General features: G+C 48.5%; 2 protein-coding genes, 2 long non-coding RNA genes and 1 other non-coding gene across 6 annotated transcripts in view; 2 read left to right on the plus strand and 3 right to left on the minus strand.

Annotated features, from left to right (window-relative positions):
• AP3M2 (adaptor related protein complex 3 subunit mu 2) overlaps positions 1–11,984 on the plus strand; it is an 18,847-nt gene extending 6,863 nt beyond the window's left edge. For both annotated transcript variants that reach the window (XM_070781488.1, XM_019953599.2), the window contains exons 4-9: positions 1,196–1,333; positions 5,699–5,784; positions 6,031–6,164; positions 8,006–8,213; positions 8,459–8,603; positions 9,942–11,984. In XM_070781488.1, coding sequence (XP_070637589.1) covers positions 1,196–1,333; positions 5,699–5,784; positions 6,031–6,164; positions 8,006–8,213; positions 8,459–8,603; positions 9,942–10,042 — 812 coding nt within the window. In that variant the 3' untranslated portion in view covers positions 10,043–11,984. The remainder of the gene's footprint in view (positions 1–1,195; positions 1,334–5,698; positions 5,785–6,030; positions 6,165–8,005; positions 8,214–8,458; positions 8,604–9,941) is intronic.
• Positions 11,985–14,615: 2,631 nt separating this feature from the next.
• Positions 14,616–14,689, minus strand: TRNAW-CCA (transfer RNA tryptophan (anticodon CCA)). The gene has a single exon. It is a non-coding gene; the product is annotated as a tRNA-Trp (tRNA).
• A 513-nt stretch (positions 14,690–15,202) lies between these two features.
• On the minus strand, positions 15,203–39,272 carry PLAT (plasminogen activator, tissue type). The gene is made up of 14 exons (XM_019953517.2): positions 39,115–39,272; positions 26,662–26,759; positions 25,498–25,540; positions 23,815–23,952; positions 23,465–23,575; positions 23,023–23,197; positions 22,077–22,168; positions 20,574–20,754; positions 20,108–20,193; positions 19,464–19,659; positions 19,233–19,369; positions 18,957–19,097; positions 17,597–17,763; positions 15,203–16,040 (listed from the first exon to the last, which is right to left on the minus strand). Exons 2-14 carry the CDS (start codon positions 26,734–26,736, stop codon positions 15,882–15,884), a joined length of 1,701 nt encoding a protein of 566 aa, XP_019809076.1. The 5' UTR covers positions 26,737–26,759; positions 39,115–39,272; the 3' UTR covers positions 15,203–15,881.
• LOC139180134 (uncharacterized) lies at positions 19,656–24,264 on the plus strand. Its single transcript, XR_011564445.1, has 2 exons — positions 19,656–20,087; positions 21,982–24,264. It is a non-coding gene; the product is annotated as an uncharacterized lncRNA (long non-coding RNA).
• A 21,391-nt stretch (positions 39,273–60,663) lies between the features above and the next one.
• On the minus strand, positions 60,664–65,740 carry LOC139180135 (uncharacterized). Its single transcript, XR_011564446.1, has 3 exons — positions 65,469–65,740; positions 63,502–63,669; positions 60,664–62,315 (listed from the first exon to the last, which is right to left on the minus strand). It is a non-coding gene; the product is annotated as an uncharacterized lncRNA (long non-coding RNA).
• Positions 65,741–70,322: the final 4,582 nt, after the last annotated feature.

Here is a 70,322-nt window from a genome sequence, read left to right on the forward strand (position 1 = left end):
TCTGGTGTGCCTTGTTTCGAGTGCTTGTTTTGGGGATCTCAAATGTCCAGATGCTTTCATTTCGTTCTTTGTAGTCTTTAGTATAACCTAAAATAAAACTTGTGTGTGTGTAGAAAATATTCTGATTTCAATGACAGAATAAACTGTTCTCCTTTTAAAAGGAATTTTCCCTGGGCTTCCGTTATGGTCCAGTGGTTTTAAATGTGCCTTGCAATGCAAGGGACACCGGTTAGACCCCTGGTCTGGGAAGATTCCACGTGCCATGAAACAACTAAGACCATGCACCAGAACTGCTGTGCCTGCATGCCTAGAGCCTGCGTGGCCTAGAGCCTGCGTGGCCTAGAGCCTGCGTGCCTAGAGCCTGCGTGCCCTAGAGCCTGCGTGGCCTAGAGCCTGCATGCGTAGAGCCTGCGTGGCCTAGAGCCTGCATGCCTAGAGCCTGCGTGCCCTAGAACCTGCGTGCCTAGAGCCTGCGTGGCCTAGAGCCTGCGTGCCTAGAGCCTGCGTGGCCTAGAGCCTGCGTGGCCTAGAGCCTGTGCTCTGCAACAGAAGCCATTGCAGTGAGAAGCCCACGCACGGCAAGGAAGGCCCAGCACAGCCGAAAAATAAAATAACCGAATCTTTAATAATCATCAGGTTTCCTCCTGATTATAGAAGCAGCACATGATTATTGTAGAAGGTCAGAAATACAGAAAAGCACAGAGAACATGAAATAAGCTCATAATCACTTTTAACATACAGTGTATATATGTATTTTTATCTTCTTTAGTGAGATGGATAATGTATGGACAGGTGGAATTTTTTAAAACGAGTTAGAATACGGTTTTTACCCATGAAATTTTTATATCAATATGTGGATTACCATCCCTACTGAAACCCAATGCATTATTTAAGCTGCAAGCCATTGGGGAATTTGAGAGACCGAGTTCAGGTTACTTTCAAAACCAAAATAATATGCTATCTGTTTCTCAGGTAACTTTTTTACCTGTATTCTGCCTGAGGAGGCACACCAACTGGGGACAAGTGTTTTAAATGGACTAGTTTACCAAGATGGAATTTGGGAAAACTATAATCTTTATTTTGGAAAACTTCTTCAAGTAAGCATGTAAATAGTGGATGCATAGGAACTTTTAGGGACGTGCTCTCTGGTTATTAGGTAATTGGTTTCATCTAATTACAATATTCATTGTCTCAGGAAGCACCAACGTGGGCGACCAGCTGCCCACTGGGCAGCTGTCCGTGGTACCTTGGCGACGAACGGGGGTGAAATACACCAACAATGAGGCCTATTTTGATGTGATTGAAGAGATTGATGCCATCATTGACAAATCAGGTGGGTGCTTGCAGCCTGTTTACAGAACTGTGAAAATAGAGGCCCCCTTCAGACAGTGCTCGCTCATTATCAGAATTGTCCCCCATTTAAGGCCATTTATTTAACTTAGAGTCTACTTTGTGTCAAGCATTGTGTATTAGAACTGGACTGAAATGTCATGATATAGATGATGTGATCGTACATGTAGGAACTCTAAAGACTCCAGCCTAACACTGTGAGAACTAATAAATGTAATATAGTTGCAGGATACAAAATCAGTATGTTTCTGTACACAAACTTGCACAGCGTTTTGTACACTGACCTTGTACGGTGATGTTTCTGTACACAAACAACAAACTATCCAAAAAGGGAACTGAGAAAACAATCCCATTTACAGTAGCAACAAAAAGAATAAAATACTTAGGAATAAACTGAACCAAAGAAACTTACACCCTGAAAATTACAAAGCGTTGATGGAGGAAATAAAGAGCAAATAAATGGGAAGATGCTATATTTTCATGGATTGGGAGAATCGGTGTTGTTAAAATGTTTGAAATATCCAAAGACATCCTCATCAGAATCCCAAATGCTATCCACATTAGTCTCTCAATGGTATTCTTTATAGAAATAGAAAAAACAAAACTCGTATGGAACCACAAAAACCTCAAATCGCCAAAGCAGTCTTGAGCAAGAATAAACCTGGAGACTTCACAATTCTAGATTTCAAAATATATTATAAACTTATGGTAATCAGAACTGTAAGGTGGACTTCCTAGTGGTCCAGCAGTTAAGAATCCACCTGCCAATGCAGGGGACACGGGTTCAGTCTTTAGTCCCGGAAGGTCCCACTTGCTGAAGGGAGCTAAGCCCTCAAGCCACAACTACTGAGCCCCGGTGCCACAAGTACTGAAGCCTGCGTGCCTGGAGCCTGCGCTGCACAACAGGAGAAGCCACTGTATGAGAAGCCCATGCACCGTAACTGGAGAGAAGCCTCTGCTCACCACAACTGGAGAAAGCCTGCATGCAGCAGTGAAGACCCAGTGCAGCCAAAACTAAAAACAAATATTAAACAACTGTACGGTAAGGTCATAAAAATAGACATATACACCAGTGAAGCAGAATAGAAGGCTCAGCAATAAATCTGTCAACTGGTCTTCAACAAGCGTGCCAAGAACATGCGATGGGGAAAGGCTAGTCTCTGCAGGGGGTGGTGTTGGAAAAACTGGATGTTCACGTGTAGAAGAATAAAATCACCCTTAATCTCACACCACACACAAAATCCAACTCAAAACGTTTTAAGGACCTAAATGTAAGACCTGGAAACCATAAACCTACTAGTAGAAAACAGGAACAGAGCTTCTTGACACTGGTCTGGGCAGTGGTTTTTTTTTTTTTTTTCAAGATATGATACCAAAGCAAAGGCTTCAAAAGGAAAATTAGACCAATAGGATTGTATCAAAATAAAAGCCTCCATACAAGAAAGGAACCAGTCAGAGGAAAAAGACAGCCTGCAAATGAGAGGAAATGTATGCAAACCATATATCTGATAAGAGGTTGATATCCAAAATATGTGAGAAACTTATACAATTCAATAGCAAAAAAAAAAAAAAAACAGCCAGATAATCTGACTAAAAAAGTGGGCATAGGATCTGAAAGCAGCACTAGTGGTAAAGAGCCTACCTGCCACTGCAGGAGAGACTTGAGAGATGTGGGCTCAGTCCCTGGGTTGGGAAGACCCCCTGGAGAAGGACGTGGCCACCCACTCCAGTGTTCTTGCCTGGAGAATCCCCATGGACAGAGGAGCCTGGTGGGCTACAGTCCTTGGGGTCGCAAAGAGTTGGACACAAGTGAAGTGACTTGGCAGAGGATCCGAAGAGACATACTTCGAAAAGCCGTACGAATGGCCAGCAGGTAAATGAAAAGGTGCTCAGTGTCATCCAGGAAAAGCAAGTCAGAACCACAGTGAGGTATCACTCGCACCTCATATCAAGAAGACAAAAGATGCAGCAGGCGTTGGCAATGATGTGGAGAAAGGGGAACCCTTTGCACTTGCTGGGGGAAATGTAAGTTGGTGCAGCCGCTGTGGAAGCAGTACGGAGGCGCCTCAAGAAACTGAAACTCCCTAATGATCCAGCAGTCCCACTCCTGGGTCTAGATCCAAAGGAAATGGAGTTAGCATCTCAAAGAGGCGTCCGCACCCCTGTGTTCACAGCGGCATTGTTGGCAGCAGCCAAGATGTGGGAACAAACCAAGTGTCTGTTGATGGCTGATGGATAAAGAAGACGTGCGGCAGACACCCTCACACACAGGAACGTTACTCGGCCATATGAAGAAGTAAATCCTGCCACCCGTGAAAACACCGGTGAACCTAGGGGACGTGATGCTGGGTGAAGGAAGCCGGACACAGAAGGACAAACGTGCCATGACTGCACATGGAAAAACCTGATATGGACCAGTGCCGGGCTCCCCTTATATGTGGAGTCTGCAGCAGTCAGGTCCGCAGAAGCAGAGTAGAAGGTGGTTACCAGGAGTGGGGAGGATGGGAATGGGGAGAGGTTGGTGAAAGGTGCCAAGCTTCAGTTCTGCACGATGAAGAAGTTGTGGAGATTCACCACGCAGCACGGGGACTACCGCAGTCTACTTTCTTTTCCATGTTATTGAGTGTAATTGAGAAACGTGTAAGGTATTCGGAATGTTCATTATGGTGATTTGATCTACATGTAGGTTGTGAAAGGATTCCCCCCTACCCCAGCTAGTTAAATTATCACATGTGTCACCTCACAAGTATATTGTCTACTTGAAATTTACTAAAAGGGAAAATTTTAAGGGCTCTCACCACAAAATCCCAACTAACCGTGTGAGGTAATGGACGTGTTGGTCAGCTTCATCATGGTGATCACTTCACAGGGTGTGTGTGTATTAACACACAGCTTTTATTTGTTGACTATACCTCAACAACGCTGAAGAAAAGCCTTGGGAAAACATGACGTAGAGCCGTGCTGGGCTCACATTTTCAATGGTTTTTATCCTCTCAAGTGAAAAAGTAACAAACTGAACTCTTGTTGATGAGATGTCCTTTTGGAAGTATTTGACTCTCAGTTGTCAGCGCAGACCTGAAGTTTAATCACTAAAATTCAGAGAGTCATAGTCTCTTCTATCCATTCAGAGAGGTTAACACGACTACAAGTCCTTAGAGTGAGGAAATTTATAGAAAGTTCTCTTTGCATGAGCGAACTCATTTATCCAGCAAGTGCTTACGGAGAATCCATGGTGCTGTAGCTGAGCACCAGGTGGTGGGTGTGTGATGGTGATGAAGACGGGGCCTGTGGCTGCAGGAAGCTTCCTGAAAGTCTAGTGAGGGGGCGAGAAAGGGGAAAAGAGAGGTCCCCTCCCACCCAGACCTAAGTATAAAGCTCAGGCATGCTTCATCAGTAGAATGAGTAGGAGTTAGTACAGGCTGCACGGATCTGGGAGCAAAGCAGGTGCAAACACTCTTAAGAAGAGTGAAACATTGTTGGGAAATTACATAGCTCAGGATGACTGGACTGAGACGCATAAAGAAAGAAAAGTAACTGATGAGGCTTTAAAACCAAGTAGGCACAGCAGCTTTTTGTATTATCCCCAAACTGGAAAGGTCCCAAATGTCCATCAGCAATAGAAAAGATGAACAAGTTTCAGTGTGATCATACCAGGAGAAGGAGAAGAGCAGGAAAACCAGGAAATAGGAGGGGTTAGGAGAAAGGAACACTTGAAAGAAAGAAGTGGTCACAGGAGGCTGCAGGAGAGAGAGCCTGTGAACTGAAGACCAACGTGTCAGTTCCATTTGACATCAGAGCTCCTTGGGGGCCTGTGAAGTGAATATACCGTCCATGGAATTCTCCAGGCCAGAATACCAGAGTGGGGCGCCTTTCCCTCCTCCAGGGGATCTTCTCAACCCAGGGATCGAACCCAGACCTCCCACGTTGCAGGCGGATTCCTTACCAGCCGAGCCACAAGGGAAGTCCTTGGTGCCTGCAGGGAGAGCAGTCCCTGATGTGAATTCAGTGTTCCAAACCATTGGTCAAGATAGCGATGTGTGTGATTCTGGCACTAGATTGAGAGCTCCTCCAGGCTAACAGTCTCACCAGTCTTTATCCCTGCTGCTTCATCAGAGTGTCTTGTGCTTGCTGTGCAGTTGATAAAGGTTTGCGAGGACAGGTGGATTGGGTAGATGATTCGGATGGATGGATGGACAGAAGGAAGGAATGAAGAACAGGGGAGGGGAGGAGGAAGGAAGGAAGGAAATGGGATGGGAGAGGAAGAGAACGCTAAGGAGGGAGGAAGGAGTCAAGTTCGTTGGGAAGGACAGAAAGGGTCTCACCTTCTTCCTGTCTCATCCTGTCTCAGGGTCCACCATCACGGCCGAGATCCAGGGGGTGATCGACGCCTGCGTCAAGCTGACCGGCATGCCCGACCTGACACTTTCCTTCATGGTAAAATCCTGGGCCGGAGATCTAGTCCTTGGGACGTTAGATGCTTCTGGAAAGACAGAGCGGCAGGAGGGGATGGAACTGGAAGGGATGGTCAGGGCCAGCCACAAAGTTCACAGGCGGCCTCGAACGTCCCCGAGTCACAACAGAATGTGTGCGTGTGTTTTCATGAAAGCAGCACCTAAGTTACTTTCCTGAAAGACGCATGGTTCTAACTCCCACCTGTGGCTGTTGCTTGATGTTGCCCAGAACCCCAGGCTGCTGGACGATGTCAGCTTCCACCCCTGCGTCCGCTTCAAGCGCTGGGAGTCCGAGCGCATCCTCTCCTTCATCCCCCCAGACGGCAACTTCCGCCTGCTGTCCTACCACGTCAGCGCGCAGAAGTAAGCAGCTCACGAACCTGAGGGCAGAGTGTGTGCGTGTGCGTGTGTGCACGTGTGTGTGTTTGGAAACAGTATCCGCAGCGATGAAGAACTCAGGCTCTGGAGTTACCTAGTAACTAATCAGGTAACCGCGCGTGAGTTGTTTCTCCTTTCCCGTGCCTGTTTTCTTTATCTAGGAAAGCTGAAGTAGTGAAAGTAACATGTAATGAAGTAAGGGGCTTCCCTGGTGGCTCAGTGGGCAAGAATCTACCTGCCAATGCAGGAGACGCAGGTTCAATCCACGGGTCCGGAAGATCCCCCTGGAGAAGGAAATGGCCACCACTCCAGCATTCTTGCCTGGGAAATCCCATGGACAGAGCAGCCTGGCAGGCTACAGCCCACGGGGTCACAAAAGAGTCGGACACGACTGAGGGACTAAACATCAACAGTAAAGTAATAAGTAACTTGAAAATAATAAAGGTGCCTTGTTAGGAGGATTAAATAAGAAACTCTAAATAGTGGCTTCCGCACAAAGTAAGTGCTCATTACGTTTGCTGCTGTTAGTTTTGTTGTTATTGTGTGCCTAAACAGGAATGTTTTTCCCTCAGATTGGAATCTGAGAACACCTGTATTTCAGTCCCTTTTACCCCAAAAAAGTAGTGAGTGGTACTCTGAAGAACCATACAATTCAGTGACTTTGGGTCTTGAACATTCTCTTTACTATGGACTCTGAGTTCTTTTGGGGGGAGGCATAGAGTAGATGTGGAGAAGGCAATGGCACCTCACTCCAGCACTCTTGCCTGGAAAATCCCAGGGACAGAGGAGCCTGGAAGGCTGCAGTCCATGGGGTCGCTAAGAGTTGGACACGACTGAGTGAATTCACTTTCACTTTTCACTTTCATGCATAGGAGAAGGAAATGGCAACCCACTCCAATGTTCTTGCCTGGAGAATCCCAGGGACAGGGAGCCTGGTGGGCTGCCATCTATGGGGTCACACAGAGTCGGACACGACTGAAGTGACTTAGCAGCAGCAGCAGCATAGAGTAGATGTGTAGATTGAAGAGAGCCTTGGACCTCTCGGCCACTGAGGCCTTCCTTTGGGATTCGGAATAAATAATTTGGGGAAATATCTGAGTGCTTGAGAGCGGAAGCTCTAAAATCAGACTGCCCGTACTTAAGCCCCACCTGCAGTACTGATGATACATGACCTTGGCAAGTTATTGAATGGTTAACCTCGGTTAAGTATAAGGACATCAGTATTAATGACATCAGGACAGAAGCAATGCCTGCCTCATACTTATGGGGAGGATTAAATGAGTAATCGAGGGAAAACCTGTAGGGTCATGCTGGCCTCAGGAAGTAGTGCTCCACAGATGCCAAGGATGGTTACAACTGTAGTATCAGCCTGCAGTTTCTCTGTCAGATCATGCCGACCCCATCCCTTAGGGGTTTTTGTAAGGATCAAAGTCAAGTTAAAAGCACTCTCACGAATTTGTAAAAGCCCCATGAGGTATGAATGTTACTCTCCCAAGTGCAAATAATTGTCAGTCACATGCAAAACGTTAAAACACGGAAATGTGATTTCTGTTTGCCATGCCTTTTCCTCAGAGTCCACCGAGTCTGCTCTTTGGTTTTGTTGATTTCATTCTGAGTCGTTAGAAGAGTTAGTTGACTTACTAATCAACATCTTAGATTTACAGAAAGAAAACGATCAAAGCCGTCTAGAGGGTTTTTCTCTGCATACTCTGTAAAACAAGGACGGAGGTGAGGGAGGGAAAGCTGCCAACAGAACAGAAAAGGGAAAAGTGGCCGTTTTTCCGGTACGTTGACGATGTGGGCTTTTTGTCTCCTCTCTTTTCCAGCCTGGTGGCGATTCCAGTGTACGTTAAACATAACATCAGCTTCCGGGACAGTAGCTCACTCGGCCGCTTTGAAATAACAGTGGGGCCTAAGCAGACCATGGGGAAGACCATAGAGGGGGTGACCGTCACCAGCCAGATGCCCAGAGGCGTCCTGAACATGAGCCTCACGCCATCTCAGGGGACACACACGTTTGACCCAGTCACCAAGGTAGGAGGATACACAGGAGGTTCGAGATGCCCGTGTTTGAAATAGCAGGAGCTCTGCAGCACCCCTTTCTGTCTTGTGGAAAGGCGAGCTTGACGAAAGGGACGTGGTTGAGGACACCGAGATAATTCACAGTAACAAGGAGCATTCTCTTCTGGGGAACCCCCAGGAGGTCATAGGAACACAGGGAGCTCAGGCGTCTCAGGTGTAGTTGCCACCAAAACTTCCTCTTTTCTCTCTCTTTGGAGATGCTGTCTTGGGATGTAGGGAAAATAAATCCCCAGAAGCTCCCAAGTTTGAAGGGAACCATGAGTCTCCAGGCCGGAGCTTCCAAACCAGATGAGAACCCCACGATCAACCTGCAGTTTAAGATCCAGCAACTGGCCATTTCTGGTGAGTGACGCCCAGCTCAGGGTTGGGGGTGGGTGGGGGCCCAAGGTGGTGATGTCACAAAGTCCCCCCGGCTGCTCCCTGTCCACAGAGTTGGGTTTTGTTAGCTGATATGTGATCTTTAGTCAGATCTTTCGCAGCCCATTTCTGGAGGAAGTCTGTGACCCTCCCTCAGTACTGGAGATGGCAGTGCTCGTGAGCCGTTGTTGAGTCACCCTGGGGGCGCTGGCTGGGCCACCCCGGGTCTTCAGCACGGGGATGTGTCTGCAATCTCAGCTGGTGAATGAAGAGAATTCCCCACCTTTCCCCCAGTTTCAGAAGATTTCACGTGTGCTGTGATCACGTGGGACGCTTGCTGACCTGAGTTATCAACTATAGTTTACACCCCACCACCCAGGGTGATATCAAGACTTGTTACCTCTCTGCAGGTGTCTACTACGTGCCGGGCACTAACTTAAGCTCTTTTCATCTATTTTCTTATTTAATTCTTAGAATGACCCTTTCAGATGGATAGGAGATGACTTCAGCTTTATATGAAGTTCTTGTTTTCTTTACCAATGGATCACATCTAGTTTAAATGATTAGAATTCCTTTAAACGATAAGCTCTTTTCATCTTAAAATGCTTAATAAACTTTAAAGCTCTGAATAGTATAAAATGTTCTTTTCTTAGTCCAGTGAGAATATTTAAGAAGCACTGAAGAATTAATTCATCACTTTTCATCATTAGTTTATTCATTCAGTTATACTTTTATTTGATCATGAATTTCTTAATTTTGTTGTTATGAATTCATATGTTCAACCCCATAACTTTGAGAAAAATCTGGAGTGGTCTTATTTTTTCTTACCCTCGTTTCAGCCTGCATATAACTTTCTGCCCTTTGCACCACAGGGACAGATCTCATTGGCTGGCTTTTTATTGGCGCAGGTTTTTATTTTCAGCCTATGTTCCAGGGGTGAAGAATCTGTCAGCTGTGTTCAAGTGACATAATTAAGTGTAGGTTCCCAGGTAGCGGAATGGTAAAGAATTGGCCTGCAATACAGGAGATGCAGGAGACTCGGGTTCGATCCCGGGGTTGGAAAGATCTCTTGGAGAAGGAAATGGAAACCCACTCCAGTATTCTTGCCTGGAGAATCCCATGGAGAGAGGAGCCTGGCGGGCTATGGTCCAAAGGATCCGTAACATCCCAAAGAGCTGGACACAACTGAGTGACTGAGCACACACACATTTTCCGGAACACGGTTACAACTTTCTCCAGCCCTCGAAGCTCTTTGAGTTGACGTGAATTAACCAGTTATGCTATCTGCTTCTTTGGAATAACGCTTACCTTCCTTCCTTGCAGGCCTCAAAGTGAATCGTCTGGATATGTATGGAGAGAAGTACAAACCCTTCAAGGGCATAAAGTACATGACCAAAGCTGGGAAGTTCCAAGTTCGAACCTGAAGCGAGAATTTCGCAAAGCAGACGGTCACGAACACTTTTTCATTTCTTAACCTGTCTAGAAGTAAAACCCATCAGCCTGGCTCGTAGGTCCGTGACCCCTCTGGACCCACTGGCTCCCGTTTTCCTTAGCCTTCAGCACCGTGGAGCGAATCCAGGGAGACAGGGTCGCCGGGGGGCCGGGGCAGGACCCACCCACCAGCATCTCCAACCCAGTTCTCAGAGCAGAGGCAGCTGGAGGTACCTGACTGCGTGTTGAACTGTTTGTAACTTTGTAACGGGGTTACCCCAGGAAAAGACCAGCGTTTGTTACTTGTTCCGCTGTAATTTTCTTCAGCCAAGAGAAGACTTCTTTGTTTTTGTTTTTTAACCCCAGGGGGAAAAAGAATTAGAGCGCACTTGGAAGGAAACGAATGTTAGTAGAGGAAGGCAGGGAGAAGGCATGGAGTGTGTGCACCCCCATTAAAGTGAAGAGAGAGGGGCACCCATCTCCACCCCCAGGAGGGGCTGGGAGGAACGGAGTGGAGTGAGTTTCCTTCTGAGCCCTCTGTTTGTATACAAGCATAAAGATCTGTACTTCTAGAAGCAAACTGGAAGCTTCTTAAATCGGAGCCCCCTGCTGACATGGAAGCCCCAGCAGGATGAGACTTTTCCCTCAGAGGCTGGGACGCCGCTCCCACCAGCTTGCAGAGCCGCCCTCTCCGGTGAGACGGTGCCCCGCCCGCTCCCTGGGGGGCGGTGGTCTCAAATACCTCTTTCCTTGACCCACCCCTCGCCAAACAGCTCCACTCCTTCACAGAATGGCTGCTCCCCTCGGCGCCAGGGCAGGCTGTGTGTCCTCGTCCATGTCGGTCGGGGGCTCCCTGGGGGCTGGAGCCTGACCTTCCCGTCGGCACGCTTTCCCGAGGTCACTCTCAGCCAGACGCTGATAGGAGCGGCCAGTCCTGGGGGCAGGTCCAGTAACGGCATTTCCTCAGAGTGTCTTCTGTTCTGCACCCCCCCCTGTATAATCTATTTATTAGCAATATATTGACCAGTCCATGTTTGTTTTTAAGACCCGCCCCCCCTCCCCAGATCCCTTCAGTCGTTGAATAAAACCGATGTAGGAAGATGGGTCCTGTTGCGCCTGTGCGGCCCGGTTCAGGAAACACGGCCCTGAAGGTGGTCTGCAGGCCTCCGCAGCCGGAAGCTTTCCATTCAGCTCAGTGTGCCCATCACCCATTCCGATATTTATAGATCAGACAGGTATTTTAAAATTATAGTTTATGATGCGATATTGTACTCTGCTCTGTGCATGGAGAGAAATGAAGACTTTGTGCTCTCCAACCCTACAATTTTTCTCTAATGCCCTGTTTCCAAGTACTTAGGTAGTGGTTTTTATTTTTTTTTTCCTATAGTTTTCTCTTCCTACTTCCTGGATTTGTTTTTTTACTGCAGAATAATGCTGCTTTGTGGTTTTGCTCTGGGGTCTGTTGTGCTGTGTCTCATAGCCCATCACTCCAAAATTTGTCCTGGATCCAAGATCCCATTCCTGCGCCTGCCATGGTAGGGAAACGTCTCTGCCTGTACGTTCCAGAACAACGGAAGTACTACTCCTGAGTGCTCTGGAGGATTTCAGGGTTTCCTCGGTCACAGGAGACAACCCATCTTGGTCCCTGAATACCCTTAGGTTTATAAGTCTAGCTGTCTTATTCCCTCCAGGGCAGCTCATCCTAATTTCAAGGGAAGAATTTAAGAAGTAAAGTACTGGGGCTGTGGGGCCCGCAGACCATAGCAGGGGAGCACCCCGCACCGAGCTGCAGACCCTGGGATACCCCCTCACCCCAGTGGTGTGTCAGCATAGGTGGTACCGGGTGCCCCCAGCAAGCCACTCGGTTCCACACTTGTTTAACATGCAGAAGCATCTTCTCTGTTTAAATCTTAATAAAGTTGCGTGTTGCCAGTCCTTCATGTCCTGAGTGTCTTGTTACTAGGACCGTGGGCGATGCTCTGCACACATGCCCAGCGGAAGCAGGAAGAAAGAGGAATTCAGGGGATCTCACTGCATCTGCACTTTCCAACCAGCAGACCGAAGCTGTATATATGGTTTGGGTATGTCATCTTGCAGGTCGTGAGAACAAAGGTCCAGATCAATCAAATTATGTTCCCCAGGGTACAGAAGACGAAACCACTGAAGCTGCTGGTGTCTCTTCTAGCGCTTTCCCTGTCCTGGCTTCTCGTGCTTCTTAGGTTGATTAATTGGGACGTGAAGCCAGGTGCAGGGGTCCTGGTTATCCTAATTGCAGTGAAGACTTCCCGGAGTCTCCTGGGATGTGTAGACGAGGGTCCTCTCATGGCCGGGGGACACTAAGAAAAGGACTTCTCTCTGCCTTCCGACCACAAGTTATTGCTACCCCATCCTGTCTGTTTCATTGACTCATCTCCCTGCCTTGGGTCTGGCTGTTTCCTTAGCCTCACAGTGTGACCAGCAAGGTTCATAACACTTGTACTTTCCTCTGTGGCCAGTAGGTGGTGACTCAGTGCCAACATTAATTTTTTCTCTTTAATTGTTAGAAAAAAAATTTTTTTTGAAGGAAACTGAAACTCTTTAAATTTTGCCTCAAGACCCCAAGTTTGTGAGTCTTTGACTTTGGAGGTTAGATGTGGAACCAAAGTTTATGATCCTCTTTCGACAACCTGACCTAAGATGGGAGCTCCAGGGGAATGGTAGTTTCCATCATTTGAGTTTCTCTAGGTCTTTACCCATTAAAGCTGTTTGCATGATTCTATGAGGATCTTTTTTGTTCTTTGGGTTTCTATTAACGTCTTTTATTAACAGCCAGAGATAGTAAAGCAGTACTACTTATTTCCCTATCGCCCTCTCCTTCCCCCGACACGTCCCAGACATTTTATCCTGACTCTCCTAACCCACACCGGGTAGTGACGTGTTGCGCTCTAAGTGTGTTTTAGCCTCATCCACATGCATCTGTCCTGCAGGGCTGGGGGCCCTGCCTGGAGCTCTGTCAGTGGCCTCTGCTGAGCACCTGTCTTCAAACAAGCCTGTGGTTTCCAGGGCTTCACTCAGAGGAATGTGGGGGCCTTTTAACTTTGCATTTCCATCAAAGGAGCCCTCCACTGCTTCACTTCATTTCAATAACACAACTGTCCGGAGAAAAGCTCCTTCTGCAACGGGGGAGGGGATGAAACCAGCAGAACTCCGACCAGAGCTGCGGTTACAGGGGTCTTCCTTACCACTGTCTTCCAGCCGTCTTCTCCCCAGAGGGCTAAGGTGCACATTTACCTAAGACAAAACCTGCCCCTTTCACAGGCTGAAGTCAGGAAATCTGTGACTTACTGAACTGGTCCCGGGACAGAGCATTGTCAGATAAATGCCCCCTCCCCACCGCCCACCGCTGGAATCAAGATTCTGGGCTTTAGATTCTCTTTCTTCTGTGAGTTGAAACTATTCTTTTAAGAACTTCTAAGTTGAGCAGTTCTGACCGCCTCTCCAGAGAGAGAGGAGAGAGAACTACGACCACGTTTGCGCCAGGAAACTGTCGGCACATAACCCAACAGCAAGCCTTACATCATCAGGTTTATTCTTAGATCCAGGGTGTCAGTGATAACAAACTGTCAGGCAGCAAGCAGGGGTATGCGTTACATCTCAGGAGCAGAAAGAAAGTCTAAGAGAAGGGGGAAGCAGCATTGCTTAAGTAACATACTTGTGTGGACTGGTCTGGGAGTGAATTCTTTAAAAAAAAATTTCTTTATTGGAATATAGTTGATTTACAACGTTGTATTAGTTCCAGGTATACAGCAAAGTGAATCAGTATGTTTACGTATATTCACTCTTATTTTTTTAGATTCTTTTCCCATGTAGGTCAGAGTTTTGAGTAGAGTTCCCTGCACTATACAGCAGTTCTTATTTGTTATCTATTTTGCATATAGCGGTGTGTATACGTCAGTCCCAATCTGTGTCAGCATCTTTTTGACTCATTCCTCTTTTCCCTTGGAGTCCTGTCCAGGGTGTCTTCCTACCTACTCCCCTCCTGTGAATATCTTCCCTGAGCCTCGTTTGGGCCATCGGCTCTAACCCCAAGTGTCTGCGGCTCCCTGCTGCCAAGAGAATTAAGTCCAAAGTTCAGTTTAGCATTCAAAGTGCCATCATTAATTCTAACCTACGTTCTTCTTCATGAACTTTACTTTGGACAAAATATAACTCAATTCCTCCCCACACTCCCCTGCCTTTCTTGCCCTCCAGATCTTTAGATTTTCATGCAGTGGTAGCTCCTTGCCTCAGGAACTACAGTCAGTATCCTGTAATAAACCATCATGGAAAAGAATATGAAAAAAATGTATATATGTGTATAACCGAATCACTTTGCTGTGCAGTAGAAATTAACACGACTTTGTAAATCAACTATTCTTCAATAAAATTTTAAGAAAAATTTTAAAAAGAGTGCCTTTCTCATTCCTCTCCACCAGCCCAAATCTTGCTCAATTTTTGAAAAGCCTACCCAATTCTATTTTTTCCTTAAGTTTCTTTTTTTGGTCTTAGGTACAGCACATGAGATCTTCATTGGCATGTGGGATCTAGTTCCCTGGCCAGGGATTGAACCCAGGCCCCCTGCATTTGGAGCACAGGGTCTTAAACCACTGGACCACCAGGGAAGCTCTGTTCTTAAGATTCTTAAATCCTTCCTGAGCTGAATTTCAGCAAAACTTTCTGTCCACCATTTGCGGTTCATCTCCACCCTGCCTTGTTATTTCTCTGAATCCCCATTTCCCTGTCAAACCAAGAGGTTCTTTCTTCCCTTTTACCTTTTCAGCACCTGGCACAGCACCTCTTCTGAATGTGTGTGTGCGTGCTTAAGTCGCTTCAGTCGTGTCTGACTCTTTGTGACCTTACTGACTGTAGCCCGCCAGGCTCCTCTGTCCACGGGATTTTCGAGGCAAGAACACTGGAGTGGATTGCTCTTTCCTACTCCAAGGGATCTTCCCGACCCAGAGATCAAACTCTCCTCTCATGTCTCCTGCATTGGCAGGTGGGTTCTTTACCACTAGCACCACCTAGGAAGCCCATGAAAGGAAATATTCCCAATGATTCCGAGAATGTGGACGCGAGTAAGGAATAAAAGCTGTGAAGGTACTGTGTGTAACAGAAAGATTCCACTCTGGGGAAAATATGTGAAAAATATATCAGAATTTATTATTCCAGTACGGTATCATACAGGTAGTGGCAACAGAGTACAAACAAAAATGAACTGATATAAATATGCGAGAGCCTAGTTTATCAGTTATTAAAATGATACGTGTCTCCTGGTTCTATCATGAAACATATACAGAAAGAGAATTACACTATACACAACAGGATTCCCTCCAAGAGCTGCAAAAGGAGAGCCCAACACTTGACTTAAGGGCTGGAGTCGAGGAACGTGGTCTGGCCAGCCAGCCCATCCCCTGGTAGGAGGTTCCTGCTGGGCTTCCTTGGGACTATAAATAGACATTCTATTCCTAGTAGAATACGTCTAACCCTTCTTTCCCGAAGGCTCGAGTTATCTTTGCCTACTGAGACATGCTTTCATCTTTGTGGTCCCCTTTCCAAAGACGCTCGTGTGCATAGAGGAGGAAGCGGGCTTCCGCCCTGGGGAGTGGTTTTCCACGAGGGACTGGCGTTTATCCATCTTCCCGTCTGACAGTACAGTTCAGCCCTTAAGCCCTGAAAACTTCCAAAATGGAAAAGTACCTGTGAAACTACACCCTCCCCCAACTTCCGCTGTGTGAAGAAGGCCCTGCCGCGGTGAGTCTTCAGAGGTGGGAGAAGCGGGGTCTCTGTGACATAGTGGGAAACAGGTGTCCCTGGTCATGGGCGAGTGTTGTCTCGGATCCAGTCCAGGTAGTTAGTCACCTTGGTGTACACGCCCGGGACGTCCTTCCGCCCGCAGCCCAGGCCCCAGCTGATGATGCCGACCAAGGTCATGTGGTTGTCCTTCATACACACCAGGGGGCCGCCCGAGTCACCCTGCAGAAGGGAGAAGAGGTCAGCTGTGTGCAAAAGTGCAGACTCTTTGTGGGGATGTTAGGGTGAATATTTGTAGTGCTGATATGTATTCTACATACCACTAATATGAGGCACTAATATGTATCCTTCAACGTGCTCAGTTTCAGGGAGGGAAATTTTACCTCCCCAATCTTGGACCATTACAGAATTCGGTTGTAGTTTTGTTGTAAAGTGGACTTGAGCTCAGACATTGCTGACAAGTGCTCAGTCATGTCCGACTCTTTCCAATCACATGGACAGTAGCCTGCAAGCCTCCTCTGTCCATGGGCTTTTTCCAGGCAAGAATCCTGGAGTGGGTTACCATTTCTTTCTCCAGGGGAACTTCCCAACCCAGGGATCGAGCCCAGGTCTCCTGCGTCTGCTGCACTGGGAAGCAAATTCTTTACCACTAGCGATACCTCATCCCCACCGGGTGGTAAAGCTACCACTAGCTGTGCGGCCCTAGGCCACTGGACTTCAGTATTCTTACCTGAATGATACTAAGTAATAATGATCTAAAACAGAAATCATAGTACTTCCCTTATGAGGTTATGGGAATTAACTGGAAGAAAGCTTGAAAAGCTCCTGAGAACAATGTAGGGCATTGAGTAGAACTCTTGGCAATCATTAGCTGTTATTGTCTTATTTAATTGAATTGACTTGTTTTTAACTTGACGCTAGCTGATAGATCACGGTTTCACTTTGCACACAACCTTTTATGACTGTCGAGCTAGGTGGTGGAGGTGTCTGAGAAAACCTTTCAAAAAGAGACCAAAGGCTGTCACGTAGGCAAGAGGAGGAGATGCGGGTGTGATCCCCGCATCAGAACTGGGCACTCCTCAGTGGGAGTGCGCAGCCCCACTGCCTCCAGCCACGCCCCCGTCCCCCAGCCTCAGTGAGAGCCCGCAGCACAGTGGACGTGAAAACAGCCCCGCGTTGAGGGTTCCTTTGCTCCATTAGGTCCTACCTTACACTGGTCTGTGTCTTACACTCAGAGTTATCATGAAATACAGGTATGTACCAGCTCTGATGGGGACGCCAACCCAGAGACCCTGTAATGGTGTGCTTTCCCAGGGGGAAACCTCATCAGAGGGCTGAATTCAAGTTCCTAAAATTTCTTTCTCACAGATCATCTCTCTCCTATTTCCAGGAAGCTGCCGTTCCTCCCACGCTACCAAGAGACCCTGATTCCCCAGCACCCACATAAACCAAAGCTGTCTTAACTTGTGTGGCTTTATCCATCACTTTGATAGTTGTTTAATTGCCTGGGCTTACAGGAAATCCTGTACCAGGCGGGGGTTCCGGTGCAGACATTGGGGAAATTTACTGCCGTTTAGATGTCTTCAGTTTGGGTGACTTTGATCTTGGCTCCAGTTGCTTTATTCTCTGAGGCTCTCATCTAGATCCCATCCCCCGCCCCAGATGAATCACTGCTTTCTGGCTGTAACTTTTTTTTCTTGGTTAGGAACCAGTTGGCTGAGGAACACTTTAGCCCTTGGATGGGGGGTGCTCAGGAGAAGAGACCCGCCGGCGCTTACCTGGCAGGCATCGTGCAGGTTTGTGTGGTCCCCACCGCTCCGTGTGTCTCCGGCACACAGCATGTTGTTGGTGACGGTCCTGTTAAACAAGTGTTGGGAAGTGCAGCGGCTGGATGGGTACAACCTGACGTGAGCCTCCTTCAGCCGCTCGGAAAAGAACGGAGAAGCTGAAAGAGAACAGGAAGACAGCTTGTGACTTTAGGGAAAGTTATTTAGAAACCTTTTGGAAGGAGAAAGCTGAACTTTGTGATGATAGCTAATACTGATTAATCTTTTACGTGTATTAAGTTGAATCCTACGAAATTGCCAATATATTACCCTTTTGACCTGCAGAAGGGTGGGCAAACTCTGGCAATTTCATAGAGTTTCACCCAGGGTTTCTCAAGAGCAGCACAAGTGCCATTTGGGGCCAGATAACAGTGAACTCCGGGAGATGGTGATGGGCAGGGAGGCGTGGCGTGCTGCGAGTCATGGGGTCGCAAAGAGTCGGACACGACTGAGTGACTGAACTGAACTGAACTGAACAGGTTTTGCAGGGGCTGCACTGTGTATTGCGGATGTCTGTCAGCATCCCTGGCTTTTGTGCGCGCGTGCTTAGTCCCTCAGTCATGTCTGACTCTTTGCAACCCCGTGGACTATAGCCACCAAGCCCCTCTGTCCATGGGATTCTCCAGGCAAGAATACTGGAGTGGGTTGCCATGCCCTTCTCCGGGGGATCTTCCCGACCCAGGGATCAAACCAGGGTGTTCTGCAATGCAGGTGGATTCTTTACGATCTGAGCCACCAGGAAGCTTCACTGGCTTCTACTCACTAAATGTGGGTATAAACCTCCATCCTGGGTCGTCACAATAACTGACATTGCCACATGTTGCCTAGCAGGCAAGAGCACCCTAGCTGAGAACCACTGGTTTAACCTAATATCTCATTTAAGCCTCATACAATCTATTCATTCTTACCAATGAGGAAACTGAGGCTTGGAGCAACATGAAATGAAAAATCCACGCCTGGATCACAGGGCTCACCAGGCGCAGGGTGAGGGCTGCTGGGTGGCAGGCAGAGTTTAGGAACCGCACCCTTAACTAAGCTCGCTCCATGTCTTATCGAAACCTCCTTGAAATCTTCAGCCCTTAAAGCTCTCCTGCCACTCAGACCTCTCTCTTGACCGACTGGGCCATTGGCTGGGAATGTGGATGGCGGGGCTTCACTTAGCAGGAACTTGCCCAGACTATCATAGTGGCAGAGCCTGCCCCGGGGCTGGACTGGACACTCTCAGGACCGCTCTTTCCTCTCTCTGGTCAGCACCCGCCCCCGATGCTGCCCCCAGACAGACAGGATGGCACAGCGACTTCCTCCCACTCACAGGACTCGTGTTTCCCATAGCCGGACAGCTCGCACTCCGTCCAGTCGGGCAGCTGCAGGCTGGCGTCTGGGAGGCAGATGGTGCGGACGGAGGCACTCTCCCGGGCGCAGGTCAGCGAGTCTGATTTCAGGTGCAGCAGCGCTGGGAGAGGGGGATTGAGGAAGAGAGTGGGGATTTCCGGGGAGAGGAGGGAGGGGCCGGGGGCCTGGGAGGAGGAGGAGGGCAGTGTGGGTCTGGGGGGGTCTAACTGGAGCCAGGGAGAGCCGGACATCTTACCGATGTCATTGTCATAAGTGTCATCATCAAATTCCTTGTGGATGATGTATTTTTCTACTTCAAACATCTGTTCCTCCTCTCCAGGGACCAGCCGGTACGTCCTGCCCAGGAACACCTTGAGATGGTGAGGCGGGTACCTGAATGGAAAAACGGGTGTGAGGATGCTCTTCCGTATTGGGCCTGGTCCGAGGCCTTAGCGGGACGGTAGGCCGGCTGGGTGTGCATCCCTACCTCTCCTGGAAGCAGTGGGCGGCCGACAGCACCCAGCAGGAGCTGATCAGGATCCCCCCACACAGAAACCGCTCTCCCGGGGACCGCCTGTTCTTGACGAAGATCGCGGCCTGCCAGGGGTGGGAGGTGATGTCCGCGAAGAGGCCTCCTTTGATGCGGAACTGGGGCCGCTTGTACTGTCTCAGGCCACAGGTGACTGCGGAGGGGAGGACAGAGCGCAGTTTCAGACCTGCGGGCCTGGGCGAGGTCCCCAAGCCCCAGGCCAGTGTCTCGTCTGGGAACCCAGGTTTCCACCCACGGCTGCGCTTCTGCAGCATCTGTACAGAGTGATGGAGCCTCTGCTTCCCTCCTCCCCGCATCCCGGCTGCCATCACTGCTAACAAGGCATTTCCAGAGAGCAGCCTGGAGCCCGATGCCATCCATGAGAAATGGCTGCATCCCTTCCTTTCTCCTGCCCCTCCCATCACCTGCCCAACAGCATCGCCATCCACCACGGCTCCAGCCTGGCAAGCCCCCTCCCCACCCAGGTCCAGCCTTCCTGAAAAGCGGGCCGCTGCGTAGCCTGAACCAGACAGCTTCCCAGATGTGGGAAGCGGCGGAGGACACGGGCAAGAATAATGCTGGGTAAGGGGAGCTGGCCTTACCGCACTGGGGCACATCACAGTACTCCCAGGTCAGCTGGCGGTCCTTCCACACGTGGCACCAAGGCTGGGCGTCCCCATCGGGATTCCTGGGCGTGAGGAGGGATGGTGTCCAATCGCATCACAAGCCAGAGAAGAGGGGAAGGCAGCCCACTGCGGGGCGGGGAGCGGGGAGGGATGGGGGACGACCCTGAGCCCTGGGCTGGGCTCTGCCATAGATCCCCCACCACCACCTAGGAAGTCACTCCTATTTTCTGCATTTTGTTCTCATCTCCCAGCTGTGCTGGGATGTGCTCCCAGATGTCCCTCGGGAGGATGGAGCAGGTGAGGGCAGCCCCTCTTAGCTTGGGATATGGGTCCGACCATAGCAGCCGTTGCCTCCCACCCACGTGCCTTTCACGTGTGAGTTTCCGCGTCGGCCCCGCCCCGCCCTCCGCGCGGACACGCCCCCGGGGCCCAGGCGGCGCACCTGCAGTGGTTGTGCTTCCCCAGGCCCAGGGCCGGCGCGTTGCTCTTCCAGGCGGTGTAAATCTTGCTGGTTAGGAACACGGAATTCCACGGGAGGCAGGAAGCCCCAGACTTGGTGTGGCTGCGGGTGCCGCGGTACGCCAGCCCGTTTCCAGTGTAGCAGTCCCCATCTTCTTCTGCAACTGGAACGCAGGAAATCCAAACTGAAACACAGCCGCTGAAGTGCCCAAGCAGCAAGTAGGGTTTGCAGCAGGGCCTGAAGCCTGGGGCTGTGGCTTGGGGCTCCCGGGGCGGGGGGGCCAGCCTGCCCACCTGGGCCTTTACTCTCCTTCAAATGCTTTTGCTCAGGGTGGTCAGCGGTTCCATCTGGTGCCAGCCCCCCCATCACTGGGCTGTGTTAAGGGAGACTCTGAGGGATATTCAGGTTCAGGAAAGGCTGCCCAGTTCAGCTAGTGGGGATTGATTAGAGCTGCCTGGAAGGCTGTTAAGGGTTTCCTTGTTTCTACTTGACAGGTTGCTGTCAACCTGGGGTCTTCTGTGGGGGGGACATGTGGGCTGGCCCAGTTTTCTCGGATTTTGTCTGCCAGGGCCTTGAAGGATTTATTGGACTTGGGAGGGAAGCAAGAGTATGAACCTTCGGATACTGCATATTTGCCCCTATATTACCCTCTTTTCTCCGCATTCGAAACTGACACAGGACACTGGCAGGCACCAGTAACCCAGTGAGGAGGGGCCTTTGAGAGCATCGGTACCAGTGAGTCCCAGTTTATGCCAATGCTTTAGAGTTACACTGTGCTGTGCTCTGCTTAGTCGCTCAGTCGTGTCCGACTCTGTGCGACCCCATAGACTGTAGCCCACCAGGCTCCTCTGTCCACAGGGATTCTCCAGGCAAGAATACTGGAGTGGGTAGCTCTTCCCTTCTCCAGGATTAAAGTTATTCTAAAGAGCTCTCAAATTCACAAGTCTATCAGCATCACTTTTAGCCTGAATGTGCATTTTTATACATGTATATTTAGAACTTTGAAACATATTTTTACACTTGTGATTAAATAGCATCATTATTTTGGAAAGCACCAGTGAACTCATGGTGCCTTTTTGTAGCTGAGTACTTTTTAAATCTGGGAAATTTTCTCACATTAAAAGTCTTCAGAGACAGAGCGAGATCTTGAGAAATAGGCCAATTAATCAAACAAGAGAGAACTTGCACACTCCCGAAAGGCCTGGAAACCACCGGTAGAGCCCCATCTTCTCTGTCCACAAGGAAACTGAGGGTCAGCGGGGTGCAGAGAGTGGCTCCAGGTCAAACAGCTAGTTAGAGGCCAAGCCTGATGAGGACCTAAGCCTCTTGACTTCCTTCCTCTGATGCCAAAGTGACTGACCAATTCTCTCCTTTGTCTCTTCATTTGCAGAAGGACCATCAGCCTTGTCCTCCAGATCTCCCTTCCCCACCCCACCCCCCTGGGACTCCGTGAGGCCGTAGGGGCCCTGGGGAGGCTGCACTTACCCTTAGCGCAGGCTGGAGTGCTGCAGAACTCAGAGACGTATTTCCCTGCCTTGAAGACGTAGCACCAGGGCTTTGAGTCTTGGTCCGGGTTTCTGAAAAATCAGCCGGGAAGGCCAGGGGAAGTGAACAGTTAACCCTGTTTCTCAGGCCAAGGACGCCTCACTCTCTTCTGGGGAGAGGGTTATTTATGTTTGTTGTACATAGGAGAGTCGGATCGTGTTGGGTGGAGGTATGACTTTGTAATCACCTTTATTGGGAGATTAAACGTGGTTTACAGAGATGCATATGGCTGCCACGTTGACAAGGGGTGGATTGTGATGATGCGCTCTATGTGTTAACTTGGCTGGGCTATTGCACCCAGTCGTTCGATCAAATGCCAGCCTTAGTGGTGCTGGAAAGGGACGTGTCCATGTGGTTCGTGTATATGGTCAGCTAACTTCATCCAGTCAGCTGAAGGCATATTAAGAGCAAAAGCTGAGAAATTCTGTCTCACACTGCAGTGTCAAGTTGGGTCTGAGTTTCCAGCTTGGGGAGGGGGCTGCCTATAGATTCCAGACGTGCCAGCCCCACGGTCATGAAAGCCAACTCCTTAAAATAAATCTCTTTATGTAGATAGAAATATATTTATATCTCTTTATATAGGTATATATGTATCTATATCTATATATATAGATATATCTTTCTGGAGAGGAAATGGCAGCCCACTCCAGTATTCTTGCCTGGAGAATCCCATGGACAGAGGAGCCTGGTAGGCTACAGTCCAAGGGGTCACAAGAGTCTGACACGACTTAGCAACTGAACCACCACGAGCATGTATATCTTTGTTTCTGTATATGTGTACCTCCTGTGGGTTCCGCTCCTCTGGAAACCCTGACACAGGTCTTTGCGTGACTGCCCCAGCTTCTCACCAGAGGAAACCCTCCTGGGGGCGAGGAGGCTGTCTCACCTGCAGTAGTTGTGGTTCCCAAGGCCCAGCCTGATGGCGTTGGGCCTGCGCCCGCTGTACGGCTTCATGGCCAGGCCGCTGCTGTTCCAGTTGGCGCACTCAGCCCCGCTCTCTGCCGTGCTCCACGTGCCTCTGTAGGCGACACCCTGGTCCTTATAGCACGTGGCGGTAGCATCTGATGGGAAGTGGGACACACGACACATCCCACGTGAGCCCCTTTTTCATTTAGTTTCCACAGGGGCTCAGTGCCACCTCTGTCATCCCTGCAGAGGCAGCGCCAGGCTCCAGACTCAATCCCGGGGCTCTGACCACCCTCAGGTGATCCCACCCCACCCTGACCCTTCCATCATCACACCACACTTTGCTCTCCTTTCTGCATCATTTTGCAGGTAGGATTTCCCCTGGTAGGTCCTCATCTCATAGACACCCGCCCACCACTCACCTATTTCACAGAGCTTCCCCATGAACCCTTCTGGGCACTGGCAGACAAAGTCTGAAGAATAGAGGGCCTGCCGACATGTCCCCCCATTGAAACACCAAGGTTCACTGCAACCTGCCAAGTAGAAGCAAGAGAACCCCAAATTACTCTCCAGGCACCCCAAGAATACATGAGTCAAAGTTGAAGAGAGGGCACCCTCCCCACAGGCGCAATTCTGAGCACTTTACAGAAACCAAACTCATTGACTCTTCACAGCCGACCCCACAGTCTATACAACTGTTCTCCCATTTTACAGATGAGCAAACTGAGGCCCTGTTAGAGGGCTGGGCGGGCTGGGGACCATGGACACGCACTTCTGACGGGCACCGAGTGGCACTGGGCCCGGCCGCCGTCGCACCAGCAGTGCTCCACTTGGTTGCCCCTGAGCAGGGGTCGCAGCCAGGAGTCGTGTTGGCGGTACGTCATCTGCGTTTTTCCATCTCTGCAGGTCACTGTAACGACAGACAGGCCGGCCTCTTTAGGGCCCCACTCACCCCACACTGACGCTTCCCCTCTTCGTCCTGCTCAGTCTCAGGAAAATCCATCCTTTATTCCTTCCTTGCTCTCAGCAGAAGACAACAAATATCCCATATTTTGTCACCAAAGACCCCTTTCATTTAAAATTAAAAAAAAACCACTTTCAAATCCAGCTTATTAGGGGGATGTGCCAATATTATTTTCCATATGACTATGTGACCTTTACATTTAATTTCCCATGAAAATCAGTTATTTTCTTGAAATAAGTAATAAAATATAATGACGTATTTCTACTGTCTCCTTATGTTAGTTTCACTGAAACATGAAACCCACTTGTGAAAAACAATTAAGAAAGAGCTCTTTAATTGTTTTTCCTCTGATGGGACCTTATTTTGAAAGAATTTATTCATCAAGACACATTTATTAAGTAATACTCTAATTTTTCATTTTAATTCATCAAAAAAGAGGCACATGTATGCAATTGCCTACAAGAACTTTTGATTCACATGAGTATTTTCACACTGAGATGATGCAATTCTGGCCCCAATCAAAGAAAAGTGATATTTTAATCTATGCAGAAAATGTGCTACTTCCGTTAGTATTTCTGATATAATGAAAATAGTTGAAAGAGTCCCATTAATAGGTGTTCCCTTTTTCTCTCTCTGTTTGCAAATCAGAATGCCAGCTCAAAAAGTCTATAACTTTTAGTGGATTGAAGAAGTGACATGGGCTCATGGTCAGTGGCACTGCCGTTCTTTCAGCGGGCCCATTGGCGCCAAGATAGGAGGGCAGGAAAGGCCGAGCTGTCTGATGCCAAAGGCAGTGAGAGTTAAGCCGTGACTCACTCTGGGGAAGCTTCCACCTTAAGCGGGTGTTGCAGAGCCTTCCAGACCCAAGGGAAGTAGGTCCTGAGGGAGGAGGGGTAATTTGGGACCTGCAGTTCTTCATATCAGGTTCAAGACACTCGGGCCTAAGCATCTTTTATTCTTGGGATCCTAGTGGGAATGGTGCATGCAGTTTTAGTCTCAACTCTAGACATGGCCTTACAGAGAAGATCTTCCCACAGCACTGCCGTGAAATAAAGAAACCCAGGTTGGTCATCTCTGAATTACCAACCAAAGCAACGAAGGCACAGAGAAGTTAGTTAACAGAGATGCTGCATGGATTCTGGGGGGGAAGGGGATCACAGCCCAGGGAAAGACCCTGGAGGACCCTGCGGCCTGGGGGCTGTGTGACCCTGGGCAAGTCACTCAGGCTCTCTGGGCTCCATTCTCAACTGTGTAACTGGTCTTTGGGCCACTGGGCTCCCAGCAGTGTGTGACTCCCTGACATCCTGGCACCTTGCCAGCATACCTGTTCCTGTGTGAGTGATAAGAGAGGACACAGGCATCTCTCCAGACTCTGACTTTCATGGAGCTTGAGTAAGCAGGTCACGTGGAAGAAAATCCCCGCTGGAGCCTCAGGCACCCTGACCCTGACCCTGCGTCTGTGGACCACCCTCCACCCCAGCGACATCTCACCTTTGTACGATCTGGCGCCTCTCCTGAGTCGTCTGTAGGTTTCCTGCAAAGAAACCAGGGGCGGAGGAAGGGTTAGCGCATGCAGGTGTCTGAAGAATCAAGATGGTCAAACCAGAAGACCGCCACCAACCCACCTGTCCAGAGCACTCCTCTCAAGTACCTGGTCCAGGTGCACTGTGCACACCTGTCTTCCCTCTGATCCTTCTTCCCTTTCTAGCCTAGTCCTGTCCAGAAGGACTTTCTCAGTGGTGAAAGGTTTAATACCCGTGCCGTGCAATACGGCAGCCGCTGGTCACACGTGATGACTGAGCACTCCTATGTCATGTAACTGAAGTGAGTTTAAGTTTCATTTCATTTTAATTAATTGTACATGAAAATAGCCACCCGTGGGTTAGTGGGGATGTGTGCCGTCACGCCATCTCCTCTGTGTCCCCGTCTCTAAAATCCTGCTGTGTGGGCATCGCTCACTTGGCCTGAATCATGGGCTTGGCCTGAATGATGCTCTTAGCTGCTGGGAATCTTTGGAGAGCACGTCCTAACTAGATGGTAAGCAATACACGGGCAGCTTGCTCACAGCGCCTGCAGTTTTATAAAAACTTCACAGATTCTGACTTCCCAGGTGGCTCAGTGGATAAGAATCCACCTGCCAAGGCAGGTTCGATCCCTGGTCTGGGAAGATCCCCCGTGCCACGGAGCAACCAAGCACATCCACCACCACTACTGAGCCTGTGCTCTAGAGCCCGGGAGCTACAGGTACTGAAGGCTGCACGCTCTAGGGCCCGAGACCCACAACTTACGAGCGTCTGTGTTGCACCTGCTGAAGCCGGTGCGCCTAGAGCCCATGCTCCGCAACAAGAGATGCCATCGCCTTGAGAAGCCCATGCACCGCAACAGAGTAGCCTCTGCTCTCCAAAACTAGAGAAAGCCCCGGTGCAGCAGCAAAGACCCAGCACGGCCAAAAAAAACTTGTAAAAAAAAAAAAATACTTCGTGGGTTCATTCAAGCAAATCCTTTGAAAACAGCTCCAAAGAAACCACCGAGCGGCGGAGCTTACTCGAGCCAGAATGATGCGCAGGTTCCCGCCTGAAGCCTGGATCTCAAGCCTTGTCCACCGAGGGGAGTGTGTCCCAGTGTGTTCCAGCACAGACACGAATGCACACCTACCTGGCTGGGCGACGTGAAGACAGCTCCACAGAGCAGCAGCACGCACAGGAACTCTGTCTTCATTGCGCTCATCATTTCCTCTGAGCGTCCCGCAAATTCTGGAAGAAGAGGGGGAAATAAGCGTGAGACGTGAGAGGTCCCCGCGGGCAGCAGAGCTCAGAAGCCAGTCGGTCCTCCCCGCGTTGGCTCCCAGGGCAGGAGAGGCCGCGGCCAGCGTCTGGGAGATGGTGTTTTTGTTCTCATATATATATATTTGTGGTTAAATACACAGAACACAAATATTTTCCGTTTTAACCACTTCTGAGTGGAAGTTCAGCGGCATTAAGTTCACTCACATTCTTGTGCAACCATGACCACCATCCAACTCCAAACATTCGTCTTCCCAGACTGAAGCTCTGTACCCTGAAAACCCCAAATCCCTGCTCCCCTGGAAACCACCATCCTGCCTACTCTTTCCATGAATCCGACTACTCCAGGTGCCTCATGTAAACGGACGTCTACTATATCTGTCCTTTTGCGTCTGACATTTCACTGGGCGTGATGATCTCAGGTCCGTCCGAGCTATAACATGGGTTAGACTTTCCTTCATTTTTAAGGCTGGATAATATCCCACTGAGTAAATGGACCGCATCTTGCTTATCCATGCATCTAGCGATGGACACGGGTTGCCGGAAGATGGCTTTGTTCAGACATGTCTGTGGGCTGAAGGCTGACACCACCTCTGGCACTGGCTGCAACCCAGTTTCCCTTGAAGTGAGCTCCTGCCCTGTGGTTGACTAGATGGACCCACAGCAACGTCCGCTCTCTGACTTTTTTAGAGGAAATCATAGTAGATCTGGGGTTGGCATATCTCAGAGCCAGCTCTCCTCAGATGGCCTGAGCCCAGTCCCGGAGGACTTCCACATCTCCTTGTCCAACAAAGGGAAGTCTCCTCCACCACTGCCTCCCTGCTCCATCGGGAAGCCGGCCTCCTTTAGGCCCTATGAAGTGCAGTTTTGCAGAGAGGAGGGGCGGCATCTGGTTTGGGTGTTCAAAGTCAAATCTTCCTGGCCCCACGTCCCTGGTTCCATCTGCCTGGTCCTAGCTAGGGCTCCGGCCCTCAGCTGCTCACAGTGGGTTAGTCGGTTGGGGTGTTATTTTGTGGTCTGGCAGCCTCACTCGCTCCCTCGTCGGCAAGGATTAAACCAGGGCTCTTCTTCTTCCCTTGACTCATTTCCCCTCAGTCACAACAACTCTGCTCCCACCCCTCCCACTCCCTTCATCCCAAGCATCCGAAAGGCCCGCTTGGTTCGGAGCACCCAGGACTTGGACCCCGGCGCTGGCTCGGGCTCCTTTCTGTTAGAGATGCTGTCCTCTCACATGGCCACAAGCCCCCTTCAGAGCAAGGATGAGAAAACACGGAGCAGGAGGCTGGTGGGAGCCGATCTGTGCCCCAGTGACCTCCTGGGGCTACTGGTGACAGGCAAAGCGCGCACAGAGCTGTGGGAGGAGGAGGGGGACGGAACTGTCCGGGAAGATTCCTCGGGCTCAGAGGGCGTCTTGCCAACCAGCGCGCCCCTCCCTCTCTACGCAAGAAATAGAAAGAAGCCAGGATCTGGGTCTTTGTTCCAGTTTGGCCTGTCCCCGGGGGAGGCCCTTCCCGGGCAGGGCAGGGTGTTCTCAGGGGCTGGGGAGTGGGGTGGGACCTTTTCTCACCCAGAGCAGGAAGCCTGCTGGCATGTGCTGGTCTCAGGCAGCTTCAGAAGGAAGACCTAGGGGTTGAGGGCATCCGAACAGGACCCGGAGTGGGGAGTCTTCAGATCACAGGCCATCACCCCTGACTTTGGTGCTCAGCATTCCTCCAGTTTCCCCTTTCTCAAAATTTCCCCAGTTATCCCAGTACTTTGAATCTTTAAAAATAGCTCTTCATAAACACATTCCCCCTCTCTCTTCCTGCTGTTAATCATGTTTCACATTGTAGGTGTCCCAGCTTTATTATCTCAGCTAAGCCTTGGGATGGGGAGAGGTCTGCCTGCCCAGGGCTCTTGGCAGAAATTCTGAATGAAGCAATGAACCAGCCTGTGACTGGGGAACCTGGCTCCTCTTCCTCTTGTCTGACAATAAGCCAGGGCTTCCAGCAAGTTCGTTCCCCCTAGATGGGGGGCTTGTCTTTTCTCTGGATGCCCGTCATCAAGTGACTGTCATTTCAAGAATTCAAGGTCCTTCTTGAATGGAGCACATTCAAGGGGCACGTGAATGGGCCCTACATGAAGCAGAAGTCTAGATGCTGGAAAATTGCAAAGTGACAAGTGGAGCATTAAGACCTTTGCATTCATTGGACAGATGGGGGGAGGGGCCCCCTGGGCAGGGAGTGGGCTGATAGGGGGAGGGATGCACTTAGGCCTGAGGGTAAAGGACCCAACAGCTGCAGCGCCTCAGACCCTTTTGCAACTGAAGACTCAGCAGAAGGGGCGTATTTTTGTCTTCTGCTCTGGGACAGTCGGAGCCTGTCTGTCTTCTGTCAGTCCTTATCTTCCTCTGCTTCTCTGGCCTTGCGAGGCCTGGAGCTGACCCAGTGCCAAAGAGCCTCACACAGACCATGTGACATTCCATCCTTGCTGCACAGAAGCGATGGGAACAGCTGGACGGGCCGAGTAGGGCGAGAGGATGACAAAGAGATGAGTCATCCTGCCTACAGTCAGCGCCTTCCCGAGACAAGGGAGCGAGACAAGGAGGCAAAGCAAGTCCTGGTGTTGCCTTTGTGGGGAGGGAGGTGCAGAGGTCTGGGGGCAGCGTCTGGACAAAGAGCGAGTGACCCCAGAAATTCAGGAAGCACTCAGGACCCTGGGGAGTTGTGGACCTCAACCCTAGACCACAAGTTCCCACCAAAGGGAGAGGCGCCCTGTGCCCATGTGAGACTGGAAGGAGGGAAGATTTGAGAAATAAAGCACAAGAAACCTCTTGCAGGCTCATTTTGTAAATCCAAAACTTGTCATCTTTTTGGTGTGTTCCTTTTCTTCTACTGTATTTAATAGTTTCCCAGAATCAAAGAACTAAAAGAGCAAAGAAAGGGCTTCCCTGGGGGTCCAGTGGTTAAAATTTTGCCTTCCAATGCCAGAAGTGTGAGTTCGATCCCTGGTCGGGGAACTAAGATTCCCACATGCCTCGTAGCCAAAAAGCCAAAACATATTGTGACCAATTCAGTAAAGACCTTAAAAATGGCCCACATCCAAAAAACAAAAGAGCAAGGAAGGAAAGGAGGGAGGGAGGAAAGACAAGAAAAAGAAAACCACAAGGACGGGGATGGCTGGCTTTTGTGGGACTAGAATCCCTGAGTCACCAGCAGCATCACTGTCGGGGTTGGGCATGTATGGAATGATTCTAAGACCGCTGGTCCCCAAGGTCCCAAGGCCCCAGCCCTGGCAGGCCCACCTTGGCACATAAAGTCAATTTTTGCAGATTTGCAAATGGCTCCGCAGACAGACCTCTGGAGACACAGAGCTCGGCAAGTTGACAAAGAATCTCTGCAGGTTAGAAACATCAGGACATGTGGGAAGCAAAGTGTGGCCTGGATTCGCAGGCTGTGCCCACGGGCATCCTTGTGGAGGACCAGCCTGCAATCTCTGCCTCCAGGGTGCCCCCTCCTCTGCTGCCACCTCCCCATCTGTACAGAAGCCATGCAGGGCCCTTCTTGGCTACAGAGACAAAGTGACTCTGTTCTCTGGCCTCTGAACAGCCGTGAGTGATGACTGTTCTGGAGGAGAACAATGGTCTGGTCACCAGGGAGGAGGGCTGGTCTCCAGGAGCCAAAGGTGCCTTTGTGGCTGGGAAACCGATCTCGCCAGCCAGAAGCGCAGGACTCCTTTCTGCAGTGGTGGCAGGGGGAGTGCTGATTGATGGGCCCTGGAGTCTGGCTGGGGCGAGGCCATGGGAACCGCAGCAGGACAGCCGGGGGAAGGGCCTGGGGGGTGCAGTGGAGGGCTGTCTGCAGGGTCTCCCACTGCCCGGCGCATGACCTGTTCCCACCACCTGCTCCCGAAAGGCCTGCTCTCGGGAAAAGCATAGACACTCTCCTTCACATATGGTTTGACTGTATCAAAAGGAATGTGCTGGCACTTCCCTGGGGGTCCAATGGTTAGGATTCTGGGCTTCCCCTGCAGGGGGCATGGGTTCGATCCCTGGTGGAGGAACTAAGATTCACACGCTGTTTGCCATGGCCAAAAAAAAAAAAAAATTAATATGTTGCCCTTCCAAAAAGCATCTTTGTTTTGAAACATCAACTCTGCTCCCAGGGATGCAAAATCAAGTGGGCTAGACTCTCAAGGCTTCCTCCAGGGCTGACGTCTTGCGATTTCTGCTGTTCTGAGTATGCAAGTGCTGTGTGATCTGTGAAACACTTACCTGTGGGGATGAGAGCTTTCATGTAAACACTCAACCACATCCCATAACGTGACCTACGGTAAAGATCTGGGACCAACCAATCAAGTTCTATGCTTCTAGGTACAAACGGTACATTTCCTGGGATGTTAAAGCTGCTTCTCTTGGCAGCAAAAACAAAGCAGAAACACTGAGCCAGCTGGAGGACCATGGAAATTACAAGGGAAAGATAAAGTTCAGTTGATACGGCTATTGAATTTTTGCAAGCGTGCAAGCCTGGCTCACTTAATCTTTGGCAAAGAGGAGCCTTGGTTTGTTATTACTTCGTAAAGCCTCTCTCTCTGGAAATCTGAGTAAGAGAAAATCAGTCTCCAAGAACACTAATACTCCAAAATGACTCACAGCTTTAAGACAAACACAGCCCTCCCTCCCCCCACCCAACCACTCTGCCCCGGACGGATGCCAACAGATTAGAAAAGAGATGGTCAGAACTCCCTGAAACAGCAAAGGCCCGTCACTGAGTCAGGACAAGAGATGTGGTGAGATGGGAGGAGGAGGCAGGCTTTGGAAATTGGGGCTGAACTCCCACAGAAAAGCGCACCTGTGTCTGTACCAGTGTCAGAGCCCGGGGCCGGAGCCGTTAGCTCTATGGGCAACGGCTATATTCCCATCTTCCTCCTACATGGGTCCTCCTTTTTATAGGGCTTCCCTGGTGGCTCAGATGGTAAAGAATCTACCTGCAATGTGGGAGACCCAGGTTCGATCCCTGAGTTGGGAAGATCCCCTGGAGAAGGAAATGGCAACCCACTCCAGTATTCTTGCCTGGAGAATCCCATGGACAGAGGAGCCTGGTGGGCTGTAGCTCTTTCCTTCTCCCAAAGAGTCAGACACGACTGAGAGACTAACACTTTTTTTAAGAGTTTATGCTCTCAGAATAGAAACCATTTTCCAAAACTGCCATCACAGAAGCAATTCTTAGCTCTTCCCCAGAGATTGTAATACTAAGTGAAGTCAAAGACTGGTATCATATGATATCACTCATATGTGGAATCTAATTTTTTAAATTATATAAATGAACTTATTTATAATATAGAAATGCACTCACAGATTTTGAAAGCCAACTTCTTTACCAAAAGGGACATGGGAGGTGGGGGGGCGTGTAAATTGGGAGCTTGGGATTAGCATATAGTCACTACTATATATAAAATAGATAACTAATAAGGAAGCTACGGTACAGCATAGGGAACTCTACTCAATATTCTGTAATAACCTATATGTGAAAAGAATCTGAAAAAGAATGAAGGTATGTATAACTGAACCACTATAGCTACAGTTATAGTTATAACTATGACAAACATAACATTGTAAATCCACTATACACCAATTAAAAAACAATTTTAAAGGTAATTTCCTGTGTGCTAAAGCTTATTTTCTCTCTTTCTGAACAGAATTCTTTATACCTAAGGGACAAGAGAGGAGTCTTTCTTATCTAATTGGATCAGTTCCAATGAGGTAAATAGAATAAAACCCTCTCCTGGCACCTCCCACCCACTCCCACATCTCCACTTCATTACTCAGGATGGAATTGTCTGCAAAGCATCTTTAAAATATAGATATATGTCTACATATGTGCTAAGCCATTTCAGTCGTGTCTGACTCTGCGACCCCACGGACTGTAGCCCACCAGGCTCCTCTGTCCACGGATTTCTCCAGGCAAGATTACTGGAGTGGGTTGCCATGCTCTCCTCCAGGGGATCTTCACGACTCAGGGATCTAACCCGTGTTTCATGTTTCTTGCCTTGGCAGGTGGATTCTTTACCACTAGCGCCAGCTGGGAAGCCCCCATAGGCACATGACCTGTGTCTAAGTTTTATACGACATTGACCTACTCAAAACAATCTATCCTGAGCATTGTCGTCACCAAACTTCTCCACCCTCTGCCAGGTAACCCTGCTTATCTGGATGGACTCAGGGAGTGCAGTTGTGGATCTGGGAAAAAAGAAGCCCATCCTGCCTCCTCCTCCAGTAAAAGCAAGAGAATCTTAGATCCTTGTGACGAAAATGCAAAGTGCAGCTGGCAAAGCTAACCCTGTGAGTCAGGGCAAGGAGATATGATCTCTGAGTGAATCTCAGCAAACCTGCAATTGCACGTTAATCTAAGAGAGAGTTTGTTCTGCAGTGAGGCAGTTTCTGGTGTTCCCTCCACGCCCTAAAGCAAACATCACCACCAGTAATGAAATACGCCATCACCCGGTAATTCTGCAGTCTCCCTTCCAGATTTCAACACACTTGAATCAGGAAAAGACGATCGGAGACGTTCATCGTATCACCCTACGCGGAATCTGTCCGCCTTTTATGAGACTCACGTGACAGAGACGTGATAGCACAGTTTTGAGAAATGCGTCTGGATGAACGCCATTTACTCATCGGGTCCTAGAGTGCTGACGCGGGTCAGGCATCCACTAAATCATTTAAGTCAATATTATCTCTTGTTTAATGGATGAGAGAATCGAACTTCAAAAAAAATGCAATGAACCTGCTCTCACGCAACACATCTAAAGGGAGGCGTCGGGACTCAGGGCAACCAGCTCTATAGGACAACCCCCTCGTCGCTCTTTCCATGACTCTTACTGGGTCCTGATGCTGGACTGTCGTGTTCTGAATGTGCTCAGAGTTGTTGATGGAGAAGGGTGGCAATCTGAATGCAAGGAGCGTAGTCCCTCCAACCTCCTCTTACCGGCTGTGTGTGTTCCCGGTTTTCTAGTGGTCCAGTCCTTTCCACCAGCTGGATAGTGCTAGCAATTAGGACAGAAGCAGGTAAAGCCCCTTTGTACAGCTGGTACACAGCACAGTTAACTGTACTTACTGCTAGGAGTGCCCTTAGAAGGAAGGCCAAAGTTTACAGCCTCTCCCTGGAACAGGGACTAGAAAGGAAGCCAAGTTCTATGGGGTTATCATCGAGTTCAAGTGTTAATACCAAATCCCGCCTCCTAGATCATCTGAACATCTTGTGATGACCTGTACCCAGATTCCTGATGACTGAAATCAAGTTTCCTGCCCTTCTTCTTTACGCACAGATCAGTATTAACAGGAGCCTGTACTTCCCGGATCACGGGGTAGTGTCTTTTATCCTATTTTCAATCTTTTTGTGTTGTTTTGTTTGCCTTTCCCAGGCCTATTTATGCCACCCACTCCAGGGCTATTAAGGACTCTCAGAGGAAGCTGGACTTCACGGCCAAGGCAGCTTGAAGGTCAGGCCCTCGATGCTGATAAGGGCCATCTGATGCAGACCACACGTGTGTTTGAGAACCAGGGACATGAGGCAAGAAAAGGAGGAAACCAGGGCTTCTCAGAAAACAAAACAAAGCCAAAGCCCCTCTTTCCCCCAGCTTATGTGGCAGGCCTAGGCTCTTACTGCCAAATAAAGTGAGTTCCTCTTTCCTGTCAACAGGACGACCTGTGAATAGCCAGCAAAGGCCAGAGGCTGGCGGGCTTTCTGTTTCAGAGTATTCCTAGTCGGTTGCTGGGTTTCGCTTCCTACCAAGCCCTCTCCCCACACCTTCAAGGAACTGCCCCTGCAAACATCTCTAACCAGAGGGCTTGGGGGCAATCCTCCTGGTATCCATCAGATCTCTCATCCCATCCGCCTCAACCGGAAGCCCCGGCTCTCTGGTCTGCTCCTTCCTGAATTCATAGGCGGTGACTTATTCTGTAGCACCACCAAGCAAGAGCGCCAACCATGCCCCAGGCGTGAATCTGCGGTATAAAGACACAGAAGCTCCATCCTCAACACCTCAGAGCCTAGGACTTCCCTGGCGGCCCAGTGGATAAGAATCCACTGCCGACGCAGGGGATGTGAAGTTTGATCCCTGGTCCAGAAACTAAGATCCCACATGCCCTGGAGCAACTAAGGCCCTGAGTCACGACTACTAAGCCCTTGCTCTGGAGCCCATAAGCTGCAACTGCTGATGCCTGCGTGCCCTGGAGCCCATGCTCCACAATGAGAGAAGCTACCACAGTGAGAAGCCCATGCCCTGCGACAAGGAGGAGCCCTTGCTCATCGCAACTAGAGAAAGCCCGAGCGAGGCAACCAAGACCCAGCGCAACCAAAAATAAAATAAATAAATAAAATTATAAAAACCTCATAGCCTCGGGAGGGGACAGACAAATAGCTAGCCAACCCTGGCTCGGTGCCACCAGCACTGTGCTGTGCGGAGGTGGGGTAGGAGGTGGAGGTGACCGGGCAGAGGAAGAAGGGGTCCTACCGGGATGTGAAGGAGGAGATGGAGCTCACTCCTGATGAGGTGCGGGTTGGTCAGCTTTCTGGAATGGATGCTATGCAGTCTGTTTATCAAGCCAAAGGGGGAGCGAGCCAAGCTCTGGAGGGGTGTCACTGACAAAGCCCTAAAATGGGACCATTGTTTAGGGTCCCACAGCAGCTAGCAGCCAGAGTCCCTAAACTTTCAGCACAAACACCTTTCCTTGTGCAAAGGAGTGTGAGTCACACACCCCAGGCTCTCCCTTTGAGGAGGGCGCCCCTAGGAGGCCGTCCCTAGGAGGAAGTGTGGCTTGAAAAGCCCAAGAGTTCTAAGGATGTAGGCGCCTCGGAGGAGAAGGTCACCTTGGATTCCCTAATGTCTAGCTGAAACTCCAATACTTTGGCCACCTGATGCGAAGAGCTGACTCATTTGAAAAGACCCTGATGCTGGGAAAGATTGAGTGCAGGAGGAGAAGGGGACGACAGAGGATGAGATGATTGGATGGCATCACCAACTCAATGGACATGGGTTTGGGTGGACTCCGGGAGTTGGTGATGGACAGGGAGGCCTGGCGTGCTGCGGTTCATGGGGTCGCAAAGAGTCGGACACAACTGAGCGACTGAACTGAACTGAACTGAAGTTAAAGGAATGTTTACGGCCATGTAATAAGCAGAATAAGACTTCCCTGGTGGCTCAGACAGTAAAGCGTCTGCCTACAATGAGGGAGACCCGGGTTTGATCCCTGGGTCCAGAAGATCCCCTGGAGAAGGAAATGGCACCCTACTCCAATATTCTTGCCTGGAAAATCCCATGGATGGAGGACCCTAGCAGGCTACAGTCCACGGGGTTGAAAAGAGTCGGACACAGCTGAGCGACTTCACTTTTACTTTCAATAAGCAGAAAAGGATCTCAGTGCCAAGGCTTCCCAGTATCTGGGTTTAGCCTGATACTGAAGTAGGCTTTCAGCGTCTCCAAGCACAATCAGGTCTTAGAGGTCAAGTCCCAAACAAACCTCTCCAAGCCACTGTGGAGCACCGCGTAGCTATCCTGTGCAACTCAGCTGGACTTGTGGCCCAGACTCACCCTCCAGATCACGGCTGTTGGCATGGATGGTGTGGGCAGCTGCTAAAGACCCCCCAGTTGTACCTGTTCCCCAGGAAGAACTGCCGCTATCACTTTCTGGAGAATCATGATCAAAACCAGAACTTGCCTGGGTTGTACCTTCAAAAGTGTTTATAAAGTGCCTGCTGTGGGCCCAGCACCTGGCTCCTTTCCACTTTGTCCTAAGTCTCAAACTTTCAGGCAATCAAGAGGTTTGTTTATCTATCCCTCTATGCCCTTCTATAGAAGTCTTTTTCGCAGGCGGGAAAGTGGAATATAAAATGCACGAAGTATGACTAAGAAAATGTGCTCTCCTTAATATGTAAGTAGACACTTAGGCCAATAGCAGGAGACCCTGTGCCTGGACTTGGGGGTTGGACTAGGGCAGATGGTTAGAAGATTCTTTCTAGCTCGAACTTTCTGTGAGTCTGAATCCTCCTCACCTTTTAATCTGGCTGCACTGGAGACCCAGCCCTTGGTTTTGGGAGCTGGTTGGCTAGGATGAGCTTTACCGCCTCAAACTAGGGACACAGTTTTTCTCTGTGCAAAGAGAACAGGCCAAAGAAGGAACGAACAGAGTATTCTGATCATTCGTTGTCCACTCTGGCTATCTTATCAGAACAAGGCAGAAAATCACTCATAGGAAATACGGATTTTACTCTGAGACTGCATATGCCCAGGAGTCATTGAAACTGAACACTTCAACTCAAGACACAAATGTTCCCTCCTCCGTCTCCCAGATATTCAGTATTCAGAGAGGCACATGGATTTTGAGTTTTGACTGGAACTAAGCCTACTACTGGGCTTCCCAGGTGGCTCTAGCGGTAAAGAACCTACCTGCCAATGCAGGAGACATAAGAGATGCTGGTTTGATCCCTGGGTGGGGAAGATCCCCTGGAGGAGGGCGTGGCAATCCATTTCAGTATTCTTGCCTGGAGACTCCCATGTACAGAGGAGCCTGGCAGGCTACAGTCCATGGGGTCCCAAAGAGCCAGACACGACTGAGGTGACTTAGCACACACAGCAAGCCTACTATTCATTCCGTGAGCCATGTTGTCCCCTTGGCCTCTGATCCAAGATAGCCTGCCCTCCCTCTGGAAGCTTTGGAAGTTTAAAGCCAACTGTGCTCCTCTCAAACGACAGTCTAGCCCAACCCTCACATGCTGTAAAACCCCAGGCAGGACCAGAAGAACAACACCTGGAGGTGAAGTAGAGACAGGCCCCACCTGGGCAGTGACTTCCCAGATGGCCTGTGGTCCTGGCCACCCACTCCCAAAAAGCCTTTCGTGGCGATGACGGCTTCAAGCCACACCGCCAGGAGTCTGGTTGGGTTGCTCTTTACAATCTTGAAATGTACTGATCACCAGCTCTGCTCACCAACACGCTAGGTCCCCAGGTCCCCGAGTCCTGCCTCCACGAGCGAAAACTAATCACGGGACCATTTCTGTTCCTCCAGAAGCAGGAACTGTCCCGGGCCAGTGCAGAAGCCACAGAGAGCAGCCTCACTGGGAGAATCTGATCTGACGGGTTTATAAAATAAACCGAGCGTCCGCACAGAGCCTGGACCATTCGGGCAGAGAGCAAGCTCTCGCTTGCTCGTGACAAGAGCCGGCGATTGCAGGCTGGCGTCTCTGAGAACGTTTTAGGTGCAATCAGTTGATGGGTAGGATAGAGCTCTTCCTATTTCAGTTATTTGTGGCATCTCTGCTGGCGCCAGGTCTGGCTTTGCTCTCACGGGAAGCACTTAGCCGGCAGCTCCTCTGACCGTTATCTATGTCTTCTGCCCCCAGGCAAGACTTGCTAGGAAGCCCTTCTGAGGAAACTCCACTTAGCGGCTGTATTTCAGAATTTCTTCATGGGCCTGCACACACACACACACACACACACACACACACACACACACACGCGTAATGTTTTTTCTGTCATCCACCAGCTGCGGGAGCCACCACTGTGTCTACATCAGTGACCGCCACCACACGGCTTTGGGCTTGAGCGTGTCATCAGTTACCTGAGAGTGCCTTGCTTCCCTCCCTCCCTCCCTCCCTCTCTGGCAGGTTAAGAAAATAAAGATAATAACAGTGAAAGCCTAGAAAGCCCGATACAGTTCCTGTAGAGAGCTTAGGGAAGAGAAGACTCGGTGCTATTTCCCTCTGTAATTGGAAAAGTCCTCAAAGAGCCCTCCCCTCGAATCCTGGGCAAAACGCCAGAGGACAAAACCCGGCCTCCGAGGCTTCGCTCTGCCGGTTTCCTCCCTTCCTCTCACCCAGCACTTCCCACCTGGTGAATCCTCTGTGGGCAAGTCGTTCCCTGCCCAGCCCCGCCTCAGTTTCCCCGTGGGCTCACACCCCCCGGGATCCTCTGGGCTCTGACCCCATCAGCCCGTCTCCCATTTCTTGCCCGTGAGTCGTGAGCGGGGCCCACCATCTACTCAGAGCGGGTCTGGATCATCCTTTTCACTTTCCCCTGTGTGAGCAGATATTTCTTCTTCAGGAGACACATCCCTAGTGCCCTCTCTCTTGCCCTGACCGCCGCTGCCCCCCGCAAACGCTTCAGCCCATCCCTGTGGGATGCACGTTCAAAAAGAAACCGCCCTCCAGACATGGATTCTAGAGAACCCCACTTTTGGCCTGAGTGACGGAGTCAGCCCCCTCGGTGTCAACGTTCCTTCAGTGGCTCAGAAAGACTTTGAAGAGAGAGAAGAGGAGCCAGGGACAGAAAGGCACGGAGTACAACCTACCGCGAGCCCGAGCCTTCCCTCCTCCAGAGGCGTTGTCTTCAGCGCCAGGCTCTGCAAGACCTTGGCTGGCTCTCCCTGCAGGGCTCCAGCCTCCTTTAAATTTCAAGGCAGGGGGTGGGGTCGCTGGCCCTGGGTGGGCGGGCTTCGCTGCGGCAGGAGGATGCCCAGTGGACACTGGGCCCCGCAGGAGCCAAGCTGGGGCGGGCCTCTTTTCATTAAGAGGGGGAGGAATTTCCCCCGTGGAAGCAGCCCAGCCCATCCTGGCTCTGGGCCAGGCTGATTATTCATGGTCCTGATGTCATCAACGAATCACAGGAATTTGGGAGTTGGATATTGGAGGGGAACCTGAAGAACCATCTTCCTTTCAAACCCTAGTCTCAACCTCCTTAAAGGGATCCTGAGGATCCGTTAGCTCTAAGCCCTAGCAGGGGCAAGAGAGGCTTTTACAATTCTAAACAAAGACATACGGAGTGGATAGGGTTCTTCCGGAATCTCCAGCAGTCACTCTGCCCCTCTGGACAAAGGAGATTGAAACAGTGGGCCAGGCAGGCCAGCCGCCCTGCGGGCTGGAACACCTGGGGCTGGGGTGAAAGGTTAGCCGAGGTAGTCAGGTCCCACCTGCACAGCTGCAGCGCCCCAGCCTGGAGTGAGCCACTCCTAGCTCCACCACCCCGGGGGAAAATCATTTCACTTCTTTATAAAGTGACCCTTGATCACTGAGGTCTTCTCAGCTCCAGAGATCTCTCGTTGGCCTGGGGGAATACAGGCGGGGGTGCGGAGCTGATGCTCTGACTCCACAGGGCTTCCTATGCTGGAAACTCCATCCCTCCCCGCCCACCCCGACACTGGGAAGTGTTTTAGTGTACTGGAGTTTGCTCTTAATCGTAAATGCTCCGTAGGATTTGGTAACCCCCTGCAGAGGACTCATAAGTCAGGGCCCTGGGCCGAGCTGTGTAGGGAAAGGCAGACGCTTGAATCAGCTGTACCGGGCATGAGGGATGTGACCTCAGTCAAGTTTTTCAATGATGCTGAGCTTTCACGTCTGAGGTCATGTATGGATTAGAGAGAGACAAAGCAGGCGAGATCCCTGGCACGTCACAGGGCGCAGTCGGTGGCATCTGTTATGTCGATGTCGAGAGGAGACCAGGCACCATGAGGGTGAGAGAGGAGGAGGAGGAAGGGCGCTGAGAGGATGCTGGGGGCTGGCTGAGGAGAGTGGGAGGGACGACCGGCCAGGTGTCCTGTATTCTAATCCTAAACACGCTCGTGTTTATCAAGCGATGAGAGCTGATTCGGGATTTGGAAAATAATGCTAGCATGGCCAACATCGAATCAGTTTTCTACATTTTAATCAAACCAGAGCCCTGCCAACAGGGCCGTTGCAGGCAAGGGGCAGCGGGGGACCAAGTCAGGCACATCCTGGTGCACTGGAGCCAGGCAAGCTGCGGACCAGCATCAGACAAGCCACAGCGGGCCGGGGCAGGGCATGGGGAGTGCCTCGAGATAGTCTACTTTGCCAGAATGGGGCTTGGAGGGTTTGGGGGTTTTGGGCATTTTGGTTCAGCAGGGGTAGGGGTGGTAGTAACAGGACTTTAATCTGGGCTCCTGCAGAGGATGAACAATCACATAGAGACCGCAATCTGAGTACGGGCTCTGAAAGCCTAGGCAGAGACCCTACCGCGGAGGGCGTGAGGGGCAGGATGTGACTGAACAGGAGGGTAGAGAGATCCTCCCCGCACCCCAGCCCAGCCCCCTTCCCATCAGGGTGCCTGCAATTCCATCCATAGAAATGTGATCCCTTGGTACATATATACAATGGGATATTGGCCATAAAAAAGAATGAAATAATGCCATTTGCAGCAATGTGGGTAGACCAAGAGACGGTCTTATTAAGTGAAATAAGTCAGACTGAGAAAGAAAAATACCCATATGATAGCACTTATATGTGGAATCTAAAAAAAAAAAAGGAATACAAATGAACTTATTTATAAAACAGAAATAGACTCACAGATTTTGGAAACAAACCTATGGTTAGCAAGGGGGAAACGTGGCGGGGGGCAGATTAGGAGCATGGGATTGACATACACACACCGCTATATGTAAAATAGATAAAACAAGGACCTACTGTATAGACAGGGACCTCTACGCAGTATTCTATAATGACCTGTGTGGGAAAGTAGGCTGAAAAAGAGCAGATATACGTATGTGTATAACTGAATCACTTTGCTGTGCACCTGAAACTAACTCAACATTGTAAATCAACTATGCACGCTTGCTAAGTCACTTCAGTCATGTCCTACTCTTTGTTATCCTATGGACTGCAGCCCACCAGGCTCCTCTGTTCCTTAGGATTTCCCAGGCAAGAATACTAGAGCGAGTTGCCATGCCCTCCTCCAGGGAATCTTCCCCATCCAGGCATTAAACCCGTATCTCTTAGTCTCCTGCATTGGCAGGTGGGTTCTTTACCATTAGCACCACCTGGGGGAAGCCCAAATACTCTAATATAAAATAAAAATTTAAAAAGAGAAACATGATCCCTTAGGTTTTCAGGCCCCAGTTAAAATAATATTTGATCAGTTAAACTTCAAAGTGGTCTCTGGTGAGGAGGAGCTGTCTGCTGGACTTGGGCTGGCCTGGTGTCCTGAGGCAGACTTAGCACCAGGGATTGAGAGGGGAGAGTTTTCCGGTCACCAGCAGGTGCCCCAAGCTTTGTGCCCCGAAACACAATCCAGTGACTCATACCCATAAACACCCTGGTCCTAAGAATGGATCTTTGTGTTCCTACTCAGTATGAGAGTGCCTTTCTCTTTCCTGAACTCTGGGGAAGGCTAACAGTGAGGAGGTGGGAGTCGAGACTCTGCTCTGATGACAATGGGAGCCTTGATTTTTTAGTCACAAGATGACTGCAGGAAAAAAAAGGGAAATTAAAATTAATCTTGGTGAAATCACATCCTGGGAAAATTGTATCAAAAGTTTTTGCTTTCAAGGAAGAGAAATAAAACTCAGGCACAGATAACACGAAGACCAAGTGGGCTCAGGGAACAGGAAGGAAACATTTCTACAGAATTCCTACAAGGCTGTCCAGCTGATGCTGTTTCTGCAGCGGCCCCTCCCCTACAAATGGTGAGTCACCAGCCCTGACCCCTTATCACCCAAGATGGGCTCGAGAACAGGGACTTCGCTGAGACCCCAATCGGCTGAGTAAGAAATGACGTGATGTCTGGAAACTCAGAGAGAAATGGACAAGAGGCTTATGACAAGATGGCATGGCACCAGAAAGCAGAAATGTTGTGTACGTTCTCAGAAGGTTTAATTTGGGTAGCCATCTGGTTTTTCAGGGATGGGATAAAAATCACAGTGGATCTGACACGGTGTCATTAGACATGTGCCCTCCATGCCTTCATCCAGACCACGGTCTCCCGCTGGCCTGCTGTTCCAGTGACTTGCCAAACAGGACAGGCCCAGCGTCCAGGAAGTGCCCTGAAAAATGGCTGTTTGTGTACAAATCATACACCAGGGTGTATTCGAGTGCTGTGACCCACTCTCACAACTTTTCTGTAAGTTGGAAATTATTTCAAAATAATACCGCATATCACCACACTAAATGTAAGATAATAATACAGGAAGAGACAGAGATATTGGTAAACTCCATTTTCTGCTTAATTTTTCTGTAAATAAAACTTTTATTAAAATGTTGATTATTTCTAGAAATATTTACTTGAAAATTCAAAAGGTGGCCATTTCTGATACAGAATGGCATAACAATATTATATTTACATATGCACATTTGACAGATTGTGAACAATAAATTTTACCTCTAATGTTATTTTCTAAATCGGTTTTAAATATGGCAAGACTATATCTTATTTAAAGAGATAGACCTAAGCTTGTTTTATAAGGTGATTTCAGTTGATGTGCAATCATCTCTAACATTTGAATATTTTTTTCAAATGACACCAAGAATCCAGGTTTTGGGGGCAGAGATTAACTGGTCTGTGAAATGAACCCACCACAATCTACTTACACACATGTCCCTCCTACCTAATCCGGCTTCCCAGGTGGCACAGTGGTTAAGAATCCACCTGCCAGTCCAGGAGACCCGGGTTCCATCCCTGCATCAGGAAGATCCCCTGGAGAAGGAAATAGCAACCCACTCCAGTATTCTTGTCTCAAGAATTGGACAGAGGAGGCTGATGGGCTATAGTCCATGGGGTAGCAAAGAATAGGGCATGATAGAGTGACTGAGCATGCAGGCCTATCAATCAGTATCTATAAGGATTCTATCAGCATCTTGGGATTGGGTGTCTGTGGTCCATTAAGTTTAGGTACATGAGCCTCATAAGTGGCCATCGGAGTCGCTGTCGAGGTGATGCCGGGGTGGGATGAGGGAGGTGAGGCCGGGGGTGAGGGATGACGTCGTACTGTATCCAGAGTCACCCAACGTGGCGGCCTCATCAGAAGCATATACTTGAGTTGTTTCCTTTCAGTCTTTCTGGTCATTTCCCTTTTGTTTTAAAATAAAAACAGCAGTTATCACCAAATTAAGCGGCTATAGAACCACCCAAAGCTGACTCCTCGGGGTCAAGTCCTGGCTGTGACAGTCGCTCAGAGAACATCAAAGCCCACCGCACCTCCCATGACTTCACCCAACACCGTTGGGTGGGTGAGGCTGTTCTGGGCACCAGGTCACTGAGGGGCAACTGTACGTGTCCCGGGCGCCAGGATCACCCAGTTTCCGCTGGACCCCCTCCAGCTGCAGCATCCCAGGCTCCCTGCCCATGGCCTCTTCCTGAGTGGAGCATTTTTGCCCAGTGAATCTCCTCTGGTGTGGCCTCCACAGCGCCCATCTCCTCCACCCCAGGGAAGTGATGTGTTTTCTACGGGATGCGCTCTTAACTCATCCTGACTGACTGTGCATTTCTTTCCCCTCTGAGGGGTTTGCACCAATCCGAACAAATCTGACATCAGATTTTTTCCAGCTCCCCTTTATCTGAGGGGCACAGGGTTTCCTGTTTGACTCTAGATTGATGGCTTTAATCCCATGCCAAATGTCACTTGTCCTATCTCACTGTGTGGTTCAGGAATGGCCCAGGCCACAGCTTTTATTAGAAATGGAGGGAAGCTGCCAGAACACAGAGCACTGAACACCCACTTGTTGACTTGAGTAATCTGACTCACCGTCCAATGTGAAAGAAAGACCTTTGTGGGCACGAACCCATCTACCTGTCACCACATCACGACAGCCACAGGTCAAGGGCACAGATCCACCCATTCTCAAGGTCCTACTTGATATGTTTAGGATAGAGAGAAACTACTTTGGAAAGTGAAGCAGTAACTGGGTTATAATCATCCATCAGCAACTGAATTGGGGCTTCCCTGGTAGCACTTCCCTGATAGCTCAGTTGGTAAAGAATCCACATGCAATGCAGGAGACCCCAGTTCTATTTCTGGGTCAGGAAGATGCCCTGGAGAAAGGATAGGCTACTCACTCCAGTACTCTTGGGCTTTTCCTGTGGCTCAGCCAGTAAAGAATCTGCCTGCAATGCGGGAGACCTGGGTTCGATTCCTGGGCGGGGAAGATCCCTTGGAAAAGGGAAAGGCTACCCACTCTAGTATTCTGGCCTGGAGAATTTCATGGACTGGATAGTCCATGGTGTCACAAAGAGTCATTCACAACTGAGTGACTTTCACAGGTGGCGCTAGTGGTAAAGAGTCCGCCTGCCAATGCAGGAGACATAAGAGATTCAGGGTTCAATCCCTGGGTTGGGAAGACCCCCTGGAGGAGGGCAGAGCAGCCCACTCCAGTATTCTTGCTGGAGAATCCCATGGACAGAGGACTCTGGCGGGCTACAGTCTACAGGGTCTCAAAGAGTCGGATATGACTGAAGCAACTTAGCACACAAAAGGAATGAAATAATGCCGTTTGCTGCAATGTGAATGGACCTAGAGGTTATCATACTAAGTGAAGGAAGTCAGACAGAGAAAGACAAAGGACGTATGTTATCACTTAGATATGAAATCTGAAATATGACACAGACGAACTGATCTATGAAATATAACAGAACCAGACCTAACAAAGCAGAAGATGTTAAGAAGGCGTGGTAAGAATACACAGAACTGTACAAAAAAGATCTTCACGACCCAGATAATCACAATGAGATGATCACCTAGAGCCAGACATCCTGGAATGTGAAGTCAAGTGGGCCTTAGGAAGCATCACTACGAACAAAGATATTGGAGGTGATGGAATTCCAGTTGAGCTATTTCAAATCCTGAAAGATGATGCTGTGAAAGTGCTGCACTCAATATGCCAGCAAATTTGGAAAACACAGCAGTGACCACAGGACTGGAAAAGGTCGGTTTTGATCCCAGTCCCTAAGGAAGGCAATGCCAAAGAATGCTCAAATTACCGCATAATTGCACTCATCTCACACGCTGGTAAAGTAATGCTCAAAATTCTCCAAGTCAACATTCAACAATACATGAGCTGTGAACTCCAGATGCTCAAGCTGGTTTTAGAAAAGGCAGGGGAACCAGAGATCAAATTGCCAACATCCGTTCGATCATGGAAAAAGCAAGAGAGTTTCAGAAAAACATCTATTTCTGCTTTATTGACTATGCCAAAGCCTTTGGCTGTGTGGATCACAATAAACTGTGGAAAATTCTGAAAGAGATGGGAATACCAGACCACCTGACCTGTGTCTTGAGAAATCTGTATGCAGATCAGGAAGCAACAGTTAGAACTGGACATGGAACAACAGACTGGTTCCAAATAGGAAAGGGAGTACGTCAAGGCTGTATATTGTCACCCTGTTTATTTAACTTATATGTAGAGTACATCACGAGAAACGCTGGGCTGGAAGAAGCACAAGCTGGAATCAAGATTACTGGGAGAAATATCAATAACCTCAGATATGCAGATGACACCACCCTTATGGCAGAAAGTGAAGAGGAACTAAAGAGCCTCTTGATGAAAGTGAAAGTGGAGAGTGAAAACGTTGGCTTAAAGCTCAACATTCAGAAAACTGAGATCATGGCATCTGGCCCCATCACTTCATGGCAAATAGATGGGAAAACAGTGGCTGACTTTATTTTGGGGGGCTCCAAAATCACTGCAGATGGTGATTGCAGCCATGAAATTAAAAGACGCTTACTCCTTGGCAGGAAAGTTATGACCAACCTAGACAGCATATTAAAAAGCAGAGACATTACTTTGCCAACAAAGGTCTGTCTAGTCAAAGCTGTGGTTTTTCCAGTTGTCATGTATGGATGTGAGAGTTGGACTATAAAGAAAGCTGAGCACCAAAGAATTGATGCTTTTGAACTGTGGTGTTGGAGAAGACTCTTGAGAGTCTCTTGGATTGCAAGGAGATCCAACCAGTCCATCCTAAAGATCAGTCCTGAGTGTTCATTGGAAGGACTGATGTTGAAGCTGAAACTCCAATATTTTGGCCATCTGATGTGAAGAACTGACTCATTGGAAAAGACCCTGATGCTTGGAAAGATTGAAGGTGGGAGAAGAAGGGGATGACAGAGGATGAGAAGGTTGGATGACATCAGTAACTCAATGGACATGAGTTTGAGTAAACTCTGGGAGTTGGTGATGGACAGGGAGGCCTGGTGTGCTGCAGTCCATGGGGCGCAAACAGTCGGACACGACTGAGCGACTGAACTGAACTGAACTGAACTGATGAAATATAAAGACTCATAGACACAGAGAACAGACTGGTGGTTGCCAAGAGGAAGGAGGTAGGGAAGGGATGGGTTGGGAATTTGGGATTAGTAGATGCAAACTATTATGTAGAAAATGGATAAACAAAAGGGTCCTAGTGTACAGCCCAGGGAACTCTATTCAGTATCCTGTGATAAACCATCATGGAAAAGAACATAGAAAAAGTGTACATATATGTATAACTGAATTGCTTTACTGTACAGCAGAAATTAACACACCACTGTGCATCAACTATATGTTTACAAAAAAATAAAAATAAAGAATATAAAATTTATAAAAGGGAAATGATCAGGTTACAAAGCATTTTGATGCCAACTTTTAAACAACACTTTCCCCACAGGGTTCCCAGCAGAGAAGAGGTTATAAGCTGACGATCTGAGAGGCGACTGCTCTGAAATAATATTTGCAAGCAAGGGAGTCAGGAAATCCCTCTGGAGGAAGTGTTGACAGATCAGGTCCAAGCCTGGATTTAGAATAAAGAGTATTTCTAGCATATTCATGGGCGTTGTGGTAATAAGCCATTGGTCCCAGGCTGGCAGAGGGCAAAGGGGTCAGGGGTCGGGTGGGTGGTGCTGAAGGGCAGAGGCAATTCAAGAACCCTTGCTCCTTGAAGAGCAAGGGAGGCGGCGACCAGGGACAGCTCGGGGCAGCATGAGGCTGGGAGGGAAGACACCTTCCCTGCCCTTAACCTCGCTGGGGCATGAAAGGAGATCTGAGTCTGAAGAGTGAAGCTTCTCCTGCAGGGTGGTGCTGACCGTGTGGTCCCCACGGCACTGTCCGAGGCTGTGGTACCCAAGGATGCTGAGTTCTTGGAGAAGAGATAGAGGGGAAGAGGGCTCAATCAGGGCTCAAGCCAAATGCTTCCGGGGTGAGCCCGCCTTGCAGACACTACGTGATTACGTTAATAACTAATTTCACGCAGTGCGTGCTCTCTCACAAAGCTTTTAGGTACACGCTCACTGCTGTCCACAAAGGTGGCCGCTTAGGAGCAAGACGCAGATGGTGTTGGACACAATTCCCGGAGCAGCAGACAGAGGCCCAGAGAGGACTCGCCTGTGACCACAGAATTGCTCACGGTACCGGAGGGAGCCTGTTGAGGTTCCCCGAAATAGAAGCTGGGCTCAGCCGCAACAGCACGGAACAGAGGGCTCCAGTCACCTGTCAGCCAGCAAGCCAAGAGCCCACAGCAGCCGCTGGCAGGCAGCAACTGCAGCAAGGATTAAGTTTGATGTTTTTGTCTGTCTTGCTCCCAGCAGAAGCCACATGGCATCAGAAGCCAACTGTCACGGCGTGCTGGCCAGAGGGGCGCCTTTGTGGTGGGCCACGTGGCCCCTGGAGCCAGTGCCTCCAGGCGTTCTCCGTGTCCTCAAGGCGGAGCCTCCCAGCTGGCCTCTGTCACCCCAGAAAGTTCCTGAAACTTGTGTGTCCTATTTCCTCCTGTTCGGGTCCCGCGGGGATGGGAAGAGAAGACCCCGTCCCTGCATCCTGTGACATCCCATCCCTCCTCTTGGGCATCTCAGCTCCTGGGAATCCCCCACCCCCAGGGTTGGGGAGGACGGCGTGGGCACCAAAAAGCTGGGAGCTGCTGCACAGGCTGTGCCCTCCCCACCTGCCCCCACCCTGCTGGGCTTGGACCGGTCACTCTTTTTCCATCCCCAGAGATGCCAAAGGCGTGCCCTTGCCAGAGTCGTTACACTTGGCCCTGTGGACTGACCTCCCACTGCACCGGGAGTCCGGCTTTGGTGGTGATGGCAGCGGGGATGGGCACCCCCAAACGATGCTCTGCCAGCCCAGGATGGGGGGTTAGGAAGTTGTGCTTCTGTTGCGGGGGGTTGGTGGGGGGTGGTAGTCCTGCCAGGGGCTTTCCCCCCCGAGAGAGGCAACAGGAGGCAGGTGGGACGGAAGGGCACGTATCTGGAATATATCCGCCCACAGGCTCTCTGACTGCCTGTATTAGCATGGACACGGTCCAGAGGTCAGACTAACTAAGCTCCTGGTCATTCGTCTCCAGGCCGCTTTTCTCATCTACTAATTGGGAATGAAATCCAGTCCTTCATAAAGGATACAGATGGGAACAGAGGTGGGGGCAGGGCAGGGCTGCCTGTATGTCCCCACCTGGCAGCTCCTGGATCTTTCTCAGACCATCCTGGGGCCACCCAGCTGTGTGGGCAGGGTGCGGGAGGATGGCCCAGGGGGTGGAGGGTTGGAGAGACTAACACGCACCGTTCTCTTCAGCACTCTGCACGTCCTAAACAGGAAGTGGTGCCCAAGTGCCGAATTCCTAGAAGTGATTCAAAGTAAAGCAATAAACAAAAAATGCATCAGGTCCTATCCGGTGAGTATCCAGCCGGGGCTGGACAGAAAGCTAAACACAACTGTTGATGGATGCGCTCACGCCCTGCCATGCCGAAGGGACAGTGCGTTTTCATCGAGTCTAAACTTCCTGGGTTGCAACAGAGACGGTCTGAATTCCCAGGGAGAGTATAAACAGCCACGTCTTACACGACGCTCCACGGGCAGGCCCTTGACATGTGCCCTGGGAGGGGGAGGCTGGGATCGCGCCCATTTTGCAGATGAGGAAACAGAGGCTCCGAGAGCTGAATGTCACATGACTGCTGCTGCTGCTGCTGCTAAGTCGCTTCTGTTGTGTCTGACTCTGTGTGACCCCATAGACAGCAGCCCACCAGGCTCCCCCGTCCCTGGGATTCTCCAGGCAAGAATACTGGAGTGGGGTGCCATTTCCTTCTCCAATGCATGAAGGTGAAAACGGAAAGTGAAGTCGTTCAGTCATGTCTGACTCTTTGTGACCCCATGGACCACAGCCTACCAGGCTCCTCCGTCCATGGGATTTCCAGGCAAGAGTACTGGAGTGGGTGCCATCGCCTTCTCCAGGTCACATGACTAGTAAACGACAAGCCAGCATGTAGTCCAGCCTGACTCGAGTCCCTTGTGCAGCTACTCTGCAACTTAGCCCAGCAAAGACTCTTCCGGAAAGGGCATTGGGGAGGGGGCCTTGGGGCCTTGAGCTACCTGAAGCCCTGACAGAAGGCAGGACTCGGCTGTGTGCTGGGGAGGTCTGGCCCCTGCTTGGACTTCAGGACAGAGGGGATTTATTAACAAGGGAGCTGGTAAGCTGGCCTACTGGGTTGCAGGCCCTGGTTTCTGCTCACCATTTGTCCCCTTCTCTCTGCGTGATGGGGCCTCTAAGGTGGCGCTCCCTGTCTCCAGGGGACATGGACAGGGCAGTTCTCACAGCCCGTCACCACAGAACCAGCCTGGGGATTGGCCCAGCCTGGGTCGTGGGCCCGTCACTGTGGCCTGGGGAGTGGGCCCTGTGAGCAAAAGAAGCAGAGAGGGTGCAGGAAGATAGAAGCAGAGGGTGCAGGCCGCCTCGGGGAACACACACCGTCTCCATCTCCCTGGGACCCTAGTACTGCAGTCCCATGCCCCAGAAGGGACGCCTGTATTCCCAAACCAAAGGGGGAACAAATCTGAGTTGCAGAATTACGGAGCTGGAAGCAGCCCCGGATTCCCTTGACTTAGCCCACGCGCTGCACTTCTGTGTCCCTGGACCAGCATGGGCAGCACTGGGTCCCTGTGGCACCAGCACCACCCAGGGCTCTCTCCAGGACACCACGAAATCCACCTGGCTGCTCCAAAGAAATGACTCAGACCAAGTCAAATACAACTACCCCGTGAAGGTGCTGCTCCTCTGGAGGAAGGCTCAGTTCTGACCCTCCAGGGAAAGAGGAACAGACAGCTGCTGGAAGCTTCCCGCCTAAAACCACCACCAGTTCACGATGCGCTGATGCTGTCTCCGGGCTTCCCTCTTTACAGAATCTGACTGTGGACTCCCCTCAGATGGAGGCAGGCGCGCACAGCGTCTGCCTGGCTTCCCCGCGGTCCACCTGTCCCGGGACTCTGTCTTGCAGTCCCAGGGTGTCCTTGGGGGCATCCTCAGAAGCACTGGCCGAGATGCAGCTTTTCGTCCTCCACAAAAGCTACTTTGGGTCACCATTTCATTCGGATATGCTTACTGGGGTCCCGGGGGCCTCATGGCAATCAAACAAATCCTGTGCCTGTATGTTCGAGCCCCTCAATGGGTCCCTACTCCACCTGGGGATGGGGAAGTCAGAGACATGGATTCTTCTGTTTATGTACTCCTGATTCACCTCTCTGAGGTCAGCTGGAATTTTGCTACATGCTGGGCAGGGCCGGGTGACCCTCACCCTGCCCTCAGGGAGCTGGCAATTTAGAGAGAGGAGATGGGGATGTACCTGAGGTGTTCCTGGTAGATTTCTATGCAACGTGCCCCACAATCCAGGGCCATAGCATCCCCATGTTGATTGCACAGTCCCATCACAGCAGCACAAAGCAGCCATGTGCCAGCACGTGAGTGCAGCCGTGCTGTGATACAGCCGTATGCACCCAGCCGGTGGCAAGCTGGATACAGCCCATGGGCTGGCATTTGCCCCTCCTGCCCCCGAGGGTGGTGCCCAGGCTACAGGTGACCTCCTGGCATGGCCAGATTCAGAGGGGGCAGCCTGGCTGGAAAGGGAGACACACGGCCGAGCAAAGGCCCTGTGGTCAGCACCCCACAGGATGTTCAGGCTGCTACCAGCCAGTAATGTGGTTAGACTTGGGGGAACGGGAGTGGGAGGCTGGAGAAGCTGAGGGCAGCCTGAGGGGCTCTGTCCTCAGGGCCAAGGGGAAGAGGAAGAACGGGCTCGAGGCATCTGTGGTCAGCCCTCTTCCAGACGCTTTACATCCACAACCCCAGTTTCACTCTCCCAGAACCCAGTGAGGTCGGTATCATTATTTGGTTTATTTTTTGGTTGCACTGGGTCTTTGTTGCGTTGCACGGGTTTTCTCTTTGTAGCTTTGCACAGACTTGCATAGGCAAGCCTGCACTTTGCACGGGCAAGTGGGGGTTCCTCTCCTTGTGGTGCGTGAGCTTCTCATTTCGGTGGCTCCTCTGGTTGCAGCTCTCGGACTCTAGGTGCACTGCCCCAGTACTGTGGCTCACAGGCTTAACTGTTCCATGACAGGCGGGATCTTTCCGGAGCAGGGATCAAACCCATGTGCCCTGCATGAGCAGGTGGACTCCTATTCACTGTGCCACCAGGGAAGTCCGAGGTCGGCACTATTAATCCCATTTTGTGATGGAACCCTTGTCCAAAGGTCACCGCCTGGCTGAATGGCCAGTGTGTTTGGCGCCAGACCCTGGCTGTCTCCCCGCTGCCCCTGGAAAACCCCAGCCCTGAGACTCCCCTCCCTCCCTCATCCCAGCACTGTGGCCTCCCCTGTCAGCGGGGAGAGAATGCCAGGATCTCTCAGAGTTGGAAGAAAGTCAAACCGTGGGTGATGCAGTGTGGCGGGGGTGCAGATCTTGAGAAGGGGCACTGACCCATCACCCCATTAGTCAGACTGGAGTCTCCCACATGGCTGGCGGGGAGCCAGGGGAGCCCCATGGGGAGGGCGTGCCTCTGTGGCTGCCGTTTCCTGCTCTGTGGCATTACCCTGGCCGGGGCCCACCTGGAGCCCATGCTAGGCAGCAGGCGTCACAGAGTCACAGAGGTCACAGAGTGAGAGGAATTCCAGAGATTCCGGCTCAGCGCCTCCCTGCCCAGCTCTGCCCTGGGTCCCGTCTTCACGGTAGCTTAGCTGCTGGATGCTCCAGTTCTTTGAGCCCAGGCTCTGATATCGAGAGTCATTTGCAGGAATTCTGTCTTCCATATCGGCCAGGCATTTGGTGGGTACTCAGCGGACCCTTGATGATTTAAGTAATAATTGACATCGAAGTGTATCATTTATCCAAATAGCTTTCAGTCCATTCTTCACATCATCTCCACACCAAGACCGCAGAGGCCACTTGACAGAGGGTCGTCCTTGACACGGGTCTGGTTCCTGGTTATTCATGATGTGAACTTGGATTGGAGCCCCGGGCCCCTCCCTGGACCTGCTAAATCAGAACCTTTATTCTAACAAGATCCCTGGGTGATTCATATGCACATTGAAGTTTGAGAAACCCCAGGAATATGATTGTGCAACTGTACCCAGAAGTGGTCACTAATCCCATCTTGATTCTTGGTTTTTCTTTTTTTTGCCTGTGCTGGATCTTTATCTTTGCTGCGTGGGCTCATCTCTAGTTGTGAGCAGCAGTGGGTGGGCTTCTCATTGCGGTGGATCATCTTGTCGCGGAGCATGGGCTCTAGGCGCTTGGGTTCCATAGTTGCAGCTCCCAGGCTCTAGAGTGCAGGCTCAGCAGTCATGGTGCACCAGCTTAGCTGCGTGTGGGATCTTCCCAGACCAGGAATTGAACCTCTGTCTCCTGCATTCTCAGGGAGATTCTTTGCCACCAGGGAAGGCCCCCATTTCGATTCTTAAATCACCTCTAAAGAGATAGTTTTTATATATTCTGAATGCAGCTAGACGCTGAGTCCAGAAAAATGGTCACCCACCCCACCCCCCGGGGCTCTTCCGCTTCCCAGTCCTGTCAATTGCGTGCCCTGCCCCATCCCTGCTTCTGGTGGTAACAGTGGCTGACAGCGATAGAAGTTCAATAGGTAAGAAGGAAGTGAGAGCAGAGAAATTTTAAAGTGACACACTTGAGAGTCAGAGCCAAATACCTTAGCTCTGAATTCCCATCTTACATCTGTCTCATGTCCCATTTCTTCATTCCTTTGCCCAGCCTTTAGAGGGTGAGAGTGAGGGCAAGGTGACTTTTCCAAGGTCCTCTGGTTATTAAAGTGGTGAAGGGGCGTCCCTGGTGGCTCCGTGGTAAAGAATCCACCTGCCCAGTGCAGGAGATACGGGTTCGATTCTTGGTCCAGGAAGATTCCACATACCCCAGAGCAACTAAGCCCGTGCACCACAACTGCTTGGCCTGTGCTCTAGAGCCTGGGAGCTGCAGCTACTGAAGCCTGCATGCCCTAGAGCCTGTGCGGTAGCAAGAGAAGTTACCGCAATGAGAAGCCCACACACAGCAACAAGGAGTAGCCCCTGTTTGTTGAAACTAGAAAAAAGCTGGCGCACAGCAACAGAGACACAATGCAACCAAAAATAAATAAATGCATTCATTTAAAAAATAAAATAAAGTGGTGAGGGAGGGAGCAAGGGGCTATGGATCCCCTGGGATCAGCACGGTCCCTGGAAAGATGATAGAAACCCCACTGCCCCCGGGTCCCCATCCCCTCGATCCCCGATGCACAGAGACAGGTCTCTGCGTTGTTGTCTGGGCAGGCGCTGCCTTTCTCCATGGCCACTGACTGGGGCAGAGGAAACTATACCAACTTCAGAATCAACAGACTTGTTTTGAATCTTAGTTCCACAATCTGCAAGCAGCGTGGCTTTGGGCAAGATACATGCTCTCTGAGCCTTTTCTTCATTTGTAAACCAGGGGCATGGTCCACGCTGCAGACTGGCTATGAGGCTGAGAGAGGGAATGTCCCCCAGGCCTGCACCCAACCTGGCACTTATTGAATGCCCCCAAATTAGCTGCTAGCATTTCTCAGAGAGTTGTTCCCTGTCAGCACCCAGCAATGCCTTCTTCATATGATCTCCTGGCTCCACAACATTCACTGGCTCCCTGCTACCCACAGCAGAATGTCCAGATCCCTTAGAAAAGGCCTCCCCCATTTAGTCCCCACCTCACCTTTCCAGCCTTGTGTCCTTCTTATTCTTTAAATGGAGGTATGCCAAGAAAAGGGCTTCCGACCACCAAGAAAAGTTGGTGCTTATGTTAAAGAACCAACCTGCCAATGCAAGAGACACAAGAGACACGGGTTCAATCCCTGGGTTGGGAAAGATCCCCTGGAGAAGGAAATGGCAAGCCACTCCAGTATTCTTGCCTGGAGAATCCCAAGGACAGAGGAACCGGGTGGGTTACAGTCCATAGGTTCACAAAGAGTCAGACACAACTAAAGTGACTTAGCATGCACACACATGTGCACATGCCAAGAAATCTGATTTTCTTATTTTTAACTGATACAAGTATTATTTCTTCTAAAATAAATAGTTTGGTTCAATAGTTGGTCAGGAGTGCTGGTTGATTATCAGAATTAAGCCACTTAAATTTATATCTTCTCATATGCCTACTACAAATTTTGGATGCTTTTATTTATTAACAAAGAATATTAACTATTTCAAAAGACCTGTGCCTTCTTTTTCTGTTAAGATAATCTTGAGGTTATGACTGTTATGAGTATATTTAAAGTTTAACCTAAATTCCATGTTCTATAGCTGACTATCTAGGTGAAGTTGGCCTTTCCCCCTGTTCTAATAGATCCTCTCACAATATTGCAACATAGTTGACTTCATTCTGTTCATTGTTTAAGAGTTGTTCATTTAGTTACAGGATTTTTGGACCCATAAAATTTTATGTGTTTAGTTCTGGTTAATTTTTTATGCTGAAGATATAAGTGTTGATCTTGTCTCACTTTTATGATGACTTCAATGGTTTGCCATTTTCTTACAGCACTTGCTTAAAAATCCCCAATGTTGTTTCCCTTCTTTAAGTGAGCATGAATGCTTTAAGAAATGTGAAACATAGTTTAATTAAACTTAGGGAAGAACTAGGGTGAGCTCAGGGTGATCAGGTTCCCCCCAAGCCAACCCCAAGTCTGCTTAGGTTGAGCTACAGTTGATTCATCCAAGCACACCCTTCAGTCTGCTTACCATGTTCGTGCCCATCTCCTCCCTGCATTCCAATAAAGTACAGCCTATTATGAATTAAGGATTTTTCATTTAGGTTGGGTATGATTGCTTCATAGATTGTTTTATTAATTTTTAAACCCTCTTTTGAGCTTCTCTGATGGCTCTGTGGTAAAGAATCCACCTGCAATGCAAGAGATGTAGGAGACATGGGTTTGATCCCTGGGTTGGGACAACCCCCCTGGAGGAGGAAATTGCAACCCGCTCCAATATTCTTGCTGGAAAATTCCATGGACAGAGGAGCCTAGTGGGCTACAATCCACGGGGTCACAAACAGCTGGACGTGACTGAAGTGACTTAGCACAGCATACAAACCCTCTTTTGGACTATTTAACCTTGGAGACATTCACAAATGACATACTCTCTAACCCAGAGAATGTAGCTCCTTTGTTCTTAACCCAGATGCTGTCCCTTTTCCTGACAGTTTTATGTCTATCTTTGTGCTTCCTCTTCTACTCCGTCAAGGCTTTGCTGATCTCAAGGGTGAGGAAGCTGAGGTTTGTAGGAGAATATCAGTTATAAAACAGATTCTCAGAGAGATACGACCACCAAGTATTATATGACTTTTAAGGCCTTACTACCAATCCCCTGGCAAAAAAAAAAAAAAATACCTTGTTTGTGTTAGTTTAGGATGAAGCTCCAATACTCAAGCCACTTGATACCAAGGGCCAATTCACTGGAGAAGACTCTGACGCTGGGAAAGATTGAGGGCAAGAGGAGAAGGGGGCAACAGAGGATAAATGGTTGGATGGCATCACTGACTCAGTGGACATGAGATTGAGCAAACTCCAGGGGATAGTGAAGGACAGGGAAGCCTGGCGTGCTGCAGTCCACAGGGTCGCAAAGAGTCAGACATGACTGAGCGATTGAATAACAAGGATGAAGCATGGTAAAGTACCTAATTCTTATCAGGATCTGGACTTATATATTTCTCTAAACATCACTTTCTAAAATTCAGCGATTTGCAGGACTTCCTTGGTGGTCTGGTGTCTAAAACCTCACGCTCCCAACGCAGGGGGCCTGGGTTCAATCCCTGACTGCAGCTAAAACCTGGCACAGTCAAATAAATACATATTAAAAATAAAATAAAAATCACCAATTTGCAGCCTCACATATAATCATTCATTCAGTCAACGATCATCCACAGATGCTCAAACCATTAGGTGAGAGACTGTTCCATTCAGTTCAGTCGCTCAGTCATGGTTAGTGAACAGCATATGTTTATGGCACCACAGGTTCACTGTGAACGGCAAAGAGAAAATGTGCCTTTGCAGTGGGGTGGTCTGGTGGTCACCCCTTTGATCAGTGATCAAAATTAGCCGGGACTGACAGTGAGTGCCTCCTAGTGGGGTGCAAAGAGTAGCCAACACCCCCCACGAACGATGGTCCAAAATGTCTTCTCTTCACCTCCCAAGGCTGCAAACCTAATTTCTGGTTCAGAAAAAGGATACAGAGAAGGGAGGAAAAGTTCAGTGACATGAACAGGCAAATTAGATAAATCTGGGCAAATCCAGACTGTGGGACATTCCAAAGATGACTGTCATACCGCCATTATAAAGTCAAGGTCACTGAGGGGGGAAAAAAAGGGTGGAGGATACTTCTGGACTGACTGAAGAGCATTAATGAGCAATTCCAAGGCAATGAAAGCTATAAAAACATTCTGAGCACAATTCAGGAAATTTGAATATGGATGCTCTTAAGGAAAGACTACCAGTTTTTTTAGGTGTTGTAATAGAACTGTGGTTAGGTAGGAGATTACCCTTGTTCTTGGAAGACTCTTGATGGAATATTTAGGGATGACCCATCCTCCTGTTGTGTAAGCAACTTAGTTTCAAATGACACAGCGAAGCATAAATATAAATGATATAGCTGTACATCTATTGATCAGCCTCTTTACCCAGAGAGACAGAGAGATTGAGAGAAAAAGAGAGAGTACACGGATATGACAAAATGTTACCAGTTGTTTCATCTGGATGGAAGGTATAAGGATTTTCACTGTACCATTCTTTCAACTTTTCTGTATATTGGAAACCTACCCCATCCCAACTGGGAAAAAGGGAAAAAATAAAGTATCTTAATTTTTATTTCAGCTGGAGCTCTATACAATTCAGTTGAATTTGTATTTCTTCTTCAAGGATTCAATTCTTCAGTGAATATTTCTTCTGAATATTTGTTGAAAAGATTGCTACTGAAGCTGAAGCTCTAATATTTTGGCCACCTGATGCGAAGAACTGACTCATTGGAAAAGACCCTGATGCTGGGAAAGATTGAAGGCAGGAGAAGGGGACAACAGAGGATGAGATGGTTGGATGGCATCACTGACTCAATGGACATGAGTTTGAGCAAGCTCCAGGAGATGGTGAAGGACAGGGAGATCTGGCGTGCTGCAGTCCATGGGGTCGCAAGGAGTTGGACATGACTGAGCAACTGAACTGATATTGATTCTTTCAACTTTTCTGTATGTTGGAAACCCACCCCACCTCAGTTGGAAAAAAGGGAAAAAATAAAGTATCTCCATTCTTATTTTAGCTGGAGCTCTCCACAGTTCAGTTGAATTTGAATTTTACTTTCCAATTCTTAGATGCGCTTTATGCTGGGAAATGCTGGTTTGGGTCAACTATATGAGCCCAATTGCTATGGTGAAATATGCCATTCTAAGGACAGCTTAGTCAAACCATCCTTTATTGTTTGATAACTTAAAACTATCTATTGATCATTTGGTTCCACAGGGATGTGGTCAAACAAGATGAGATGAGCTGCCTCACAGTGTTCTTGGCACTTCGGCCTTTCAGTTTTCTGAACTGGAGCCCCTGCCCCTCGGTTTGCTGGCACATGCAATTCTGCTGACCCCCAACAAAGAAGCCAGACCCCACCTTTGGGTTTATGGGCCTCTGAAACCACCTGAGTGTTCTCGTTGCCCAGATATAATGTAAGCAAGATCCACTCAGCAAGCGTTATGTGCTGTGTCCATATTGAAGCATAAGATCAGGTAATTTACATCCATGTCGAACCAAGGTGAAAATTCTATAGGCTACATTAATCACTTTAACGTTATCTATACCTAAAATTTAGTCTTATAATAAAGGGTTTTAGGGCTTCCTTGGTGGCTCAGGGGTGAAGAATCTGCCTGCCAATGTAGGTGACATGGTTTCCACCCCTGGTCCGGGAAGATCTCTCCATGGAGCGACTGGGTCAGTGCGCCATGACTACTGAGTCCATGCTCTAGAACCCCGGAGCTGCAACTCCTGAAGCCCATGTGCCCTAGAGCCTTGCTCCACAGCGAGAGAAAAGCCGGAGCAACTGCGAAGACCCAGCACGGCCAAAAAATTAATAAATAAATAGATAATTTTTAAAAATATAGGATAATAGCTATTGCTATTGTATATATTACTATTACTTTAGAGGTTCAAACAAGATGTTAAAAATAACAGGACTAAGTAATTCAGGAAGTTTTGCAGTGGCTTCCCTCATAGCTCAGTTGGTAAAGAATTCGCCTGCAATGCAGGAGACCCTGGTTCGATTCTTGGGTCGGGAAGACCTGCTGGAGAAGGGATAGGCTACCCATACCAGTATTCTTGGGCTTCCCTGGTGGCTCAGCTGGTAAAGAATCCACCTGCAATGCGGGAGACCTGGGTTCTACCCCTGGGTTGGGAAGATTCCCCTGGAGAAGGGAAAGGTTACCCACTCCAGTATTCTGGCCTGGAGAAGTCAATGGACTGGATAGTCCATGGGGTTGCAAAGAGTTGGACATGACTGAGTGACTTTCACTTTCACTTTCGTATTTATTTCTAGGTTATGCTTACCTACCTCATGTACCTTTGTGCCCATGTATGGATACTTATTACACATATTTTTGATAAAATATTTTGATAAAATATTTATTTTGTGTCTTATAAACATTAAGAAAATAGCATTCATAGACCGCCTGTTATAAACTCTTAGACTATATTTAGGTTTTTTCATCATATCTGGATTGTAGCATCTCTCTCATTTAACAAGATACCATGTGATCTGAGTGATGTCAAGCTGCAGCCTTACAATTTATATACTTTTCTATGTGTATGTTACATTAAATGTTGCTGCTGCTGCTGCTAAGTCGCTTCAGTCTAGTCCGACTCTGTGCGACCACATAGACAGCAGCCCACCAGGCTCCCCCGTCCCTGGGATTCTCCAGGCAAGAACACTGGAGTGGGTTGCCATTTCCTTCTCCAATGCATGAAAGTGAAAAGTGAAAGCGAAGTCGCTCAGTTGTGTCCAGCTCTTAGCGACCCCATGGACTGCAGCCCACCAGGCTCCCCTGTCCATGGGATTCTCCAGGCAAGAGGACTGGAGTGGGGTGCCATTGCCTTCTCCACATTAAATGTTAGGGTTACATTAAAACAAAATAAGAGACACCCAACTGAAGAAATCATGGTTATGCATGACTATGGACCAGTTAGTCACGAGCTCACATCATGATGCCTTATCTAAGAGGAATGAAGGGCAATTTTAGATTGCATGACCTTGAAGGAGGGACCAGCCATATCTCAGCTTAGAAACTGCTTTGAACAACAGGTCTTCACAGGATCTTCACCAACAGGGTTGCTGGTTTCTCATGAGTTGGCTGATCAAGGAAAGAATGTAGAGATGATATAAATGGGATAAGGTTACAGACAGTATGTGATATGGAAAATGTAATGCACCTTGTCTTTTAACTATGCTAATGAACCGAGCAGTAGTGAAGTGTTAATATTCATTTCTGAATGAATGGTGGATGTGCGGTTGTCTATTGTTTTCTCTACTTTCCTGAAGGTGGAAATGTTTCACAATTTATAATTTTAAAAAGTATGAGAAAAAGCATTCAACTAAAGTGAGTCTTTAAAAAAGAAAAACTGGAAAAAACTAAAGTTGTTAAAGATGACACATTAAAAAGAAAGGATGAGACTAGGCTTCCTGCCTCACCAATATCTGTTCATCCTTAAAGCTTTGATGAATAGAATTATGAATCAAATTGCCTTTAAAAAAGCGTGTATTCCTTGTGATGGATTTTTAAATACATTGGCTTAATTCCAGTTGGCGTATTACTACTGTTAATAAGCAGAAAGTTGAAAAAGCAACAATTTTTCAAATGTTTCAAATAGACTTTATTTTAGAGCAGTTTTAAGTTCAAAGCAAAACTGAGCAGAATATGGGAAGTTTCCACGTACCCCAGCCACTTTCCACCATCAACAAGCACGTTTGTTACAACTGATGAACTGACATGGGTCCATTATTAGCGCTCAAAGCCTGTTGTTTACATTAGGGCTCTGTTGGCATTGTATAACACTTTCTACGGATTTGGAAAACTATATCCACCAGTATAATATTGTACACAGTCATTTCACGGCCTGAAAACCTCTGTGTTCCCCTATTCACTCATTCCTCCCCCTAACCCCTGCCAACCACTAATCTTTTTACCATTTCCATAGATTTTCCTTTTCCAAAATGTTATGTAGTTGGAATTGTATAGTATGTGGCTTTTTTTTTTTTTTACATTGGCTTCTTCTGCTTAAGAATACACACATTTTAGGTTCCTGCTTGTCTTTTTATGACTTGATGGTGCATTTCTTTTTATTGCTGGATAAATTTCCAGGATTGAATGTACCACAGGTGAATTATCCATCATCCACGGAAGGAGATCTCTGCTTCCCAATTTTGGCAATTCTGAATAAAGCTCCTATGAACATCCGTGTGCAGGGTTTTGTGTCGACATAAGTTTTCAGCTCATTTTGAGTAAATACTAAGGAGAATGGTTGTTGAGTCTAACGGTAAGAGAATGTTTTGTGTTGTAAGAATTTGCCAAACTGTCTTCTCAAGTAGCCGCACCGTTTTCTATCCCCACCAGTGATGAAGGAAATACGTCCTGATGCTCCAGACGCTCACCTGCATTTGATGTTGTCAGAGCTCTGTGTTTGGGCTGTTCTAACAGGTGTGCACTGGCGTCTCATGGTTGAAATGCGTAATTCCTTCATGACATAGGATGTAGAGCATCTTTCCTTACGTGTTTGCCATCTGTTGTTGTTGTTCGGAGAAGGCAATGGCACCCCACTCCAGTGCTCTTGCCTGGAAAATCCCATGGATGGAGGAGCCTGGTGGGCTGCGGTCCATGGAGTCGCGAAGAGTTGGATGGGACTGAACGACTTCACTTTCACTTTTCACTTTCATGCACTGGAGAAGGAAATGGCAACCCACCCCAGTGTTCTTGCCTGGAGAATCCCAGGGACGGGGGAGCCTGCTGGGCTGCCGTCTATGGGGTCGCACAGAGTCAGACACGACTGAAGCGACTTAGCAGCAGCAGCAGCACCAGTTGTTGTTCAGTCGCTAAATTGTGTCCGACTCTTTGTGACCCCACGGACTACAGCACACCAGGCTTCCGTGTCCTTTACTATTTCCTGGAGTTTGCACAAACTCATGTCCTTTGAGTCGGTTATCTTCCTTTTAAACAAATTTAAGTACTCTCAATTGGTATTATTAATACTCTTAGCAGATCAAAGTTTGAAAAGCAACAATTTTTAAATCTAATGTTTTCACGGAACTTAGATTACCATCTGGTCTGATAAACACAGTGTTTTGTTTTGTTTACTCTAAGAGCCATTGGACTCAGATTAGTGTAAACAAATCCTGTTCCCGCTCTTGTCCTGGGATGAGGTAGGGCTGTTACTGGTGGAAAACTTCTGCTGTTGGAGGCCGTCATGACCAGACCCAAATGGGGGTGATTTCTCAGGTCCTTTAAGTACGCCTAAAAAGGAGGCCAAGTCGGGTTGATTATAATAAGTAATGAAAGGCTTATGAAGTAGAGTTAAATGTAAGTTTTTCAAAACCTGATTGAAAGCTGAATTTTCAATACAATTGCAGAGAACTGTTTGGAGGGATGCTGTGTCTATAATTGTTTGACTATATCATTAAGCAGTTAATAACATGACATGACTTCTGTGTTTTCTCACGCAATAAAAACTTTGAAAATAGAGCATGTCCCCAGTGGCCCAATGGCTAAGATTCCACCCTCCCAGTGCTGGGGGTGCAGGTTCAATCCCTGAGCAGGAAATCAGATCCTACATGACACAGGTAAGAGTTCCACCTTGAAACTAAAGATCCTGCAGGCCACAACTAGAAAAAAAAATCCTGTGTGCCATAATTAAGACCCAATGCAGCCAAATAAATTTTTTTAAAAAAGCTTGAAAACACTGTAAGGCATAAGTATTACAGTGATCATAAATCAGGATAGATGTTTTGAGTAATTGATTAATTTTTGAGTAAAAAGTGCATTAATATTTGAAAATTTCAGAATTGGACAAGTTCTTAAAAGGCAGGAGGAATAAAGATTACTGAAATATAATCAAATTTAACATTTATGAAGAGCCTAAATATTTGCATTGTTGGTGAATGTGGATTTGAAATGGAAAGTCATCCGACCTGCATGAGCACGTGTAAGACTAAGAAAAGCAGTTAAAAAGGCACGTGTTGGTCGCAGCACTATTTACAAGAGCCAGGACATAGAAACAACCTACATGGCCATCAACAAAGGGATGGGCAAAGAAGACGTGCTACACAGACGCAGTGCTCTGCCATTCAGCCATTAGGAAAGAATGGACGAATGCCATCTGCAACAATATGGGCGGGCCTAGAGTCTGTCATGCAGAGTGAAGTAAGTCAGAAAGAGAAAAGCAAATATCACATATTAAGGAATATAAGCGGAAAAATTGGTATAGGTGATCTTATTTACAAAGCAGAAATAGAGACACAGACATGGAGAACAAATATATGGATGCCAAGGGGGTAAAGGGGGGTGAGATGAATGGGGAGACTGGGGTTGATGTATACACACTGCAATGTAGAAAGTAGATAACTGATGAGAACCTACAGTATAGCCCAGGTGACCTAAGTAGGAAGGAAATCCAAGAAAGGGGGGATGTATGTATACATACGGGTTTCCCAGGTGGCTCCAGTAGTTAAGAATTCGACTGCCAGTGCAGGAGACATAAGAGACACGGGTTCAGTTCCTGGGTTTTCAGGAAGATCCCCTGGAGGAGGGCATGGCAACCCCCTCCAGTATTCTTGCCTGGAGAATCCCATGGACAGAGGAGCCTGGAGGGCTATAGTCCATAAGGTTGCACAGAGTCAGACATGACTGAAGTGACTTAGCACGCATGCACGTGTATGTAGAGCTGACTCACTTTGCTACATAAGAGAAACTAACAGAACATTGTAAAGCAACTACACTCCAGTAAAAATTTTTTAAAAAATGGCATATGGAAGAGCTATTTGAATATTGATATATCTTGTGCAAACGTGTGAATAACACAGGAAAAGTGACCATCAGGTTTATTATTGCTAAAGTTTTAATATATTAGTAATTTTTAATTTGGAAGATTACCAAGTTTTTGGCTTCTGAAACAAACAAAAAAATCATCTAAAATCTTTTTATGAAACACTGTTATATAATAAGTAACAAAAATTAGACATTCTTAAAATTTTTCTTAGTAAATGAGAGATTCTCCATGTAGAATCACAATTCAAGGTTTAATTTAAATTGTATTTATAGTACTTGAACCCAAGAACAATTATAGGATTAAGTTATAAGAGTAAAAGAGAGATTACAGATAAATTTATGTGGGCATGTTAATATACAAAAGATAGTTTAGTGCAGTTAAAATGATAAATACATATGCTACATTATATTATAATGACTGCATACTTAGAAAGCACTGTCATTACTGAATCTGGACTGATCCATAAAACAGTAATGCTTGATTAAAAGAAAGAATCATTAGTTACAGGTTTTCCCCCAATTAGATAAATAAATGGGGGAAAGTTAGACTTGTTAAGTTAGCTTACAGTAATGTTTATGATCCTCACACAAATAAATAGCACTCTATGAATTTCCTTGTGATTTGAATTACCAATTAAATAATATAGCTGTTAAATCATGAGCGATTATAAGAGGTTCTGCTCCTATAAACCTTCATATGCTTGAATTAGTGCTGCTGTTATTGCTGCTGATTCAGAGGCCATTTGTGATTTTTTTAAAAAGTCTTCTTAAAAATATATCCCCAAAGGGCAGGATTTTAATTTTTAACGGGTAGGTTCTGCCACTCTGGGAAGGTAGAATGAACAGGTTTTCTGTATTCTTCCTGCTAAATACAACTGGAAACCCTGGACATTACACATAAAACACACTTAAGAAGCATCTGGAAGGTGGAGAGAAGGCAGACGGTCTGGGAGGCCTCAAGTCCCAGGCAGTGGCGGTGAGTTCTCTGGGTTTTCTTTTGCCTCGTCTATTTCCCAGACTTGAAGCTGGAGGAGGGAGCCACCTGGAAACACCAGTAGGTGCCACCCAAAAGAAAAAAACAAAACAAAACCCTCAAGGAAAGCCTGCTCCTACTACCAAAGGAGCAGGGGAAAGGCAGCCTATCTCCTAAATGAGACAGACAGCTTAAAGACAGTACTCTACCCTAGCCAGACAGCACAGAAAAGCTGTGGACCCACAGTCACTCACACCAGCCATGGCTGAGGCGGTGCTTGGACCTCCACCCTCCCCTGGCTGGAACCGGAGGCCCCTGCCTCCCTCCTGGGGGCTGTCAGAGGAGCAGAGAGAAGAACCAAAACTTTCTCCATTGCCCAGCGTTGACAAGGTCACCCCCATGATGTGTGTCACGGAGAGCACATGGGGAGCTGGAACCTCCACCCACCCCCCAAGCAGTAATGACCCCACCCTTAGGGATCAACGCTGGCAAAGTGAGGAAACTGGACTCCTCCCCTCCTGGCTGTAGCTTGCATCCCTGGTGGCTCAGACGGTAAAGTGTCGTCCTGCAACGCGGGAGACCTGGGTTCGATCCCTGAGTTGGGAAGATCCCCTAGAGAAGGAAATGGCAACCCACTCCAGTATTCTTACCTGGAAAATCCCATGGATGGAGGAGCCTAGTAGGCTACAGTCCATGGGGTCACAGAGCATCGGACACGACTGAGTGACTTCACTTTCACTTTCCTCCTGGCTGTACTGAGACAACGCTGTTGGCTGTCTTGGCCCCCCATCCAGCTGTGCTAACCAAACTATAGAGACAGAGTCTGGAGGAAATAGACCTGTGCTAAACAAACTATAGAGACAGAGTCTGGAGGAAATAGAACAATGGCTTCACCTTTGCCTGGCAGAGGGGAATCCACCGTAGGCTAACGCCTCAAGAACTATGGCCCCCCCCCCCCCCCCCCCCCCCCCCCGCCCCCGTCTCTGGGGAATAGGGAGAGGTTTTATATTTCAATAAAGGTCTTGCATTTTTTTGTCTTTGCAAGGTTTCAAAACTGCCAGAACTGGTTTCAGGCAATGTAGCAACTGGGTCCGTTAACCCTAAAGTTATTGCCTGTGACCTTCTTTCAGAAATGCAGAAACCTACAAGAGAGCGTAGGGACAGAAGACTGCCAGGTACAGAATACAATTCTCATGGGTCTGAGAGTAATTCTAATAGCTTTGTGAAGGACACGTCCTGCTTACAAGTGTAAGTTGGTACACTTAAACTTTTCGTGTTTGTTGGAAGTAACAGGCAAAGAATAACCAGGGTTGTTAAACACTTGCCGGCCTGTTTGGCTGGTATGTGCCAAAGGCTGTTCATTCATTTCTGCTGCCCACACCTGCCCCTCCAGAGCGGGGTCAGAGGCAGCTCATTAAAACACAAGATTTGAAAAAGATCCAGAACCTCCTAACATGATACCCCAAATCACTCCTTATGCCAAGAACCAGGAAGGTCTCAAACAGTCAATATATTGAGTAAAAAAATGACCATCTATAGGTGTCAAGATGGAGTTGACAGAGATGTCAGAATTATGTGATGACGATTTTAGAGCCCCTGTCATAAAAATGCTTCAGTGAATGATTACAAACACACTCGAAACAAATGAAAAAAAGAAATAGAAAGTTAATATGGAAACCTAACCTCGTGTGCTTATAAGTGATGTTGGTAAAAGCCCTGCTGTTAATACTGGAGGGGAAGAGAGGGAGCCCGGGAGGCGGTGGAGGTCGTGGGATTCCAGCTCAGATCGCTCCGTGGTGTACTTACATCTCAGTGGACAGGCCCGCTAATATGACAAACCAAGAGCATCTGTTTAAAGTAGGGGCAGTTTGGGGACTTCTCTGGTGATCTTTTCCTGGTGGCTCAGATGGTAAAGAATCAGCTTGCAATGCAGCAAGTTTGATTGCTGGGTCAGCAAGATCCCTTGGAGTAGGGACGTGCAACCACTCCAGTATTCTTGTCTGGAGAATCCTATGGACAGAGGAGCCTAGCGGGCTACAGTCCGTGGGATTGTAAAGAGTCAGACTCGACTAATTGATTAGCACTAAGCCTGGTGATCTAGTGGTTAAGACTCCACACTTGCACTGCAGTGAATGTGGGCTGGGTTCCTGGTCAGGGAACTGAGATCCTGTGTGATACATGGTACGGCCAAAATTTTTAATTTTTAAAATTAAAGTAGGGGCAGTTTAGAGTATCAACCCTGAGGTTGGGATAAACATTTCTAATATTTTGAATAGAACCAATATTGCAAGTGTTAGAAACTGTTATCGACAAGACTCATCTGACAGCGGCACTCGGCACCAAAAATACTAGAAGAATCGGAGAGTTTCAGGAAGGCAGTCAGTCCTGGCAAGAACCCCAAGGTTATAACTGCAGGCAAGCTCCATGGTGGACTGCTGTTCAGAGCATTAAAATAAGAATAAACAATCCTGATCTTTTGGTTAATCATTTCAAGAGCGTCTGTAGTTGGACACATAATATTTGAGCTTTTAGACTTACATGCGGTCTCGAATTTTGCTTATACTTGAGAACTTCGACTATAAATAGAAACTTAGCTGAGCTCTGATGGTGCAGGACACCAAAGGCTTCCAGCTTTATTAGCAGTAACTCCACGAGGGGGATACAGATATGTTTTCAAGGCTGGACACCCTCTTGTCTATATAAACTCCAAAACAGGTTTCCTATTATTTGGGGGGATAACTACTTGCAGTAATCATAATTTGGTTCCACCTGTGATACATGAAGACGTTTCATTAAAAGTATCATTTTATTTGGGCATTTGTCCTGCGTGGGGGTTTCCCAACAAAAATGTGGAAATCCAGGCCACCATGTGTATCATATCTGTGGGGTCATTTTATTTGAATGGATTATTTAATTAAACCTTCACATTTTTCTAGTTTGATCCCTGATTTGGGCAAGAAGCTAGTAAAAACAGAGTCCATTCTGTTTCCTGCTTAGAACACAAGGGTGTCTGTGTCCTTGGCCGTCCCAGTGCTCTGGCTGCTGGACATGTGACTGGACAGGCTGTGCCTCTAACACACGCGGCTCTGCAGATGATGTTTTGAGCAAGCAGGCCTGATTTAAGTGTGCCAAGTTCCTTTTGCTTCTCTTAATCTTCTTTACCTCACTCCCGTGTTGAAATAGCAATGATTGGAGAAGTCATTCACAGCTAATTATATGTGTGAAGTTGTCATGTATCAGTGGATTATCCAGCAACACTGGGCTGCTCCTGTAATTGGTCCAAGAACTGGAAGGCAGGAAACACCATGGAACTCTTTCCTAGATTGTATCAGGCTGGACTGTGCATCAATTCTGTCCCTGTGCTCCATTTAAAAAAAAATATTTTTTAAAATAAATAAAATAATTTAAATAAATAATATATATTTTATTTATATTATTTATTTGGCTGCACCCCGTACTTATTGCAGCGTGAGAACTCTTAGTTGCATTATATGAACTCTGAGCTGTGGCATGTGCTGGTCTGCTCAGTCATGGCCGACTCTTTGCAACCCCGTGGACTGTAGCCTGCCAGTCCTCTGTCCATGGACTTTTCCAGACAAGGATACTGGAGTAGGTTGCCATTTCCTTCCCCAAGTTGTGGCATGGGGGGGTCTAATTCCCTGAACAGGGATTGAAGCCAGGCCCCCTACACTGGGAGTTGGAGACAGTCACTGGACCACCAGGGAAGTCCCTCTGTGCTCTATTATTATTATTATTACCATATTGAGGAATGTCTTTTACTGCATTTGAGACTCTGACTTGAGAATGTGTTGTTGCCAAAATGATTTATCTCAGAATTCCAAGATAATAATAATTTATATTTCTATACGACTTCAAAGCAGAGTTTGTATGCATTGATATTTCTCAGGTCATCCTTGTGCTAACCTGGTGAAGGAGAGAGCATTCTTGACTTTATCAGTTATGTCAGGCCTCAGCTGTGAGGCCCTGTCCTGAGCCTCCAGGCTCAGGGAGGCAGCGAAGACGGGACTGGCTGCTCACAGACCACACTCCTGCGGCAAAAGCAAGCCAATTTTGCATGTCATTCTGCTTTCAAAGACCATGCCCTTGCTTTTCCTGGCCAAGGGCGGAGTGTTGGAGGATTGCTGTGTTTCCCCAGCTGGCCGCTTGTTTGAAGAGAAAGTGAAAGTCACTCAGTCGTGTCTGACTATTTGCGACCCCATGGACTCAACAGTCCATGGAATTCTCCAGGCCAGAACACTGGAGTGGGTAGCCTTTCCCTTCTCTAGGAGATCTTCCTGACCCAGATATCGAACCCAGGTCTCCCACATTGCAGGCGGATTCTTTACCAGCTGAACTATAAGGCAAGCCCAAGCACACTGGAGTGGGTAGCCTATCCCTTCTCCAGGGAATCTTCCCAACCCAGGAATGAAACCGGAGTCTCTTGCATTGCAGGCCGGTTCTTTACCAACCGAGCCATAAAGGAAGCCCCATGGTTGTAGGGAAGTGGTTCTCAAACTGGTGGGCTTAGGAACCGTCTGAGCTCATCCAAGGCAGGTTCCTGGGCTCCTTTCCTAGAGTCCGATTCCATAGGTTGCGTGTGAGGCCTAGGAATTTGAACTTTTAAGAAACTGATGGTCTCTGAGGCACACTTTTGAGCAACAGTGTAGATCCTTCCTACACTGGAGGAGAACTAGCATGAATTTTTTTTATAAAAAACTTTTTATTCTGCATTGGGTTATAGCCAATTAACAATGTTGGGATAATTTTAGGTGGAAGAGTGAAAGGACTCAGCCATACATATACATGTATCTCTTCTCCAAACTCCCCTCCCATCCAGGCTGCCCCATAACATTGAACAGAGTTCTCTATGCCATATAGTAGGTCCTTGTTGGTTCTCCATTTTAATTATAGCTGTGTGAACACGTCCATCTCAAGCTTCCTCTCTATTTCTGTCCCCTGGCAACCCTAAGTTTGCTTTCTAAGTCTGTGAGTCTGTTTCTGTTTTGTAAGAAAGTTCATCTGATGAATTTTTAAACATGTTTTTAATTGCGGTAAATACACATTTATATAAAATTTACCATCTTAACCATTTTTAAGAGGTATAATATTCACATTATTACACAACCATCACCAACATACATCTCCAAATCTCTTGCCATCTTGCGAAACTGAAACTCTATACCCATTAAACATTACTAACAATGTTAAACAATAACTCCCCATTCCCTCCCCCAGTCTCCGGGAACTGCTAGCCTACTTTCAGTGGCTATGAGTTTGACTATCTAGGTACGTCATATAAGTGGAATCATACATTGTCTTTTTCATGATTGGCATATTTCACTTGGCTTAGTGTTCTCAAGGTGCATCCATGCTGTGGCATCTGTCAGAATCTCCAACCTTTTAAGGAATGAATAGTATTGCATCGTGTGTAGACCACATTTTGTTCACCCATCAATGGACAATGGGGTTGCTTCCAACTTCCAGCTATTGTAAATAATGAGACC

This window comes from Bos indicus, chromosome 27 (genome assembly GCF_029378745.1).
Source record: "Bos indicus isolate NIAB-ARS_2022 breed Sahiwal x Tharparkar chromosome 27, NIAB-ARS_B.indTharparkar_mat_pri_1.0, whole genome shotgun sequence".
In the NCBI taxonomy this organism is placed as follows: domain Eukaryota; kingdom Metazoa; phylum Chordata; class Mammalia; order Artiodactyla; family Bovidae; genus Bos; species Bos indicus.

What these genes read in the sequence shown, in the direction of transcription:
- PLAT (XM_019953517.2), bottom strand. Translation starts at nt 26,736, where the DNA reads ATGATGAGCGCAATGAAGACAGAGTTCCTGTGCGTGCTGCTGCTCTGT. An exon ending in GGGGAAGCTCTGTGAAATAG is followed by an intron (nt 23,198 to 23,464) that starts GTGAGTGGTGGG and finishes ACTTCCCATCAG; the next exon opens with ATGCTACCGCCACGTGCTAT. An exon ending in CTGTGATGTGCCCCAGTGCG is followed by an intron (nt 19,660 to 20,107) that starts GTAAGGCCAGCT and finishes TCCCCTCCGCAG; the next exon opens with TCACCTGTGGCCTGAGACAG.